A 55,486-nucleotide genomic window follows, 5' to 3' on the forward strand; every position below is an offset into this window, starting at 1 on the left:
AAAAAAACACATTCCATACATGTTTTCAGCCTTGTTCTCTAAGCTTTCAAATTATTGAACCTGGCACAGGGACAAATTACCATCCTATGGTCCCCATTTTTTATATCATACATTATCTAAAACACATTTATTAGAAACTAATACCAAGTTCCTGTGCATGTAAATAATAATGGCGGCGCCCAGTACCAAGTTGCCTTGTCGACTATATGTCATGATTTATGTAAAAAAAACAATGGAGGACAATACTTAAAAAAACATTTTCTGTATATGTTCAGTTGGTAGTGATAATTGACCATATTCTAACTGTAAATGATAACCAAGGGAAATACATAGGCGACCAGTGCTGAAATAATCTTGAAAGTTTAAAGTTTTGCTAGTAAAGTGTCTATGCAAGGTGTCAGGGGAGGGAAATTAAACACAAGGCTAAATCTGCCAAGGTTGAATAGTACAAATTTAAATTATGAGATGGTGAGATAACGAGGTAAGTTTGTGAAATAAGATGTGTCTTCAGCAGTATGCTCCAGTGAAATTACACTATAAAGTCAGCATCGGTCCTGCGCTATCACAAGGAGACAAACATGAACATACCATAGACTCCAAAAACACAAATTAAATATGCACAAACTCACCACACGCATGCATCTAGCAAATGGGGGAGGCCATCCTTAAATGACCATGTATAGCTGTTGATAGGACGTACATTAAACAATACTAAATCAAACCTGAAGTTTATTTTGACATAAAGATCTTATTTATTTGGATAATTTCATGGAAATGATGACTTGTTATTTTAAACAAATGATTTGCTAATTTCAGCTTGCATGCACTGTATGAATGTTATTTTAATAACATTGTACCCATATGAATCCATGATTGTCGTGAAGTGGTGCTTTATTTGAATTTAATACATTTGATGCTCTATTACCTGACCTGGAACGCATTCGTAGCCATACCGAGACAATACAATACTGTGGTATAACTGAATATATATTGTGTACATAGTTTAAGCGTCTGCGAGACCAGCTGTTCTAACTTACAAACGTCCAGGTGACGAGAAAGAACACGAGAGAAATGTTTTTGACTTTTGACAGGAGCTGTAGGCAATTCACACTTTTCAATTTGTACTATTCTTCTTTTTGGATAACAACGCTTTAACCTGTAAGCGATAAATACATCACTGGCGTCAATCCGAGCAGCATCAATACTTAAAACGTCTTTTAATATTAACGGCTACCAAACCCTTGCTCCTGGTTACAAATAAATGCTATGTCCCAATCACCTGCCCTCTGGACTGGCTTTTAAGTAAGTTGTTTTAGTGCCAAATTTTGTACAGTATGATTATTTAGCCTCTTTATCTTAATCCATCAAACGTAGGTATCTTGTGATAAAATTTGTTGTTTGCCTTACACTGTAACAATGTTTCAAGCTCCTGAGAGCTTATGTTAACTATGACATATATTTAACGTAAAATAATGATTCTTGTATATTTTATTTTGAAGTAACATGCCACTATGCTTTTATCCGATAATTTTAAGATAAAAAAAACCCACACACACAAGCTTTTAATCACGAACTTTTCCTCGAATGCGCCTATGTATAATCTTCGGCACGATGAAGGACATAAGTTAACTTAAGGTATACTGTTGATGCCGACATGTGCAAATGTATGTAAACTGTAAAACGAAAGTAGGTCTGCGCGATCGCAAACATTTAATGCTGATATTTCCGCATAAATGTCAGTTAGTACTTGATGTGATAGCAATGGATTAAACGAGTGTTACCTTGTGTTGGATTCTAGCACATCAGTGTCTCAATACATACGGTATTAATCTGTTAATGTTCGATAAACGTCTGTTTATTATTACTGTCCTGATTATGTTGTGAGCTATTTCCGGGTCACGTTCTCGTATCAAGTGCGCTTCCGGTTACGTCATAAAATGCAAAATCTTTTTGATATTTATTAATAAAAGATAGTTTAAAGAATAAACTAGTTAATAAAACAAATATCAATACATTGTAAATATTATTTTCTTGAATGTTTGCGAAGCAGACGACGTTTGATCATAATCTGGAAACTAGAACATTTTTTCCAAAAAAATGTGTTTTAACATTTGAAAGAAAAAAAATTGAAGGGGAAAAAATAAATTTGTTCTTTTATGAATTAATGAAAGTGATACAGAAAAGAAATATAGTAAATAACTGATAGTAAATTTATCAAAAACATCATCCTTAGAGAGTATGTTCTGGGCACGATCGTTTAGAAGCTTTGCAATACTTTAAACTCTTTCAAACGCGCATCAGCTCGAGATTAGGTCCTGTTTACAAAATGGCGACTGGAAGTAGCAAGGCGGATTAAATTGGAATTTAAATTGCGTTTATTTCGGCAAGTAAGCATTGTTCACAAAGCCCATGTGGTCTGTTCATCTAATTTAGTCAAGATGTACTCAGAACAGTCGTTGTTTAGTCGCTAGGGTCATTTACAAAATAATTAGGATTATTATATAAACTTATTGTAATTATTGTAATAATTATTATTATAGGAATTTCCATCATGGGTATATATATCAGAGGTTGGTTGATTCTGCTGGTGCACTCTACGGTTACATGATAGCTGCAATTTATCTGGCACGAATGATACTATCTTTATTATGATATTTGTAATTTTTTAGTTACCTTCTTATTGAACTAACACCAGCATATTTTTTCATATTGCATTTTGCTTTTGCTTAAACTATTAACTTTCAAATGGCAGTTATATGAACGTATCATAAGAAACTAAGCGTACGCTTGGCCAATAGTACATTCACAATGCCTGACTTGGCATCTTTGTCAGTAAATGCTTAAATAGCCGTTACTATTTTTTTGATGTATTGCTCTTTCAGGGGGTTTTCTTGTTACAATGAACATATCTTCAGACGATAGTGGCGATGAGCCGATGCTTGTAGAAAAGGGGGCCCTCCGCTTGGGGAGCTTTGTGTCCGATATGGCAAAAGAACGTGTAATCACGAAAGTATGTAGCTTATCTAATCATATGGATGCATTAACTGATGTTTAATATTATTGTCTTACATCATCTATATAGAGATAGTCAAAGTACTCACAAGTAGTAGTAAATGTCGGTACTAATAATGATGCTGCTTTGTGGTTTTTGTTCTAGCTTTCACAGTGTTTATAGTGTTATTTTGTCATGGAATTGCTCACGATTTGCGGAAAGATAGCTGCCAATAGTTGTTCATTGTTTCTGTTTAAAACAAGGTCTTTAATATAAGTAAGTTTATTACATGTTACACTGCACGTTGTGGGTTTAACACTGCAAATTTCATCAAGATACCAGTAACATTCTGCCTGAATGTTTTGAACACAAACTTTGCCTTCAATGTCTTTAACGGTTTAAAAGTTAAAAAAAAGACAAAAAAATATTGGAAAAACCTGGAGAATAACCAGCTTTAAAATATTCGATGGGAAGACATTATTATCTGATGTAGTCTAACGTTCTAAATCTGTAATCAATGAGTTTTATGGCATACTTGGTTTAGCTGTATTTGACCTCATACCGCTGACATTTCTTACTTTTCTTATTTCTGCTGATTATTTTATATGTTCACAATATACCAGCTAAATAACTCGTAGCTTCCCAAAATTATTTATTGAACTAATTATATGAATTGCTAACGATTTGCGGAAAAAAATATATATTTACAGGAGGAGTACCTTGCAACTAACTTCAATAGCAGCTATATGAGAACGCCTGCTGAATTCAAGGAACCGTTTACCAGTGCCCTACCGGAAGTAAGGGAACTTAGATTGGAACTGGTGTCTGTGAAATCAATAAAACACTATCTGCAACACCCAACGTTTGATATTGTCAACAAAGGTGAGGTATATTCAGGATGGGCAAGGTGTCTAAAATGCCAGGGTATTGACACACAAAATGGTAGGAAGGGTTAAGGAAATATTAAGAAATGCATGAGCAGATACTAAATATAGGCTAGGTTTGTTTTGAACACAAACAGGAATTGCAAGCTTTCGAAAACGTCTGTTTCTTTATCCAAGAAAAGAGTGTAAGAGGTTTTTTTCATGGATTTAGAGTCGAGACACCAGTCATTTATACTCTTTGCTTGAAAAAGGAAAATTTACAACTACGTTATCTACCTGATAGGATTTTTTTTATTTATCTGTGTTATCTGAATTTGATTCTATCATATGTAACACTTTAAGATATAGAAGCTGAATGCTTAATTTCAATCATCTCTTTAATGTCATCTCTGTAAATATGAAAGTGTAATATGTAAACACTAGTGAATCATTGTCAGTGGTCAGTACTTCTGAAAACAAACGATAGAAAGATATCCATGATTTTCCATGTTTGCAGACAATACAGAAAAAATGGAATATTCCCGCAGAATAGTCGCTTCGATCTACCCGTGGATGCATCACGTTCTTTACGGGGGATTGTCCGTTTCCCGAACCGAGGATAAGAAACAGGCCATCGTTGACGAATACTTTGACAGATTACAGACGTATGCGTTTGATCATGCAGACCATAAGCCGTACCTGATCTTCACAGAAGTTGTCATAAAGAAAAATCACATATAGTTAACAACGAATAGTACTCACAGCATTGGCAATTTAACAACGACATACATATCGTAAACCCAGCAACCACTCGTGGTGACAAAATGTCGTAATTTGAATATATCAAAACATTGATCATGAATTGTAACATTGAAAAGCAATGTTGGTAGATTATTACTCAGAAAAAAATCTTCTAACTTTAACTCACCAGCCATATAGTAATGCACTAAGTTGGTCCCGTATTCGCTTTACCTAATTTTCAAAATCTGTTTACGGGTAGTCTCCCTTTTCCTTAATTCATAATCTTCATAAGGTTGTAGAAATCGCCCAAAATGGAACAAAGTGACATAACTTTGTAAATAGCTGAGCACCAGAACCCAATTAGCATACGATACCCCGCATTCAAACAGCATGCTTTGTGAACGTCACAAAGTATGTCGGCATGATAAAACCCCCAGAAAATGTATCGGTATTTAACATGACAAACATTGATTATCAAACCTTCATGACTGTGAACTGTGCATTGCCCAGGTTTGGCATGCTTAACAAGTACTTGACCGGTATTGATATTGCATAAAAAATGTTCTGTAGAAAGAATTTACATATGGATTTTCAAGAAGTATAAAGTGGACAATGTTGGATATATTTTTGTGAACATATTGCATGTTTATGTATATCAATATGACATATTAAGTATCAAAACAACAGTATTGTTATACACTATACACTAACATAATACATTTTTTAAATTATATTCGACTGCGACAATAATGTGTCAATTTTGTTAGGATACTCCTTTCACTCAACCTGGTGTTATGCAAGGAGGTCCACTACGGTTATCAGTAGTTATAATAAATAATCACATATGCTGTTATTGTTTCAATTTAATGTATCTACATATGGCAAAACATAAAAGAAATTGAAGTGGGGGCCAAACGTTGACCCCACCTCTACATATTTTATTGATAAAATATTTGTAAATGATGCTATTTTTGCATAAATGTGTGGCATCGTTCTTAATGGCTATACAATTTCAACCAAAAAATAATTACACAACGTTTTTTCCTTTTTTAAAAGTTTATTATGAAGGTCCTCAGATACAAACGCATAAGAAGTCATTTTAGAAGATTTTATACAGATCTGAATTACTAAACACCATTGTTGTATGCAAGTTCGCAATATAACTTTAAATGGTCATTACTTTGAGGTGTTTGTCGTGCCCTCCTAAAATGCCTTAAAACATTTTTTTTTTTGTGTAAATAAATATACGTTGTTTTAAAATGATACAACATTAAACATGTCTATCAACACAAAATCAACGTAACTTTAATGGCCCACATCAGTTACTTAGACCGGAAATCGATAAAATAGATCAGTAGAGATACTTATTCATGCAAAACCAACATTGATACCATTCGCAAAAGCTATCAATAAAACCTTACTCAATGAACCATCTCTCTCCCTCTTAGTAATGTCTATGTGTTTGCACTGAATGTACATATAAGATGATAATTTTTATTGATACAATGGTGATGATGATGATAATGATGAATGTTGGGGTGGTGATATTGATTGCTGTCACGATCATGTTTAGACGATTGTAATAAATGGTTTGGTTTGGTTTGTTTGTGTTTTACGTCCTATTAACAACTATGGTCCTTTAAGGACGTGCCAGGTTTTAGTGGTGGAGGAAACCCGGAGTTCCCGGGGAAACACCACCGAACTAGGATCAGTACCTGGCGACTGCCCCACGTAGGCCTCGAACCCACGACCCAGTGGTAGCTGACGCTGATGATGGTAATGATATTATTGTAATGATTATGATGATTATGATGATGAAACCATAGACTTTCACCTTGAATGATTTAAATGAACAGTGTGTCATTTGGTAGATATTCCTTTTTCCAATAATAATACGTTATTTTATTCTTACCGATATAGTTGTAGTCTGCAGTGGGAGATGTCACATAATAGTAAGTTTGCTGATAAAATAAAACACATAGGCACTCAAATGTCTTTATTTTATACACTCTGCTTAACAAATAGAACTAAATAGACCTAATGTAACATATGTTTAATGTATGACTATGAATCCGTTCATTCCCTTAGTGCACATGTATGCCTGTTGTATGTGATTAAATAGTTATCTGATTTGTTTGAAAGCGCTGAAGCGCTTTAAAGGTTTTGTCAGAAATATGCTATTGAATTGAGTAAGGCAGATAATTTGCTAATCAATAGTGTATAGAAATACCGGGACAACACATACTACATTTAATGTTCTCTGTCGTACAACTATAGACAGAGTGCATACCCTTCTGATTGTGTTGATCTAATAACATTAGCCTGTGTGTACCGCATGTAGTATATACCAAACCCGTAGAGACCACCTGACTTCGGATTTGGCATCATGTCCGGGGTCAAAGTTTACTTTATCTTTGTGTTTGAATGTTTGTTTTGTGCCTTCCTATTGATGTTTTTATTATGTTTTCGAATGTGTATAGTGTTTTCTTGTATATTGTGCTACTTGATAATTATATCGTTATTGTCTCCATTGACCTTGAAATGAAAGGATGTTTATATTATTTTCTCTGAACTCATTTTAATAGTTTGTTCCTAGTCGGCTACTGAATTCAGTAAGGCAGATACTTTACAAAACAACAATGTGCAAAAATACCTGCACAATACATAATATATAAAATTTCTCAGTCGTACAAATATAAACAGGGTGGTACATACCATTCTTGTTGAGCTGATCTAATCGAGTAGATAACATTGAATAGCCTGTGAGCACAGCATGGAGTGTCATCAAAATTTCATTCCAATGTCAAGAAAGTCACTGAGCATATAAATACCAAATAGCATAATATACCAAAATAACCGTACAATGTATACATTCGATTAGATAATAAAAACACCAATAGGAAAGCAACAAAAAAATTGGATCAAAGACACCGTAAATCTATGATACCAAAGACGAAACACGATGCTCTCGACGGGTTTGATATACACTTCCGACTGAAAGCGACCAGCGCATCGGCTAAAAATCGCTGGAGTGCGACACTGCTGTACTATTGTCCCTATCGAGTATTTTGTGGATTAGTGGTTGTTAGGTTGCACCACAATATCTACTCATGATTCTGACTTGCATGAAGACAAGCGATATCATTGATGTTTCATTACAGTTTGGTGCAAGATTTCTCCGGTCTTCCACACCGATGACCGGGGTTCGATCCTCGAAGTCGTCGAGCATGGGATTTTCATAGAAAAGTTCTTTTCCCCCTTTTTCGCACAACATTCAACTGCGTTTTATGCGACAATGCATTTATCTGGAAAGCCGCTGTTCGGATTTTAAAAGGCTAAGCATGTTTTGTCTTATCATCTAGGAAATATTGCCAACTATCAAACACGTTTCACTTGATATTTTCATTGTCCTCTATCTATTCTAAATACACAAAACTTTGATATTCTGAACTAGCTAATTATCGAGTCTAATTAATATTGGCTAATTACTAAGAGGATACTTATTATTGAATATACGTCAAAGACACATGCTATAAACTTCCAGTATAGCTGTAGTATTGTCAGTATTCAAATGATAAAACTGGATCTTAATCGTGTCATTTCATAGATAAGATCATACTAACTCTCCACATTATTGTCCAATTATTTTATAATGTTATTTTCATTTCTTTGAATTGTTCACCCTTACAGGAGACGACTCAATTAAATGTCTTCAAACCCCTCACGCTATGCAACCAACGAACACATTAAAAATAAAGTCCCGGCCTATATAACATCATCAAACAACATGGAATCGTGGAATATGTTAAAACAAAGTCTTTATTCGGAATCAAACCATAGAATAGTGAAATTGTGTAATGTCAACTGATAACGGTGCTGATTATGATGTAAGTTAAGTAAACTATAGCTTCAAACATTATCAATTCTGAAAGAAATACAAAAGTAGAATATATTCATCTGCATTATATTTTCATAAGTATAATTACCGATTATCATTTTCCTGGCCAGATATAAGTAACATGATCGATGAAAATGAACAGTGATTATGAAGATTATAACTGATTTACATGTGATACAATATATCATTACATCAAAATATTTTGTCACATTTAAACTTAACTTTAAGTGATTTACGTTTGGAAAATATAAAACAACATAAAATATCTATATCATACATGGTATAAATATAAAACCATTTAACTTTAGTGCAACATAATGTTACATTAAATATAAAATTCATAAAACATGTGTTCACATTATTATGAAGTCATTTATGTGCGATAAAGCATACAATGACATAAAATATTTGATATCATTTATTTAAAATCTTTAGAATTAAAAAAACATGGACAAGGGAAACACCCGTTTACAGAGACCTATTGAAGGTGGATAGCTTATGTTTATGTACCCAACGTTTCTTTGACCTTACTAGCCCATACAATCAATGTTAGGTTTGGTTTGGTTTTATTTTGTTTAACGTTCTATTAACAGCTAAGGATGTGCCTCCATGTGTGTTATGAAAGCGTGCATGTGTGTTTGTGTGCTTGAGACTGTATTCTAGCTAGATAGGGCGCTATATCGTATGTTGTATATTATTATAACTATAATTCTTATTATTTAGATTTTTTGATAGAAACACGGATCAGTTTAATGATCCCTACCGTGAAATTTCTCCAAAATTAAACTTCCGGCTTTTTCTATTTGTATGATAACTTAGTGACTGCGAGGTAATTATGACAGCAAATACCATATATGATACTCATTCCAAGCGTATACCGAAATGTTGGTGTATTAGCCTCCTTGTGATAGTGCGGATCTGATGCCGACTTTATAGTGCTGTCTCACTAAAATACTATGCCAAAGGCACCAAGCACAGCATTCCGCCCGGTCACATTATACTGACAGCGGGTGAACAAGTTTTTAAGGACTTTGGCATGTTCCGGCCTGGGGATGGAACCCATTTCCTTCCTCACCTGTGCGAACGCTCATCGTTAAAGCCAAAAGTGAGGTATTGCCAAGCAGGCGCTAGAAAATAAAAGGCAAGCAGATATAGAAAGATATTTGAGTACGCGGCGGAAAAAAACATCTATCAAAACTATTCACAAGCAAACGAGTTTCCACCAGATGCACAATTGTATGACGTCACGTCAACGATGTATTGACGACACGCCAACCATAGCAAAACAAATATCCTTTATTCATGTGCCATATTGCAGAAATATATATTACTTTCGGTCCTACAATATTGAATGTCATGTAATTGTAAGGTATCAATTCATTTGGCGTTACAAACTTTATGATAATACTTTGAGAGGTAATGAATATGTAAGCCATGCAAATTATGATATTATGTCTTTTCATTATCATATAATTCACTCATCTCTAAAAACGCAGACAATCAACAAGCATTTGATGTCCTTTATTATCATTCTGCCTACGAAAACATAGATGAAAAGTAAAACAAAAAAGACAATAAAAAACAACTTAAGAGGACTTTTTCTACCACATAGTAACCTATTTACAGTGAACATTGCATAATGTATTACTGATGTCAATATATTATAAAAGTTAGACACATGAACTTGACACATTAACTTTAACTAACATTAACTAAAAAAAAATTATTGATACAAATAATAGAGCTCTCACCTGTATTCATAACCTTGATTACCTTAATAATAATATACAACATTTATATAGCGCCCTATATAATTTGTAAAATTACTCTAAAGCGCTTTACAACATATGGATAATAGTAATGGTTATAATTGTGAAAACAAAAAACAAAGGCTTACAATCACTTTTATACATTTAAGCAAGAAATGTGCACATAATTGAACAAATAAAAGGGTGGTATTTACATGACGTCTTTGCAAGGTTTCTAACTTCGAACTTAAGCGTATTTCATTATTCTGATGTAAAAAGCGTTGGCTGCTGCTACTTATCTACTAGGTACTCCTGATAGACAAAATAATACTGCCGGTTACGTGATATTTTTTCCGCCGTACGTTGGATTATGAAACTTGAGATTTTTTTTTGATATTGAAGACGTATATAGTTTTGGATTTGAAAGCCTATATTCATTGCTACTTGAAAACATTCCGTCACATTGCCCGCTTCATCAGATAGCCGAAAGTCAAAAACGTGTATCCCAAGAGCTCCATGCAAAACATTTATGTGTTTCATAATCAAATATTAGAGAACGAAACTAAAAATAAATATACAAAAAATATCAGAAATTTCTATGAGAGTACGCCGCAGAATTAACTGTTGGTCGCAAAATAATAGTAATTTAGGTACAGATTACGCCAGAAAAATTTACATGAAAAATTGAATATCGCAAAATGTATACAATACACAGGGCATCAGCAGTGTCGTCATCATAGGACAAAGGCGGCTATGTGTTTTTTTAACCGAAATTGTTCTACGGGGCATAGGTTTAGAGTTCATCCTGGGGTCCAAAATCGGAAGCTTTTTTTCTGATTATATTGCCACCAGAAGTGCAACATTTCCTTTTGAGTGTGGCAGCACTGGTAAACTAGCGCTAGATGAGCGTACCTCCCGTTATTATGAAAAAAAATATTATCTTGAGGGTTTATTCCGACATTCATAGCGACTATACCTAACCATCCGTCAGTTTTAACTAAAACTTGTATATACGGAAAAGCACAGGTAAATTTTTTGGCAACCTGCATACTTGCAAGATACGTCCCACCTGCTAAATATGGAGGCCAATATTTGTATGGAAACACCTCTAAAGGCAAAGCCCATTTGGAGCGCTTGTCTCTCACGACAGGTTGTATTATTCGATGTCCTATGAAAAGTGTTTCAGCATCAACCTCTGGAATAGAATAAATATACATCAGAATCTTTGGTAAGTCGATCACAAAGTCGTCGTCTACAAACAATACAAATTGAGCATTTTCACAGTATTGAGTTGCCCATTTAAATGACAAAATGGTCTTGAGCGTGTTATTGAAATCAGCGTCTATGAAGTCTTGTTGGACAATATCGTTATACTTTGCGGCCTCCAGGTCGATTGTTCTCTGCTGGTCATTAGAGGTGTTACGTCCTAACATGAACACTATTTTGACATTGTCTTCACTAATATTGCCCCAAGTCGTCCGTATAGCATGTCGAAGAAAAACATTACGCACTGCAGATTTTACGATAACTAACACTGGACGAACATCATGATTCTTGAACTTACAACGACCAGGATTAATTATATATCGGAAAGGATGTGGATTGATCACTCCTATGTCGTCTACTTCCGTTGTCATATTCAGCAACTTCCTGTTCACAATCCTGCGGATATCCAAATGCAGCCTTAAGAACGACATGCTTTCAGGCAAACCCGGCAGCCATGATACAATATTTGGGTTTTCATCTTTCCCAAAACGTATTTCAGATTTATCAACGAAAATAAGGTAGCAAAGTCCTACAAGCATTATGAAAAACACGCAGGCAAGACATGCACGATGTTGCTTTGACCATGTGTCTATCCTGTAAATCGCACTTAGACAGCAACGATACCCCCTGAGCATCATACTTGATGATTAAGAAATTCTTTTGAATTTAACTTTATATATGACAAAGAATCTAAATTATATTTTCCTGCCGAGTATCATCAATTTAGATACTCAGCAAATATTTTACTGTCAAGTCAATTTGCACATCAACTAACACAGAGCGTTTCAGTTTCAAACACGGAGGAGAGGACGGGGATCTACTTGAACGCACACTGTTTCATCATTGCTGGTCAGTCTGCCTTTATCATTGCTGGTCAGTCTGGTTTTATCATTGCTGATCAGTCTGTCTTTATCATTGCTGGTCAGTCTGTCTTCATCATTGCTGGTCAGTCTGCCTTCATCATTGCTGGTCAATCTGCCTTCATTTGCTGAATTGAAGTTTCAACAGGATACTTACATCTGGAATAAAATTTATTTTGAAAATAACACAAGTTTTATATGTAAATCTGCAGTTTAATGAGAAATTTAAATTATATAATAATTCTAAATTTATAAAGGAATCCCCTTTGACACAGACATTGGAAAATTGACATATATCCGGAATGGTTGTTTGATATTTGATATACATTAGAATGGCAAAAAAAATTACCTTCAGGTATAAAGGTGATTTGAAAATAAAACAAGTTTCCTTTTTTGCATTTTAAATAATCGTTTAATTTGCTGTAAACCTGTATAGATTGTCGATCATGTTTAACTTTCGCCCTTTCGTCCTCTGCAATGGGGGCAAATTGACCATGACAGCGAATATAAGTACACAGCATTCCATCTATAGCTAGAGTTAGATAGTTCTAAGCATGTTCTTCAGGTTGGTAAGTATGGATTATGGAAAGATTCATGAATAACAATCAATAAGTGTTTATATGTGACGTTGCGATAACTAGACATTTCTCATTTTAAGGCAGACCTACCACGGAGCCAGAGACGGACACTGAAAGTAGTAAAATCAGGGAACATCTCAAAATTATTTTTCATTTCATCTGTATTAAGGATTCATGTCCGCTGCTTGCGACAAAACACTAGATAACGATCTTTTAGTGCTCCTTACCTACAGTAACATCCCCTGATTTTCATTATATGTACAACTGATAAACTTCTCTTGGCTGTTCTCACATTACTAGGGGGAGGGGGTCAGAATTATTATTTTTTAAATTATGGTTAATACTGAAAAAAGACTCGGTGCATGCTAGTGTTGATCGCAGTAGTATAGAAATCCGAAAAGTCACTCCCTGAAATGATCTCTAGAACAGTCGAACAGCAGAAAACTGCTTTTCTTCTGTTGTTATTTTTCAGGAGAATATACAAGAACATATTGTTCATGGTTTTTTTTCAAGAATACAGAATAAAAAATATAAACTTTAATTATTTAACAACAGTTTTTTTCAACTTATATCTTGTTGGCCGGGATGTTAGCGCGTGGTAGGGGGGATTTTGTGAGGGAGGAAACCGGAGTACCCAGAGAAAACCCACGTGATCGGGCAGATGACCCCAACCTTTTTACGTCCGATCGGGGAATCGGACCCCGGCCGCCTTGGTGAAAGGCAACTGCGCTATCCACTGCACCACCAGACCACCCTTCACCGCCCGACCACCTATATTTATACACATGTATGTCAATACAGAAAACCACTCTGTCACGACGGAATGCTAAGAAACGTCCCTTTGTCCAACCACCTCTATACAAAAATGCAAAGAGATGAAGTGACAAAAATGTGTGGAACAAGTACCTTCAGCTTAACGCTATTATAAAAAAGACACCGTGTAAGCGTTGAACATTTCTTTCGTAATATGGAAATATTATGTCCTAAGAAGTTTGTGGATGGTAAATTTAATCTGCAAATGTGATCCCTGTCACTCTGGTAAAAAACAAACTTCTTCCAACTGATTATTTTGGCTCGGGGAATTTCTTTTAATTCAATCGGCGTCAGAAAAATACAACAGACGTTCCGGGTAAGATCATTAAATATCAATTACCACGGTCACATACAGTCGCATTGAGCCACGAAAAAATACCTTAACGACTGTGGTTACCGGTTACATAATTTATTACCTGTTCGCTTACCTGTAGTCACTCACATGTGCGTCTACACACTCTGACATACCCTAAACGCTACGTTCCATATACAATTATTTTTGAAATGACCCCTGTATTCGCTTGTCTCCACGCTCCGTGCTAGGTCTACCCCAAAATGAGAAAGGTCTACTAGTACGGTATGTACTCTGTCACCTTCATTCGACAAAACATTTTTTTTGTCTGATGAAGGTGACAGACAAACATACCGTACTAGTCATCGAAACGAGTTTCATTAAAAAGAAAGTATCTAGTGTTGGCTTACGTTCGAGACAATCATTCCAACAACAATTGTTTTACTGTAAATGGTTCGTGACATAATATGCGTTGAGGTAGTCTTTGCGCTTCAACGAATAAGAATGCGTTTTGTGTGAATCTACCATTATGAAACTAGCAAGGACAGCCACATCCTCGATATCCAGGGGCTACGCTCACTTTCGCTCTCTACATCCCTGGACTATGTCATAGCAAAATTGAAGGCTCGGTGAGCGTCACCTTGTTGATGAGACAAGAAAACTAGTTCGGTCCTTTGATGTACATTAAAAGAATTTGACAGGCTCTGAAGTCGGGGGTCTCTCCTTTGTAATCTTCAAAGGACAGGTATCAGCCTAGCGATTGGTCATTTTTTTTACCTGAGACCAATCAAACAGCTACTTCATACCTTCAATTTTGCGATGACATATTCCAGGTGTGTAGAGAACGAAAGTGAGGGTAACCGCTGGATATTGAGGATGGAACACGTCTTATTTAAAAGACAGAACACCCACACAATTTACAAATAACAGCTTTAAAAGGATGCAAATAAAGTAGTAATACGAAAGATAACTATCCCAAATAAATTAAAAGGACGGACTTGCATATCTTTCATATCCCACCATACCCAGCGAACAAACAAAAAGTATGGTATTGAGGGCAGAGCCGTGCTTTACAAAAACAGGTAATAGTTTGACAGTTTTTGGGGGTAAAACAAACAGACAAAGTCAAAGAGACAGTTAGGGTTAGGGTTAGGTTTAGGGTCAGGGTTCTGTCCTTACATAGGGGACTGACATTCTGATAGGATGCTCGATAAGATAGGTATCTTATCACTTCCATTGGTACAGCAGCATTAATTAGACCCTGTGGTCATATATACAAAAAAACAGTGATTGTTGATTTGTCGTTTTTTGTAATTGTTTTTTAATTGTTGTTGTGCCGTTTATAGTTAGATATATCAGGTAATAAAAGCATATTTCAAACGTGGAAGTATATTTAGATCCCTTCATTTGTGTTTTGTTTTGTGTGTGAAATCTAAAATATGTATTTTAAGTGTTTGCTTAAAATGTGTACTTGTGTACTCTTATGCATGATTGTAATGTCGGCGTTACATTTGTACCATTGTTACTAGACATAGTTAAATATCGGTCGTAAATTCCTTTTAAACGTTTAGGTTTCTTTTTGTGTAACCCTGTACCAACTTAATAATCTATACGTTTTCCTTGTAAAGAACATACCGTTTTAATTACTACAAAAACTAAATAACACCAGATAAGCACGCGTACCTCTTTACTAGTATGGTAACCCAACAGTTAGGGCGTAAGAATTGTACCTGCTGCACCCCATTGCATGAGAGGCGACTAAATCTAGGATCTTATCTTTTCTCTTCTTTCTAAACAACTTTCTTCTTCCTAATGTCTCCCTTGACAATGCCTCACATTTGGCCTTTAGTTGAGCGTTCGCCCCTGTGAGAAAGGCTTTGGGTTCTGTCCCCTGGCCGTGACATACTAGAGTCTGTAAACATGTTAGTTTCTACTCCTGCTTAACGCTCAGCAATTCAGTTTTGGGACGACTGGTTCGCCCGTTGTCAGTATAATGTGACCGGATGGGGTTGTCCTGCTGGGTGTCTTCGGAAGTATGTTTCAGTGAGATAGCACTACGAATTCGGCATCAGTTCCGTGCTATCACAAGGAGACAAACACGAACATATCGCAGCCTTCTAAAACACACACGCATACACTACACGCATGCATCTTGCACACAGGGAGGCCGTACTTAAATGACCATAGCTGTTGATAGGTCGTTTATAATACTAAACTAAACCAAAGTAGTATAGTAACTTATCCATCGGTAGATTAAACTATCAGCTCATGTGAAACATGAATCATGTTGGTGTAAGGCGTTTCATTATAATTTGGGGTATTACAACCAGATCATATACAGATCAATTCTCCTTTATATCTGCCGCGATCAAAACCTCAAATAAAATGTCGTTCAATATTATTTTAATTGAAATAAATCATAGTATAACAAGTTAAAAACAATCTGGGCTTCAACTTCAAGAGACTTTTCTGTAAATAAAACCTTGATATTTACACTATTAATTAAGCATTGAACTGTTTTTGTATGGTATTTATGAAATATTTGAATGACACAGCTTTGCAAGCTAGCGCATTATGATGTTTGCTTGCAAAACTGTGTCATTCAAATAGATCATAAATACCATACAAAAACAGTTCAATACTTATATTTACGTTTTCTCTACCTTTTGTGTATATTTTTAACTTACAAGTTATATTTAAAATTTGAAAATTTCCACCTTATCGACAGTCCACACAAATTTGTTCAATAGTTGAAACAGCGTGTTGTCGCATGCTTATTGGCAAACAAAGTAGTACTATGAAATTTGAACAAATACTTCAATTTTATTCCACAATTCATATCAATACAATTGCGTATGATACGTATATATGGTGATTTAAGTTTATCAATAGAAATCTGAGCTGAAAGCTAGATTTGAAATTGTTTTGATTTTCCCCCGGAAGAATGAACACCGTAATCCGACCTTGCTCTCGACGAGGGCGTTATTTATGGAAGTTGAATGAACAGAGGAAAAAGTTCGAATATGTAAAGAATGTATTTGTTGATTGTATGGGAACCTGACTACAGTCGGTAGATTCTACAACAGCCTCGTAATTAACATGTCGTCAGAAGCTAAGGAAACCATGACTGATAGACGCATGATACTGATAGCGTTTGAAGCGTGTGATCTTGCGACAGAGCACAGGCGTTCGTTTCAAATATTTGAAGTACACATACCAGTTATGCCTTGTATATGTTTATGTGTGCTGTGACTCATATCAGTAGGTCTATAGCATATGTGTATTTCAGACATTTGTAACGAAACCCATGTGGAATAGTGCAGTGTAACAGACGATATTTGTGATAATTTGGATGAGTGTTAAAATTGTTTCCATTGTTTATTTCAAACGGGCGATGTGCATTTTGTACGATATTACAGACCTTGGTCTTTCTTTTGGGTTATAAATGTGGGTGGGTTTTTTTGTTTTTTTTTTACACATTTACAATTACATTGTCAAGTCTCAAAATGCCCAATGATATTTCAGCAGCCGTCATGTTTGTTTACATTGGATATTGTAGTCATGGTCGGTGTTGTATTAATACGCTAAGAATTATGTCTCGTGGTGTATGGTATTGAAAGTCCCATCAACGACACAGCTTCCAAAACATTATATAGTGACAATGCCATGCAAATGTAAATATTAGCGATTTAGAGCAAACATTAATGTATGCACTTTGTTTTGTGTTTTACCAGGTAAGTCTTTGAGCATGTATTGTATTTAGGTCTTTCATTTAAAAAGCTGAAGATAAAAAAAATTAGCGCAAAATAAATGTATGCACTTTGTTTTGTGTTTTACCAGGTAAGTCTTTGAGCATGTATTGTATTTTGGTCTTTCATTTAAAAAGCTGAAGATAAAAAGAATAAATATTTGATAGTTGTAGAACTACGATACCTTACAGAAAACATACATACCTGTATAACGACGTATTTGGACCATAAAACCCGCATATATACGCCAACACATGTGCAGCTATAACAGTATCGTTCCGTATTGCACCTGTACACTGGCCGTTCCTTTGCATACTAACCGCCGGTACGGTCAATGTCTAACTATAATCGAGTGGTAATGTGTTCAAATTGATAGACGGTAATACAAAAGGTACGTGAGGCGTACCAATGAATATTTATACAGTCTTTGTGTGGTTACAGACAGAAGGCCCTTTAAATAAGAAAAGTATCACCAAAAGCATAGTTAGTATGACGGCATTTCGATTTAATTCATTAATTTAAGCTTTACGGCCAATGAGTCACACAAAACTTTAACAAAAATCTAAACAATCGTTTTAGTTAAAATTCCTTAATATATTTGCTTCGAAAAATATATAACAGAGAGGTGTTTTATTCTTATGTTCAATGTCTGAAGAATAAATTAAAGGAATTGACTTATTCTTGTAGTAATACTTCATATTTTTCCCATCAACATTCTTCATGTATTCGACAATGAGGCAGTCTTCGTCTTATATTTCTGGTCTAGTGCTAACTGTGGATCAAGGTTTTCCGTATCTGGAAACTTATTGATTATCACACTGTGTTTTTAGGAATTGTCGTGCGGTTGACTCTAGATTTTATCCACGTTCATCCAAATCCTGAAAACACAGTGTGATAAACTGTTTATCATCTATATATTTCTACCTTATATTTTTCTCTTTTTATTAACAGTTAACTAAGCACAGTATTTTCCAAATTAATTCTAGGCTTAATGGTCATCGATCTATAAACCTCGGTCTTTGACAAACGGAAACAAATAGAAAATGTGCACGGAGGATACCGCGAACCATAAACTATGTAGAAAAAAAATATTTCTAAAAAAATCTTATCGACATTTACGCAAAAGTTATGTTATCCTCACAATCTTTTCGGTTATTTTTTATTTATTTGTTTCTGACGGACTATTTACTTACGCGGATCACTTTTGTGTGGATACTACCCTGGCGCGAGTTGATTTTTTTTATGCTTTTTTGTTGTTGAGAAAATACGTAATCAAATGCCGGGAAATGGAAAATTCCGTTTTCAAGTTCTTCCCAAGTTATTCGCAAGTCGTCCTCAACTTCTTCTTAAAGTATGATCTTACCGACAAACCACAATAATAAATGTATCCTGCTACCTGTGACATGGGGTGGCAACATTGATACCAGGAAAAGCTGTGAACTCGACATACAAACTGATATTTGTGACATGCTGCCTGTTTTTGATATCAAATCAAAACTAACATTCAAGAACCTCTAATGTGCAGAATGCCATCGAGTTCAAGACTATGTACCATAATAATTGCAGATTAAATGTTTATCTGAAATAGTTTCTCCGTCCCGTTCTGTTATCGAGGTATTGATGAAAAAGATTCATAGTGACGAATGTAGATACCGCTTCATACCACCAAAGGAAAACGTTTTGACATTACATTATTGCTTCCAAGAGTTCGACTATGCAATAATTAATTTGTACAAAACTCAACATGTAGAAATCGTGTCCTAAAACCAATAGGATACAACAAGTTTATATTTTCCAGAAATTTCCAATGTCTTATTGCTAATTATGGCTTAACGAATCTGGCAGTTTCAAAAGAAACTTTTTGTGTTATAAAAAGTAAGGGAATAGTTTTGTTGGAATCTGATACACTGAGCAGCCTGATTGAATTCTCCTCCATGCTTCGTTTTCGACAAGAAGAGGTGAAATGCAAAGAAAAATAGATTCAATTATATGACGAGGTAAGTAGTAGACGTCAATGATTCAAAAGTCCACCAGAATAATCATTCATTACATCAACTTCCGTCGGAAACTGGACCAAGGTTCGAAACGGGGTCTCGATTATCAAATTGCCACAAAACGCCTCCTATATAAAAAAAATCACTTCGGTTGTCCTTATATCAATGAATGTTAATTGAAAGCAAATAAATCTTGAACATTAACAACAATGGCAGTTAGATGATATAAATATATTTTAAAAGGCAATATGTATAGAATTACACTTCCCGTACAGAAAATGAAACAAATACCCAAATGTCAACTGATATAATTTCAACAATTTGTACAAGAATTCTGGGAAAGAATATGAAAAGGGTCACTCAAAAACGTTTAAATGCCCCCCCCCCCTTTTTTATTATCTATATCATGTTTACATCGATGCAAGCAATTTGTTATCCAAATAAAATATAATTTGTTTATATTTAAATGATATGCATCTATGAAGTTTCTGCCTATTGAAACAATCGCTTTTCTTTGTAAATTTCCATATTTAATCACCGTGTCATTAACCTAGCTTTTCCTGATGTAAACGCTCTTAAAATGTGGTATATTTTACTGATATTTACCGACGTGATGATTTTAACGTCGATAATTTACGAAGTGGTAAAGGGCCTGTTTCCAGTAATGTTAATTCTCCATAGGAGCCTGCCCCCGTATAATTTCTTATCTAGCTCAACTACTGTTTTTTTCTTTTCCGAAGAATAATTTTACACCTTTCCGACACCCAGATTTCATAATTTCAGTGAAAATGTATTTTTATAAAGTTGTCAATTTCAGCATCAAAGACATAAGTTCGTAAATAAAAGAAGGTTATCTCGAAATTGTAATTCGCAACATAGTATAAATTTCTTTTGATAAATATTTCCAAAACATCGTGTTTATTCATAAAACATAAAAAAAAATATTCTCGGATGAAAATGCACTTGCAGAGACACAATTATGAAGAAAAATGCCATAAAATTGCAATTTTCTCCCGTTATATAGTTTTGGATGCAAATTTCCATCAGAAAATCGGATAGAGCTTTACTTGTTTCATATGTGTACCAAAAATCAGCTAATTCCATGTGGTGGAACGTTCTCATATCGCCGCCTGAATGTGGTTGTAAATTGAAAGAAAAGGGGAAATGAGTAACAACCTTGTCTGAAACCCTATTATATAGCTTATTATATACAAACTTTTATATTGAATATCAGAGCGGATATTTTCATGACAGTTTTATGATGTGTAACGACTAAATAAACAGTATCGATATAAAGATTTACACTGAGGACACCCTGATACATGAATACTGTTCTATCTCAAGTTGTCCTCTTCTGAATTTTCTGATCGTGTGGCCTTGTACATTTATCCGTATCTTCTTGTCTTTGTCTATACGTTTACGGAATCATTGACTCGACGCTAGCTATTCTTGTCTCACTTTCCTTGTTTTATTGTCCCATCTCCAAAGCGTTGTGGCTCTGTCAGGGTTGGGACCCTGACTTGTCTCACTTTCTTTGTGCCTGCCGACCACGCCACATCGAATAGATAGATTATCCATATGAAATACTTTATTTTGTTCTAAGTAATCAATCAATTCTGCGCTTCTTGGAGGTATTGAATGTGATTTATTATATTGTCTTGTTATTTTGTGTAATTAGTTGTTCGTTATTTATCACACATTTTCGCATAATTGTACCAAACTACTAAGTATTAGCTGTTTACAGCAATCATCGGTGGCTTGCTATTTTGTTACTTTATCGACGCTTCATAAACCAATCGTTATTGTTTCAAGATGGAGGGTAAATGTGTTGGAGAAGGGTGTCAAGTATACTTCAAGAAACGTAGTGGCAATAAGAACAGAAGTGCACGCAATGTAAATAGTCCACAATATAAATGGCTCCTAGATACGCTGGTGCAACAAGGATTGATGTCAGCAAAGGAACAAGCACTTATTTGCCAGAAGTGCTACATGAAGTATCTTCGGAACAAAAATCAGCCTGAACCTGAACCCGAGCAGAACCAGGAAATAGAGGAAGAAGACGACTCCCCGTCCCATATCCTGCCGTTGCTGACCCTTCATGATCTTTTGAATGGATCATCTTCACACAAAAAATGCTGTCTCTGTCTTGTTACCTTTGCAAGAAATGGAACAAAATCATCAGTCTTACCAAAACGTGCAAGACATCACCTGATCTATTCACACAAACTGTGGTGTCCCACCTCATCCCGCGTCTGCTCCATTCACCTTATTGGTAACGACTTAGATCCGTCTACAGAGGTTGTCCTTGATGGTAGAGGTTCCTTGGAATCTCAGTTACCATCAAAATCGTCCGAAATCATTAATGACCTCCTAGAGGTGTCGCACGTCCTTTCACAGAACCAGTCTGCGTTTACAATAAGCTTTTCTTCTCTTGATGACTCGGCATGCATGGCCTGGACAGGTTGGTCCAAAGATCAGTTCCTCGAAATCCACTCGCACTGTTCCCCATATCTTTCATCTGGTATATATACCAAGACTACACACGATGCTCTATTACTGTTCTGGGTAAAACTGAAAACCGACATTTCCTGGAGTCAGTGTTCTTCTCTTTTTGGAATTTCCAAGTCAAGTGTGTCCAAAACTTTCCACTCCATAGTACAGGCATTAGACACATCGATAGTCCCACAATTTCTAGGTCCGGATCACTTGACAAGAGAACAGTTGCTCGGGCACAATACTGTCTTTTCAGAAGCATTTTTTGGAGATAAAGCCACTGCCATATTAGATGGCACCTATATTTATATCCAGAAAAGCTCCGACCACAAGCTCCAGAGAATGTCCTACTGTGGCCAGAAGAAGAGAAACTATCTCAAATTCATGAGCATCGCCTTACCAGATGGCTACATTCTGGACACAGTAGGACCATTCACTGGCAGCGAAAATGATGCTACAATTACAAAAAAAGTCATGGACAAGCTAGTTACTTGGCTACAACCAGACGACAACGTTGTCGTTGACCGAGGTTTTAGAGATGTCCTACCAGTTCTCGAAGCCTCTGGCCTCAATGCTAGCATGCCGTCATACCTGAAACCCGGTCAAAGTCAACATTCTGACGTCCAAGCAAATCTTGACAGAACTATCACCAAATCGAGGTGGATTGTGGAATCCTATCATGGTCGTCTGAAACACTGGACGTTCTTCCGAACGCAATTGGTGTCTAACAGCTTTATCAATGTCATCGAGGCTTTGCTTCGAACCGTCACAGCCTGTCTGAATGGTATTAGAGGACCGATCTACCAGAGATCTCCAGAGAGAGATGCCAAAGATAGGCTAATGGCTGAACGTATGAAGGACCGTTTGACAACACCGAATGGTTTAGCTCAGAGAGTCAAGACAGATCCGGATCTATCTAGACGGGCAAGGTCCGAGTTTGTCAAGATGGATGCATCTTCCGTACTGTTTCCCCGTCTCGATCTTGATTACTTGAGAACCATTACGTGTGGAACGTATCAGATATCTCTGGCTCCTGGTTACATCGCCGAACATTTAAGTGATGACGGAGACTATGAGGTGTGGCTTTACCAGCACTCCCCAGACCTTCTCCGATGTCAAATACATTCTCGACACAAAAGCCAAACGAAATATAACGTTTGGATACGGTTCACCGTTTCACCCGATGTTGAGGCCCCAATAAAGGACTACTACTGCCAGTGCCCAGTTGGAGAGAGAACGATGGGAATGTGTGCGCACATCTCCAGTATCTTGTACTACCTTGGGTATTACAGGACGCTGGAAAACCCTCGACCATTACAACCACAGGTAAAGAAATTCCGACAAAACTTGAAATAGTTTTCCATGCGGCAACGGAGTGCATATGTCGAAAGTATGTTTGGGGCTCGATATGAAAGATCCCCGTTACCATGTGACTAACCAAACTTATAAATATAGGTATTATACAATCGCCCGTAGCTATGAACACTCCCGTAAATGCGAAAACCAACCAAAATCATAAGGAACACGTTTTGTTTGTTGTTCTGTCTATTTGTCAGCCAATGTCTTCAACCACGGGGACTTGTGAAGTAGCCATCTTGGATTTTTTTTATGAAAAAGTGTTTCTCTCACTTTTTTTCATATCTGTGTACATATTCTCAACATACCGAGCAAATACTCTCGTTTTTTTGTTAATTATCTAAAGAAAGTCGAAAATCGGCAATTCAACCATAGGCTAATTCAACCCAACATTTGAAAATGTTCCACCACTTACATTTTGATGATTTTTCCTCTCATCAATAGCATATTACGTACTGTTTAATAGGATAAAAATTGGTTTGCATCCAACGCCCATAAAAGGGTGTATTCTCTAAAAAACACAGTTTTTGTGTCTAAAATGTTATCATCGAAAATGGCATTTTTGAGATTGTTTCTTCCATAAAACAGCCAAATGGCGCGATGGAAACATGATTTTTTGTCACAATCATGCCATGAATGTATTCTTTACGGTGACCATCATTTGATTAGATTTTCATTAATATTTTACATAACATGCACATTTTATCAACACTTAGACAGCTTCTGAAAGGTACAACTTTGAGGAGCCATAAAAAACAAACCAAGTGACCTAAAGCTTTATACTTTATAGATGTGTGACCAGAACGGCATGGGCAATGCACCACCAACAGGAAATTTGAATCAGAGATGGGGCCGTTTTGGAAACCGGCCCTTTTGTATAGCCGTTCACAGCAGCTGTACAATTAATTTAGATATAAAAAAACAAAGAATATTTTAGTATTATTGCCAACTATCAAATACGTGTAACTTGGTATTCTCGTCGGCTTAAAGCTCAGCAAAATAAGAAGTGGGACGACTGGTTCACCCGTTGTCAGTATAATGTTACCGGGTGGGGCGTCCTGCTGGGTGTCTTCGGCAGTATGTTTCAGTGAGGAAACACTATCAAGTCGGCATCAGTTCCGCGCTATCACAATGAAGACAAACACGAACATATCGCAGCCTCCCAAAATACACACACATACACTACACGCATGCATCTTGCACACAGGAGAGGCCGTCCTTAAATGACCTTAGCTGTTAATAGGACGTTAAACAAAATCAAACAAACAAACAAACAAAAGTATTCCCGTCGGTCTCTCTCCATTCAAAATACACAAGGTACTGATAACCTTATTTTGTTTATTATAGAAAGGCTACTTATTATTGAGTATACGTCATATGTTGTAAACTGTTATTATAGCTGTAATATGGGGATATTTTAAGTATTTAAATGATAAATCGGATGTAAATCAGGTCATTTGATAGATAAGATAACACCCTGAATGCCCTCACACAATGTAACCAATAAATGTATTAAAAGCAAAGTCGCGGACTATGTAACATCATAAAAAACAGGAAATTCAGGTCTATGTAAAACAGATACTTTATTAAAAATCAAACCGTAAAAATAGTGTAAATCATATTAAGTCAGTTAGCAACGGTGTGAATTATGTACTGAGTTTATTTGTTACATTATGAATTGAGAACGGAATATCCGATGAACATCATTTAATCTGCCTTATAATTTAATAATATTACAATTACCACAAGTGAAAAATACAGTGCATATATATATATACTATAATATAATATTACTACGTGATATACTACGATTACTACGTAATTATACTACGGTATTATAATATATATTACGTATCCTTTTTTTTTATAAATATTTTTTAAATTGTGCAAATCATTCCCAGCATTTTGCATTAAAAATTGTTTCAATTATAATTAAAGAAATATATACGCATTCAATTGTTGTAAAATATACACAGATGTGCTTTCATCACGTGATTAGACTGTTTTTTTCTTCCTTTTATGTGTTTTAGATAAATAATTGTTATTTAGCCAAATTTTGTTTCAAAACCTTCCACATAATTATAATTCGTTTGAAAATTAAACAAGTGCATAGTGAAAGTAGATACTAGATAGTGAGACCAGTATAATATCTCTATCAGCCACTCCACATACTAACGGTATATTGTCATTAAAGGTTGTCATATAAGTCACACTGGAGTCAAATGCCACGATGTTCTCTACATTACCGTGCTTGTCTCTATGTGTTAGTTCCCTCTCACGCAAACATATTACCCATGACTTTCCGTAAAAGCCGTTACATATTGGACATTAGTGGATGCACGGTAGTCTAGTGGGAGGACGCCGAGCTCGTGACCGAAGGGTTGCGAGTTCGAGTGACGTCCCGGCAATGTGTTGTGTCTTTGAGCAAGATACTTTACTCTGCTTGTTCCGGTCTACTCAGCTGTAAATGAGAACGTGGTTAGGCAGTGCTAGAATTGTTGAATGCTAGCTATGAGTGCCGTGATAAAGCGGAATATAAGAAACTCAAATTATGATTTATTATTATTACATATTGCACTCACATAATTTGATTCAGAATGTTTGAAGCTTTGCTCACGCAAGCCATTCACTCTTTGGTTAATAAAGCAATGAAATTTTATGTGAGAAAAGGAAATAAAACCCTTTCGCTACATTTGCTTAAACCTTATTCGTCTGTGTCGCCTCAACATCGGCAAGACGGTTCACAATTCCAATGCGGCGATAGACGCGGTCATCAAAACATTTGAGGTGATTTAACAAAAAGAGCCTCTTGCGGTGCCTCTGATTTTAACCTTATCTAGTGGCCCTTTTTCAGATTCTGCACTAGCATGAGAACATTGAGGGTAGACTCCAAGACAAGTTGCCCTCCCTGACGTATCAAGGTACCAACGGAATCTGAACACTTATTCGTAGAAAGTGTCATATTATCACCTTGGGCTTCCTGTGCTGTTGCTAGTTCCTTCATCGTGACAGCTGTGCCCCCGAACATGAGTTGCAGCTGATGAGTATTCATTTCCCCGTGAGTAAACTCGATATCGACAGGTTGTTGATATGGTTTTCTGTGTACGACAACATCTTGAAGATTTCCTGAATCGTGCACCACTGCTAGATCATCTTTTACCTTAAGGATGCGTTGTACCTCCTTTCTTCTTCTTCTCACATTTTCTAATTTTGTTGAAATGAACTCGATCTCGTCTTGCAGTTTAATACAATTACTCTGATTCTCGAAGTCTGATATAAAGCTATCCGCCATTTCGTCTACGACCTTGATTAGATCTTCCCTTCGAGTGTTTATTGACTTGACTCTTTCTTTTTGTGCATTGTCCTGTTGTGTTTTTAGTGCCCTTATCTCATTCAAATTGGATTCTATGTTCGCCTCCAGCTTACAATCTTCTGTTTCCTTTAGCTTCATTTTTGTTTTGATGTCCTTTGCAATTTTGTTAAGTTTACAGAAACGTGACCTTGGTGTATTTCGTCGGTCATACAGTCCAAACAGACAAAGGTGGTATCACACGTTATACACACCGAAACTATCGGGGTACCCGGATGTTTTTCACATTCCATATTTGGTATATCCACGTCTCACCTTTTACTGATCCTTCGGCGCCAGCTTATGTGATCGACAAAATGTTAACCAGCACCAACAAAATGACACGAGGGATAGTGTTTCTAATAATGGTAAGTGAATCACGTTATTAATGATTGTCTGTGCTCATTTATACACAATATAACCGGGTTTGGTAAGTATCATACGTCTGTTTTAGGTCGTTCACCAGAACACAAGTAATAGTCAAGGCGAAAGTAGGAAGATATCATGGATCATGTACGTTTTCTCTGCCCTCTGTATAGTAGTAAAATGCAAGTATTTAAGTTTCAAACAGCAATATCCGACTTCAATTTTTCCATGTCAACATCAGCGTCTGCATCAAATTAAAAAACCGAGGGTTAAAAATAGAACAAACTTAATACTGCTACCTAGTACATAAGTATAAATAACATTGAACGTGAAATATCAAATTTACATTAAGAACTGAACATTTCGTAACTTTAAACAAATACATGTTTGTCTGGTAAGTTGATAGGGAATCTAACATGAGGTACCTTTGCACAAGATATCGATTAAAGTTGTCTTTTTAACTTTAACATGCTATTAGTAAAGTAAAATTAATAATCGTGATGCATTTATTAAATTTCATGTCTATTAGAAAATAAAATAAGACTCAACTTATCACATAAACAAGGTTTTAGTGAATTATTCCGGAATTTGTTATCATCCTGACCCTGAGATTGTCTGCTCTTTTGTGACCTGATCATGCAAAAGAATGTTCGTGACACAAGTAAATTCTATTGTTAAGTTGGAAAACATTGGAACAAACAGTCTAGTACAGTTACGCTATGTGTTTCTAAAGGTGCATTCTTGACACAATTAATGATGGTTATAACATCAATAACAGTTATGAATATGATAAGTATAATTAAAACAAAAACAAACAAAAAACTCATTTTTTTTTATAATTGCTTAGGAAGAAATGGTTAAGATAAGAATTACCGGTCAAACTTCCGGGAAAAGGGAGGAGGTTCAAGCTTTATCGTAATCAGCATCGACACACCGGATAAACACAATAAACAAATGTGTTTTAGTAACAGATACATGTACATCACACATCAACTGTCTTATAAACGACAAACACGAGCCTGTGTTTCATTTTGCAATATTTATCATCCAATGTGACCAAATCACACTCTTATCCAAACATGTGCATACTAATGGGCCGATAACTATTTCAACAAATTGTTTTACCCAAACTGTGGACAAAAAAGTAATGAGATCTATAACAGGAACTGATTTGGTAAGTTGAGTTAAAAAATGGAGGAACAGTTTCATACTTGTTAAGACAAGAATGGTTTTGACAATGTGGTGTAATAACCCGTTACACTTTCGAGAATAGGAAGATTACTAAGCTTTAACGTGGTTAGTTTCAGTAGATAAACACTATACACCGAGGGTCCAGTTGTGTTTCCATAACAGACGAATCACCTATCAACGATCAACACGAGTCTATGATTCGTTGTGCAATATTTGTCATCAAACGTGACTAAAGCACACTCTTGCCCCATCCTATGCGTAAAAAGGGGTCAATATATATTTTGACAAAATATATCACACATAACGTGGACACGGTGCTGGGTATCATAACTATTATAACATGTATAATGTATTAGTGCATTGCTCTACCCAAAAGCCTCCCTCGTGTTGCAGATTTAAACAAGTGACCGATGTGTTTGACAGATTAGCTTTGTCGAGTGAGGGAACAAGCAGCCATATGTATATCTAATCGTCCACGTACATTTATGGTAAACAATCTGAAGACATTCATATTGGCTGGGATTACTCGTGAAAAAATATTTAAGCATTCACTCAATTGGGAAGAAAAGCTGTTATTCCCATAGAAAAAAGAACAGTTATGTATAGATTTAGGATACATACGTCATGTTGGTAATTTAATTACTTAACTAAGGTGTTCTACAATGTACCTGAAAATATTTGCTGTATGCTGAGGTAGTAAGGCAGACGTCTTTCTATTAAATTACAGCAATGATAGGTCCGCGTCACTTTTATGTGTTCCTTTTGTTTATGATAGTTGTTAACCTACATAGTATGATTGGGACGACAACAAGCATGATAACGTGTGTCTGATGTAGTACAGAAAACCTGGACTCCGCCGGAGTACTTTGTTCCGTCATCAGGGCCGAGTCGTTCAATAGGTGATAAGCTTAATCACTGTTTAACGACATTTTTCAACCTTTAATAATTTCGTCAATATACAAGGTAAAATCTCACAATTTTGCATGTAAATTCAGCCTACTAAATATTTGCTATCTGGAAAGTTGTAACTAATTAAATGGGTTTGTGTGAAAGATACACAAATATTAAAATTTGTGCTAATCACTGATTAAGCTAATCACCTTTTGAACAACTGGGCCCTGATATTAGTGCTAAGGTAAATACAATCACGTGACCTTTTTTTCCTGTGTCAGTTATGTCCTATATAACAACCCTGATAAAGCATAGTACGACTAATACGTTAAAGGTCTAAACGTATAAAGGGAATCAAATAGTGTCCAACGCATAGTCAATAAATAACCTCATTACGGAATATCTGTTAGAATTTACATTACTAGGGCTTTTAATCATTATTACTTATTTTAAAATGGCGTATGTCATATTACCTTTTTATAATCTTCATGTATGTAGTTAAACCGCATAGATGTGCTTATCTTCTTAATCTATAGTAGTTATGTTGTATTAGTTAGGAAAAAGTTTATATCGTGGTATATCCTTTCAAACACTTTCATTACTAGCAGAGTAAACTGTATAACGCAAATACCATTATTTATTATAAAATAATATCTGACAAAATGAGCATTTCATGTATTAATATATACCAGCTATTTTATCATAAGGAAACCCGATATTCAGGTATGCCGTCCCTCTGTCGTATCAATAGATACTGTATCACATGATGTAGGTACTACACTATAAACAAAGGTGTTATCCGTTATTGGTTGAATTGACTAGGGTATTCACTCACCTATTGATGATTAATTTTGTGACCTATCTTATTTTGACTAAAAGAAGGACCCCCACGAAACCAATGAGAACGTTAGATTAGTTGTTACCATCAGGTACGTGACATCCGTTAGATAATGAAATCAATTCACCATAGTACATGTATAAATTGATGCACTATAATTGGAAAATAATGAATTTTTGACTTACCATCTTCCACGTTGAGCGAACTTTATACTTTTACATGTAGTTTAGTTATAACATGTTTTCAGCAATGTCGATAACATGTCTGTGATTGCTTCATTATAAAACTAAACTTCAGTAACATTCTTCCAAAAATGGTAACATACCTGACAAGAAGAATACAATTTCTATGGGAGTTTGTTGGATATATCATCAATGTTATTGGAGAGTCGTTTGTTCTCCCCGGTCCTTTGTTACACACTACATATAATATCCCCGATAACGACCCTACCACGTGTATACATAGACCTCAACAGACAGTAGTACGAACGCTAATTAGTAACACACCAACAACAAGTTATTCCGTTATTACTGGGTATGCTATCTCGTTATAAAGTTACGCTATGTCGTTATTACAAGTTACGCTATGTCGTTATTACGACTTAAAACAGTTATCTCGTTATTACGAGTTAAGCTATGTATATCATCCTTGATATCGTTCAAAACATTTTGAAGACTGTCATGATCTTCTTTAATTTTGATGATCGGGTTACATAGTGACTTTCATCTACATGACCGGGGTTCGAATAGCTGCATATTTACAACAAATCAGTCAACTGTTCCTCTTTAACTGTGGATTAATTAGCAATCAAAATAATGTAGGCCCTCTCCTCTATTACTTAGGACCAACACTTTAAACTAGTACTGACAGGAGACCAATACTTGTATTGCCTGTGAACCTACTCTTACAGTGACTGAGTACCTACTTGTACATTTGCATTAACTGGAGATCTTTACTTGTATTTACAGGGGACCCGCACTTGTATTAACTGAGTACCTACATGTACTTATATTATCTGGGTACCTACATGCACTTGTATTAACTGGGTACCTACATGTACTTGTACTAACTTGATACCTTCATTAACTTGTATTAACTGGGTACGTACCTACATGTACTTGTACTAACTTGGTACCTTCATTAACTTGTATTAACTGGGTACCTGCATGTACTTGTAATAACTGGGTACCTACATGCACTTGTATTAACTGGGTACCTACATGTACTTTTATTAACTGAGAACCTACACTTTTAATTGACAGGGGACCTACAGTTTTACTGATTGGGTACCTATACTTGTATTACCTGATGGCCTACAGTCGTATTGACTGGGGACCTTCATGTATTTGAAGGCATGTGCATCCATATCACCTCAAGATGTGAATGATTCTTTATCTCTTAACCTGTTGATTCTGTCATATTCGTTTATATAATGGAGTTATGCTAAGGAGTGTTGACGTTATGGGCTCAATGCATTGTTGAGGTGACGTCGATTGTTATGACTTGGGGAGACAATAATTCTACCTCCTTTCACAGAATTATCCTCCTTTTTACCTGTTCATGATTTTTCTGTGACCCCTTTGGCATTATTTGTCTGTCAGTCATAAGGTATACCATGTAGGATGTGGTTTGGTTTAGTTTGGTTTAGTATTGTTTAACGTCCTACCAACAGCTATGGTCATTTAAGGACGGCCTCCCCTGTGTGCAAGATGCATGCGTGTAGTGCATGCGTGTGTTTTGGGAGGCTGCGATATGTTCGTGTTTGTATCCTTGTGATAGCGCGGAACTGATACCGAGTTTTTAGTGCTACCTCACTGAAACATACTGCCGAAGACACCCAGCAGGACATCACCACCTGGTCATATTATACTGACAACGGGTGAACCAGTCGTCCCACTCTTAAATTTCTGAGCGTTAAGCAGGAGTAGAAACTACCATTTTTAAAGACTCTGTATATCTCGGTAATGGGACAGAACCCAAAGCCTTCCTCACAAGGGCGAACGCTCAACTAAAGACCGAATATGAGTAATTGTCAATGGAGACATTAGAAAGAAGAAAGTTGTTTAGAAAGAAGAGAAAATATAAGATCCCAAATTTAGTCGCCTCTTACGATCATGCAATGGGGCAGCAGGTAAAATTCTTACGCCCTACCTACAGGGACATGTAGGGTGTGAAAGAAGCAATAATATGACGCCACGAAAGCTATTTGTCACAATCAGCTCTCGACGGGAGAGGTCATATCAAGAGGTGTACAAAAGCTAAATGTTAATGTTATTAACATCGTATTGGAATGATGGAAGAAATATCATCATCACTTATCTCTATAGTGTATCAGAGAAATATCGTCATCACTTATCTCTATAGTGCATCGGAGATATATCATCCTCAATTATCTCTATAGTGTATCATAGAAATATCATCATCACTTATTTCTATAGTGTATCAGAGAAATATCACCATCACTTATCTCTATAGTATATCGGAGATATATCATCCTCAGTTATCTCTAGAGTGTAGCAGAGAAATATCATCATCACTTTTCTCTATAGTGTATCGGAGATATATCAACCTCACTTATCTCTATAGTGTATCGGAGAAATATCATAATCACTTATCTCTATAGTGCATCGGAGATATATCATCCTCAGTTATCTCTAGAGTGTAGCAGAGAAATATCATCATCACTCATCTCTATAGTGTATCAGAGAAATTTCATCATCACTTATCTCTATAGGGTATCAGAGAAATATCATCATCTCTTATCTCTATAGTGTATCGGAGATATATCATCCTCACTTATCTCTATAGTGTATCAGAGAAATATCCAACTCTTGGGCTGAATATTAAGTTGTCTTAACCTCAGCAAAGCCTAAAGGATAGACATCAAATAAATCACCCCTCGAGTTCAATATTTCTCCGTTTCACCTCAGATAGGGAAAGATTCTATTAATTCTATAATGACTCCTCCTAAGGAAACCATTCTCTGGTAGTATTGTCTGCGGAGTAATAGTGCCGGAGTGCCCATCAGACGTGGATTCTGTCATTGGCAACACTATCAAGAAATAAAAAAACACCATAGGACATGTTCTTGAAAAAACAAAAAAAACAACAAATACAAACCAATATCAACATCTATCAAAACTGGCTTATATAACAAAACAAGCCAAGGGGCGGAGTCGAGGATGAGGATAAACATAACTTTATTCTGCCATGATCATAGAAATTAATGTGGAATGTACTAAACTTGAGCTTAACTTGATTTTGTCGTAACTAGATGATATAACTCGTAATAGCGAAATATTTAATGTCGTAATAACTCGTAATAACGAGATAGCGTAACTCGTAATAACGAGATTGCATAATTCGTTATAACGAGATAGAGTAACTCGTAATCGGCTTTCGTATGGAATACACAAAGATAGATAAACAAAGTGATAAAGACAACGACGGAAACCTTTTCAGTAGCTCGTGGATCATATCTATAGATATAACATTATGTGGAACAGTTTTGTATTTGTGGTTGTACCGGATGTTTTATAGATGCAATTGCATGTGTGTAACGTTTTTCTTTCAAAACTTAAGAATGTACTCTTATGAGGTTTCCATCTCGTTCAAGTCTAGTTTTGATTTCGTGTAAGGGTGTTTGTAATATTTAACAAAGTATGATCAATTTTAATATCAAACACTTATCTGAAAAATGTGTCAAAAAACTAGATGCCTATTCTTTGTGTTGACACTAGATTGATCACTTTAAATCAAGATTGTGTCGCCATTATTAATTTATTTGACAAATTACTGCACAAAACAAGGAGCGCACGAACATATATCTAGGATCTTACATGAGTGTGTGGCATTTATTAGTGTAAAACGACAATTTTTATTGAAACGTACAGCCAATCACAGGTCATAAAGCATGGACTAAGATGCAAAAAATTTGACATGGATATATTCACTGGATTACACAGTACATTATGTTATGAAATTCTTTATTGCATTTTCTGCTATGCCTTTAACTCCTTTTGCTAAAAAAGAGTTTAAGAAAAACGTTTACTACAGGATTTGTTTGACTTATCAGAGTTGTACATCTTCTTAATTTAAGCTAATCCCCCAATACTATGACGTCGTATATAGCAATATATGGCGAATTCTAGCTTCTGATTGTTGAAGTTGTTCGGCGATGAAATTATTGCACAAGATTTTGATCTTTTTTATCAGGAACTTAAAAGTAGTATTTGCAGTATTTGATTTACAAGAGATAAAATTCCATCGCGGATTTATGCAAATGGCACAGATTTCCACCTGCGTATTGGACTTAAAATAATTAGACACTATATACATGTATTATCATTTGATTTAAACGCAGGCGACATGATATAGCGTAAACATATGTATGTAGTAGTAGATCCCAATAAAACACCTTTGTCCTTGTCTGAAGCATATATAAGTTTAACTTTCTCTTACATTTCACCTGATGAACAGGGTCTTGCTATACATTTTTAAGAAATATGTCAGGGTTTTAGCTACAGTCAACGACGATAATCTTTATGTGACTGTATAGTATACGGTTGTATAATAGGAAGGTTTAAATGTATATGACTATAATAAATATCTGTTGTTAATGTTACATATAGGGGGGAAACATCAAAAAATCATCTGACACTTACTATTATGAACAAAGAAAATATTTCAATACAACGAGTTAATATTTCTTCTAAAACTGTATTAAATATTGTTGTCAGTAAATCTGATCAAACATTAAAACCGCACTTTATCTGGGCTCTTCTTCCTGTCAAAAATGTAAATCCGGATATTTTACACAATCCAACATGGCGACCATCATTAACTGAATACACAAATGTTTCATTGTGTCAAATGCAATCATATGTTAGTAAATTAATACATAGTTGTATCAAGTGTTTGATTTTCAAGTCTTCCAGTTGTTTCCTCAAAATTCATCACCTATTGAGGAATGCTAAGAGGATTGGTAGCTGTTATCGATTTATGCTCCAGTGAGCACGCTTGCCAGACACCTGTGGACTTGTCTTCCGTTCCCCCTCCCCACTTATTACAGCCCCTGAGGCGCACGCCATCGTGCAAATGACAGTGGGGTCATTGCTCGATTTGGTGCAGCCTTGTTATTCAATCAGTGTCACATTCTTTTGTAAAAGAACCCCGCTCAGTACAACTAACAAGGTGATACGGTTTATCGTTTAAGGTGATACGGCCAGTTTAGCTGATACGGCAGGTTGGATTTCTACCTGAAGCTGATACGGCTCCGTATCGGCTAAATGACGTGTTGTATCAGCTCTGACGACTGATTCGGTTGATGCCCGAATTTGCAAACGCGGTATCACATCTGATGATTGCAAAATCCGCCGAGGTCATCTTGTTTCGTTTTTAGTAGTTTGTTGTTCAAAATTTAACTTAAAAAAATAATTATGGCGATTATATCATCTAAACCTTTGATTGAAAGACGCCAATGCAATGCAGACAATCAAACCAACATTTTGCAGCAAAATTAGTTGAACTGTGAAGTTTGATGTTTATTGGATTAATATCTAATTATAAAATAATTCAATCAGTTATTTTGATGAGTGGTCGTTGGAATTAACTTCAACTGTGTTCTAGAGTTTCTGATTTACGGATTCAACTTACCTAAACAATAAACACTATTATTGGTATTTTACAATGCAATGTTTAATCCAGTCTTCCATATAGACGGTTGGGGTCCGATCCCCCAGGTCGGCGTTACTGTCCTTAAACGTCAGGCTCATATCAGACTGATTAGCTATATATTTGCACAGTATGCTGTTTGTTACGATCCGAACATCAACTTTCCGGACAAGTGCACTCTCACATGGCAAAATACAGTTTAAAGCTGCAAGGAAAAAGATAAATATTTCCTCTTAAATCCCCCGTGATATGTGTGCTAATTTAACGAGATAAAAACAAAGTTACGGTAGTGTGTTGTGCCCCACGATTTTGGTTAAAAGCAGAATTACTATGCAGCAACTGGCTTTCGAAATTTAGCTCTTTTATAACCACTCTCATTTCTCAACGATCTTTAATGATAAGCATGTAGTTGTTTCTGCAGACAAAATATCTAATATTTTTTTTCTGCAACCACATTACCTGCTTTCAGACAGAACTAGGCTTGCTAGATAACCAATGAAATCCTACAGATTCCCTTTCCTTTTTTTCGAAAAACGCAATACTAGCAAATCACGCTTCTGTATTACAATCTTACCATACCGAATAATGATAAAAACCTCCCTCATTTGTATTAAATTCCAAAACTTATTGGAATCCTTATAAACAATATTTTATCGACGACTTCTAGCTCCTCAACAATCCATTATCAAAACTTCTACCTTCCACTCTGAGTACCGTTAGAGGGGGTACCTACCACTCTGAGGACCGTTAAAACTTCTACCTACTACTCTGAGTACCGTTAAAGCTTCTACATACCACTATGAATCCCGTTAAAACTTCTACGTACCACTCTGAGTACCATTAAAACTTCTACATCCCCCTCTGAGTCCCGTTAAACTTCTCCCTACCAATCTGAGTACCGTTAACCTTCTACCTCCCACTCTGAATACCGTTAAAACTTCGACCTACCACTCTGAGTACCGTTAAAACTTCTACATACCACTCTGAGTACCGTTAAAACTTCTACATACCACTATGAATACCGTTAAAACTTCTACCTACCACTCTGAGTACCGTTAAATCTTCTACCTACCACTCTGAGTACCGTTAAAACTTCTACATACCACTCTGAATACCGTTAAAACTTCTACCTACCACTCTGAGTACCGTTAAAACTTCTACATACCACTCTGAGTACCGTTAAACTTCTACCTACCACTCTGAATACCGTTAAAACTTCTACCTACCACTCTGAGTACCGTTAAAACTTCTACCTACCACTCTGAGTACCGTTAAAACTTCTACCTACCACTCTGAGTACCGTTAAAACTTCTACCTACCACTCTGAATACCGTTAAATCCGGGTTGCAGTCGTATTGTGATACTGTATACTCAAGAAGTGAATCAAACGGTAAGTGCATTTTGAAGAATTCAAACAGCTTTGTCAATCGTGAACGTCCTCTTCTGAAAAAAGTTCCTTCTTCCTAATGTTTGGACTCTATATAATACCATTCCTCGTACCAAGCTGAAGGTACACCTTCATTCTCTTGTTATAAGAGTGTTCTTTTCACACTAATTCATATGAGAATATAATTATAAAGTTGTAAATTATTTTGTAGCATATCTTGTGAAAAATACCAAATAACAAAAGTCAAAATGAATTATACTGAGGACGTTATTGTGATAATGATTGAGTTTCTGGTTGGCATTGTTTTTGTTGAGATCGGTGATATGATGAACCTGATCATGATTAACTGAACATGGATTTAATTTACACACAAATGAATGCGTTTAGTACAGTTCATTATTGCGTGGCCGCACGACTGTTGTTTGATCAGGCCAGGCAGGACACAACTATTTTGTTACTCGACCAACATGCCAATTGAACAAAATGGTATGTAAGAAATCACCATTTAAAAGCAGTTTGCATTCACAATTCTACACATGTATAATTTTCATACTTACTGAGTAACGGGTTTTAATTTATCGCAACAAATATTGAGTATTAATAACTTCAATTCGTTCCATCATTTAGTAAATTCGGAAAAAACACATTGCATTATTTGTCATAGTTATCGGGGCGTTTGAAAAAATTAGTTACAATTGAATAATGTACATCGTACGTGGTCATTTCAATAGTCGACTAGCTAATCACGTGACCATTCAACAGTCGGACGGTAACAAGATTGGCATGTTAAGTTAAGTAAGTGTAGGAGGATAAAAATCAAAACTGCTTAATTTGCTATTAGATAACAATCAAGACTACTCACTTTCCAATTATGAACGGAGTCTCATGTGGTTGTATCAAAGAAAATCAATTGTTGTTAAAACAAAAACATACTAAATAATTTCCGCTATCAGAAACTTGTTTCGTACAACTTATATGATTTGAGAATTGGTTCAAAATTATCAATAGTTCTATTGTTTGCCGAACGAGTTTTGATTTTATCCATGTTTTTCCTTTTTGATTTTATGACACACCACGTTAAATACTTAAGCATATCATACGAGAAACATATCAAACTCGTTTTCATTTATTTCATTTCAAAGTAACAGACAATGTGGCTTCAGAAGGGCTAAATGTAATATGGATCTGTTAGCGGTTTCTTTGTTACCAACAATTCCTCTTTTCAATATCACAATTGGAAGGTTTGTAAACACAATGACGAAGCTTACAAAACCAGTCCCCCTTGCTTCGTCTCAGTAGCCATTTTGAAAAATTCTTAATAATTAATGTACATGACCTGCTGTTACTGAAAAGTTCATTACAGCGGAGTTCTTTAAATCACATTATTCTAAATAGCAGTTATAACTAACTGATCAACAATGGCGTCTCCTTTAACAGCAGCAATTGCACTTCACACAAAACGACACATCCGGTCACGTGTTATAAGCGTATGTACGGCGTGCGGCAGTTGATCACTTGCACTGAAAAAAGAAATAGACGGTTATTTGTTAGTTGCATTGATGCAGTATGTCATATGAAGTAGATAGTTAGTTAACAATAAACTAAACCCTGACGGTTGATAAAAAAATGTATTCAAATTTTATGTTTAACAAGCATCTGTACGGTTGGTAAACATAACTTTAATTAGCAGAGAACGTAAATGAACATAACCCATAGAATTTCCAGGAGTAAATATATTATAGTGCCATGCAAAATGTAAACGACTTTTTATCCTTCATGAAGTGAAATATCTTTAATACACTTACACAGGAATACATCTGCCTCACAATTTTAAAAAATATAGAAGACGTATCTTCCTAGATGTGTTGTATCGTAAAAAGATTATGTTGTACAGATACCAATGAAGTGGGAATAACTTACCTTGTAAACTTTCACAATACCATCATTTACCCCAATCCACATCTCGTCACCATTCATCGTCAGGGCCAGCGGTGTATATCTTTGTGTCGGTAACAGGGTACGTATGAGGACACCGTTTTTAGACAGCAGCTGTACACACCTACTGTAGCCCTCAGCGATGATGATATTTTCGAAGGAGTAAAACGTGAAGTCGTTGATTGCATATTTCGTCTCCGGTTTGTAGGTAGTAGCATCAAACTTCTCCTCCCCTGATACGGCCTTGCCGTTACCTAGATACCGTAATCGTAACGTGAGGTCTGTATTCAGTAGAACCAGATGATTGTTATCTTTATCTGTATAATTTAACACTCCTAAAATGTCACCTGTCTTGCTGATCTTCATCCTTAACGGCCTGACAAACAAAGGATCTCCCCGTCTGTCGTAACGAGCCCGGCCCTTCTCCTGTCCCTGTGGGGAGTATTGAACCAGTACTCTCTCACTACTGGCAGTAACATTGTAGTCACGCTTATCCATCAGTGTCACATATAGGTCGCCACTGGGTGTTGTAGACATGTACTGAGGAATCAATCCCCCAGTAGAGAAGACTGACGTGACCTGTCCACTGGGCAGTATGACCCTTTTAATATCTCTATCCTCCAACCCACACGTTAACAATTCATTGTCAGTGACGTTTGTTATACCTCTCACATTGGAGACAAATATCACGGATTTCTGTACGTGTCCGTGTTTGTCCGTAAGGGATATTTCCTTTGCGTTACAACATCTTAGCCATGTCTTTCCCTGAGAGCCGTTGCACATATCAAGCACATAATGTGAATCAGAATGTTTGAAAGTAGACTCTAGGACAAGTTCCCTACCCTGACGTATGAGGGTACCAACGAAATCGGACCCTTGATTCATAGAAAGTGTCATATTTGCCACAACATCAGTTTCCTCTGCTGTCACCAGTTTATTCATCTCGGCAGCTGTACCTCCGAACATGAGACTTAGCTGTTTAGTATTTACTTTCCCGATAATAAACTCGATAATGTCTAAGTCTGGTAATAATTTTATTTGTCCGTCAAAATCTTTAAGTTTTTGTGAATCGAGTATCACTACTAGATCATCTTTTTCATCAAGGATGCGTTCCACCTCCTTTCTGTGTCGTCGCACTTCTTTCAATTTTACCGAAATATCATCGATCGCGTCTTGCAGTTTAAAACAATTACATTGAGTTTGAGTCTCGTACTGCGATATTAAGATATCCGCGATCTTGTTTATGGCCCCGATTAGAACGTCCCTTAGTGTGTTAATTGAATTGACCCTTTCTTTTTGTATATTTTCCTGTTGTGATTTTAGCGACCTTATCTCATTCAGATCTGATTTCAAGCTCGTCTCCAGTTTAAAATCTTCCTTTTCCTTCGACTTCAGATCCGTTTTAATATCAATTGCAATTTTCTGTAGTTTTCCGAACACGTGACCTTGGTGTAGTTCGTCAGTCATACAGTCCAAACAAACCAGAGTGGTATCACACGTAGTACACGCCGACACTATCGGGGTACCCGGATGTTTTACACATTCCATATTTGGTATATCCACGTCTCACGTTTGAATTATACTTCGACACCAGCTGATGTGATCATCAAAATGTGAACCAGTGCTAACAATAGCATAAACACTACGGTAGTGTTAACGGCATGTAAATCACATTTGTTATTACGTTATTAAGGAATGTCTGTGTTCATTTATATATAACATACCCGGGTTTGGTAACTACAAATGTATCACGTGTTCGTAAACCAGAATAAGAATAATCGTGAAGTCCTCCCTCATGTTTGTTGCTATGGAATTTACAATTGTTGGCATGACGTCAACTATTTTAGTTCCAAACAGCAATATCCGACTGCAAAATGTTCCACCAGTTTGACATCAGCATCTATATTTAAACGAAAGTATAACAAAATAAATAATGTTACAATGACATTTAAACGGACACTTTCCTTTTAACGTACTTTGCTATAATTTAGTATACAAGTATAAAAAAAACAATGTACGTGTGTACTAGGAAGTGCAAATTCCTAACACTTAACAAAAACAGATGATCTATTTGTCTTGTAGAGTAGATAGGATATTAAACATGAGTAACATATGAGATTTAAAGAACATGTCTAAGACCTTGGTTACTTATCGAGACACTACTGAGCCAAAATAATTAATCCTGGCGAGCTGCACTAATCTCATCTTGATTACAAAAAATATGACAATCTGCTTTTCACATTAACAGGATTAGTATGAATCATTCCTGATTTTTGTTCAAATATTGGCCTTTTGATTCCACGTCTACCATCTCCTTTGTAACGCCACTTTGCTAATGAGTATTCTTGACACAATTAAGTTGGGACGTTAGGTTTTGAATAATAAGAACATTATGTTCTTATGTACAGACCAGGTTCCAATTTTAATTTTGCTATGTGATAATAAACTGCGTTCGCAGCTAATAAAATTGGAGTTAAGAAATCGGTAACAGGTATTGATTTGATGGGTTTAGCTTAAAAAACGCAGGAACAATTTCTTAATGGCTACAGAATTACACTGGATTTGTTCCAGAAAGGACATCCATGCTTCAAATTAATTAGCATTAGAACACTGGACTAAAACAATTAACGAAGGGTCCAGTTGTGTTTACATAACAGACAAATCATCCATCAACTGTCTTCTTAAAGACCAACACAATCTTATTTATCATTTTGAAATAATAATCATGCACAACTATCAAACCACACACTTGTTGGAACATAAGCGGACAGAGACTGCATGACTTATATAGCATTGTTAAAGGAGGATTTCTTATGTCAGATGTTAGGGTGACGCAGGAAGTATATAAACTATTATTAATACAGGTGAAAGCAAGGCAGATGTCACAATTGCTTCAAGGGTACCTCGTACTTATTGTTATAGTGTAAAGCAAGGAGTTTGTAGTACTTGGTATAATAAACGTTGACTATTGACATGAATCCAACAATATTTCCGTATGTGGTATGACAAACGCTTTTTTTTGTCAAAGATGAAATATACAAAATCCCTATTATTTAATGCGAAATTCTGAAATGGAGCTGCAAGCGATATTATTCACATCTTTGAAAGTAGCGATAACTAACCAATGATTTCGGTACATAGTTCTCATCAATGTCAATATAATTAAGGTCTGCGGAAACCGAAATAGGAAACCAATTAAAGAGACAGAATAAGCGTTTGATATTATACATATAACACACGCCTACACACCTTCCATCATGGTGGGAATACAAATACAACAATGGGGAAATAGTGGATATTGATAACATTCGAAAAGCCATCTTCAGCGTTAAATGTAATCTACTTATATCATATCTACAAAGATATCGATAAAACTACCTTCGTTTGATTAATCATGAAAATTATAACCATCTTAAGGAAAATATAAACATACCTGATGACACGTAAATATTGTATTCTCTGTGTTTTCCGATGAGTATATCAGCTATGTTATTGGACAGCCGTCTGATCGTTTCAGCCTTTTATTAATCAATATGCATAGTTTGCCCGATAACGCCCTTGTCACATGCACAACTTGCTGATTAAATCAACCTGAACAAACAGTCGTTATCATGATATAAAGTGAAGTGATAAAGTCAACGACGGTAACCTTTCACTAGCTAACCATGTATTTTAATCGTATTACCGCATGCGCATAATGTATATCAGTTTCGTATTTTGATGTTTATACCTGATGAGTCGATGTATTATTATATCGTGTCTTAATATGAAACCATAAGATTTTCATGTCTATGTTTTTTTTCTGTTTTTTTTTTCTACAAAGTTTTGCAGGTGATTTTACAAAACAATGTATTGGTTAACTAATCAAGATTAACAGATAGAGTTACTGTTATGTTGAAAGTAACTAAAATAGCAAAACGACAACAAGAGAATACCAAAATGTTTCTCAAAATAAATCTCAATTCGAACTTAAATCGATAAAACTAGGGCAACAAATAAGCAAAGAATAGATTTACATGGAGACCCCTGACACCGTATAAGGCAAAGAGGACTAGGTATTTCGGCTGCATCGGTGACACCCACCTTGTAACTCTAAGTCGAGTCCAAGTAATGTTACGTCCTCACATCGAGTACTAGGGTGGAGATAACTAAACCCCAATGTACTCTTATTGGCATAATCAGGAACATCGTAAAGTCACGCAAAGAAAAAGCATATTTCTCTGCGATATCTTGATGGCAATTTCAAAGAAATCATGTCTTATTTTCAGGCAGCAGCAGAATTAAATGTGATACACTGTCCATGAGTCCTCCTCGGTTGTACAAGATTCAAAATAACTTTATTTTGTCCTGAAGAAATATAACAAAAAGTGTATGTTCGATTGAATTGAAGTTCTTTAAACACCACGCACATTGTAACCAAAACACCAAGAGCTAGGTTAAGCCCTTTGTAAAATCATAAATAAGAAAAACTTCAGGTTTGAACAAAATAAAAGCTTTATTAATTATCAAACTCTTGGGTAACATGCTGTTGTATAAGGCCAATTATTTTTACTATATCAGTAAACATGTAACTTTAATATGAAGTAAATAGCTCTCCTCAATTATATAACCCTAGTTTGTATAACTATACTACAACTACACGTTCAATTCATACACGAAATACATATATAATATGTAACAATATTTATTTCAAAATAGAAAATAAAATGTAAAATTATGCACGCCATCTTTTTTCACGATCAGATTTATAGATATTTTGAAATTGATTAAGTTCAAAATTTTGTATCTAAAATTATTTTATTGAAACCTATTCGACGAATCAAGAGAATCAAATTTCCACATGATACAGTTGTCATTATGCCTGTTCTATATTATGCAAAGTGTTTGTTATAAAACTAGAAAATACCACTATATCAGATATATGAAAAATATATATTTCTCTAACAACCACTTATAGGTTTCTTCACTCCCGACTCATTGGATAAACCTACTAGGAGTTGGTTATCTTTTGTGGTTACCCACTTGAGGGTAATATCCATTGTGGCGTCATAGTTCCTGCCATTTGTTTCCCCAATCGGAAAAAAAGCTCACAGTAAATTTTCAAATTGCTTACAAACGGGAATTAACACTCGTTAGGGAACCTCTTTATATCCGATTCACCTGCGTGATGTCTAACACTGTAAATCATATTTAGAGAGATGAAATGTATGTTGACGGACATAGATCTGGGATATCATTCCCCGGACATTCTTCTACAGTCCAAATGTATGCTACAGGATATGATTTAAAACAGTAACAGTTTCGGACTGTGTATTTCACTACTAGAAAGCAAGTAGTTTTTACAAAATCAGTAAATAAGATACTAAGCGAAATTCATTATTTGCACAATCAATATAGTGATAGTTGAAGATATTCTTAAAACAGATATGATTATCCATATGTCGGAAAAAAGCTCCCTTGATCAACTGGGACCAAGGACAAGCTTGATAGCGTAAGTATGTACATTAGAAAATGCAAACCCAAAGAATGGATGAGCATCCGCACAAAAAAAACCAAAATGTCAGAAACATAGATGAGACATGAAAACAATATGATATTTGTTGACGTAAGTATAAAAAGAGACAGAAGCTAAAGGGAAACTGAAAACAGCACCCTCGTATTCAGAAGGGTTACTAAACCAATAAGTCTTAAACATAAATCGAAACTGTTAAACGTTAGTAAAAACAGATATACGGTACGCTTTTGCATACATAAACCATGAAACACCAAAAAAATTGGAATATTTAGATAGAAACTATTCAATTAAACATTACATTGTACTCTATTATACACTTGGAACATTGACCCCCCCCCCCTTTCAACTACTCTAGAGGCACAGAAGATCTAACTAATATATTCATAACTTGTACATAGCACGCAATTTTTGGGTAAGAATCACACTGTTATTGAGAACATATATATTTTAACCACAACATGCATTTTACATTAAAACATTACTATGTTACAAGGTCACAGATACAGAATACCAGCTAATAAACATGCCCATTACCTTACTGTCTTATACAATGTACAAACACTGCAACACTAGTTAAAGGTATTCGAAATATTCCTTTTGATCGCACTTGGATAAACAGGTTTAATTTTCCTAACTTTTGATACATCCCCTATACCGGTCTATTAACTGTTAACACTAATACTCGTGCCAAATAGCAAGTGCGTGCGGAGTATTTCGGCTTTTTCTGTCCAGCAACACCATACTGTTAAATATCACAAAGAAAACATATAGACATACAAAAAGAACTATTTTGAAACCATATCTATCATACATTTTTAATATTATATTTACAGCGAGGACTCTCTGACACATTACTAATTTCATGTCTGAAAAACAAAATTATCTCCTACTTTTCGAAACGATTGAAAGCGATTTTGAAATTATTTCTTTCAACTCAGTGATGCTATAACAAACCAAGTAATCATTATCGGAATATTTCATGTTTTGCTTTTATTCTGTATTTACAAAACTACTAACAAACATTTGCACACAACTCGAAGAAAAATATGAAAGAAGGAAAGAAAAACAAATCAAAATAACAAGAGAACAGTTTTGATTGAAATAAAGAAAACTTAAGATGACGTACAATAACAAAATAGTGTTTGAGGAGACTTTAACTATGTTGGACACTGTTTTAAGTGTCATTTTCAAAATAAAAATAAACATAAAGTGGGGCTTTTTTTTACCACAGTTTGACTTCATACCTAATGAGAATTCAAAATATAAAAAAATGTATAGTAATAAACTTTAAAAAGGTAGTTAACTTGGTTTACAAAACAAATGGTGTGCATGGTCCACAAACAAATGTTTTGTTTTGTCATAAAAATGTATATAGATCAAAAACGTTAAGTTCGCAACAGGATACGTTGTCAATCAGATAAGTTGTTAAATACATTGTCCACAAATGGTTAATGTCATTAAGAAATGTGAAAAAAACAAAAAACAAAAAAAACCCCCCACAAATCCATGTTTTAGAGGCTTTCATTAAATAATTATTACAAAACAATTATTCAAACAATATACTCAAGTATCATATTGTCACATCTTAATAATATTAGATGAAACATATGTAAACAAAAAAATCTTGTCTGTGTTAAATACAAATTATTCAATCGGCATAGCTTAAAAATTGATTGGACAATTTCTCCCGGGATGAATCCTCGGTACAACACACACTTACATTACAATATACAAATAAATCACCTTATATATTTATCAGGTCTGGAATTAAATATCTAAGGATTCGTTTCCAAAAATTCTTTCTGGAATGTAAGCAATTAACTTATCCAGCCAATTACGTTATACATAAACAAACTATACTGGTTGGTATTTTGAAGGTTTATTAACAAATTAATTTGTACTTGTACAATTTGTCCTATTACCAATAAGTGATTTTGACAGGTATAGTAAATTGTACAGAATGGGACCAGCAGTATTTCAGTCTGTTAGTCTTTGTACAATTTGTACTATTACCAATAAGTATTTTGACAGGTACAGTAAGTTTTACTGTGTTTCAGCTTGTTTAAGATCAGAGCACAAACTCGTTGTGTTAGCGATGTCACAAAAGTCTTATTACTTTGACTACTTGTATTATTATGTTAACACAGTCATAGTACTAACATGTACAAACTATTTTAACTTAAAATACGATTTCATGGGGTGTTCGCTGCCTTGGAAGGTTTAAAATCATTTCTAATAACGCAGCTTAATTATGAACTTGAATACAAGTATGACCACCCAAATATTTACATAAATAACGTTTTTTGCTACCTTAGACTGAATAGCTTCCATATATCTTTTTCATTGAAGTTCAGGAATAGAAAATAATAAGTACAATATGAAGAAATCCTAATTCGGTATTTTTTATTATGGTTTATACAGTATCCTAGCTGTGAAAGTTCCACAGAACAACTCAATAAGGATATTTGTGACGCTTATCATCGTAAGATATTCATTGGGTATACGAAACTCTTTTTTACTTTTACCTTATGTTGGATTGAGTCTTTTCAACAATAAATACATCTTGAAATATTTGATTGAGACTTCATACAGCTATGTTTGACATTTTTTTCAAAGTGAGGCTGTTGTTTGATCTTTTTAATATAATAATAATTGATATATATTTATGATTTTTGAGTCATGATATGTTCTGGGCTGGAAATCAATTTGAACCTCAAAAAACATATGTATATAATATAAAAACGTAAAAGCAGACAGAGAAAACATTGAAAACCTTCGTCTGAAATTTGAGAAATATCTGTATCTTAATTTCTAAGAAGAAGCTATTTAGTATGTTATCCCCTGCTCTTTGAAGAAAATCGGGGGATAATAAGGTGGGCCTGTCCGTCCGACTGTTTGTCCTTCTGTCACGTCCACTTTGCGTGTCAATGGTATTCATGCACATTTAAGCATAATAAATTACACTTATACATTCTGATTGGCTAATTAGTTTCCGTGCAATAAGTGCGTTAATGGTCCTATTTCAACAAAATGTGGTGTGCATATACATACTACCTTGTTCGAGACTTCGTTCACTCCTCAACATGACCCGTGCATATTTATTGATAATTAAAGACACGTATATATTCTAATTGGGTAATTGGTGTCTGCAATAACTACATGTCTGCTTAATGATGGTCGTATTTTAACAAATTTGGATGGGCACATATATATTAAATGTCTCGCGCTCCATTCGCTGGTCAATGCGATCTGTTGGAATTTGCGCATAATTAATAACAATTCATTCATTAGTTAGTTAATGATAAGTAAAGATATTCAAAATCTCTAACATTTAATGGTAACTTTGTCATATTGACATTACATTTGTATTTCATTTCCTAAACAATAAACTAAATGATAGTAAAATCCTGAGGGGAAATCGCTTTTGAAGACAGTTGGTGAACCGTGGCACTGCTGCAGTTACCACTAATTAAGCCTGTATGGTTAGATTGACTATTTAAGTATGAACACATGGCTACATATATATATTATTGTATTTAAAAAAAATGTCACATCTTTTGTGAGTTTTTTTCTTATACATACCACGTCATGTCTTTAATTTGTCAACCATTTTTTTCAAACGACACCAAAAGACACAAAACCAAAACATGTCCTGTCCTATTTCTAAGAATCATTTTCTGTTCTGTCTGCTCTTAATTCTCCGTACTAGCATTTCATGTTTCAAATAATTCTTACCAATAACACTGCATCTATAACTAATCCTTAAAGCGATATGAATTACACAAATTTGCTTGTTTATTTCTTAAATTTACAATATGTTCATGGTGGCCAAATAAATTGCCGATAAAAACAGATAATTATAAATGCCAAACTATCAGCAATATTAAAAGGAGATGAGATGGTAACTTCAAGTGATCTCTCCAGTATTTTCTGAGAAATATTGATACAGTAACAAACGTCCGCTTAATAGAAATCTTTGTTTTGTCAAACATACGCACACATATTTAAAATTCGAGATAGATTAGTTAAATACTTCTTGAGAATAAGCGACATTACAAAATTTAAAATGTTTAAAACTAAAACGGCAATCTAGTGTCAATCTTGTTGTTTAATGATCAATCTCAAAAGTGACAGCTATGTACAGCTATGAACCAGGAGAAACCTCAAAATGAAATTTGAGAAAGATCTCTCCTTTGCTTCTTAAGAAAAAGCAATAACAGCATTGCACTGACAAAATACAAAAAGCGGTTTTCTAGCATTCTTCAATTTCCTCAGTTTTAAAATAAAACAGAACATTATATTTTAGCATTTCTCTAGAAATATTGATAATAGGAAGTGTTAAAGGACGGTCCACTCCCCACAGAGGTGATGGTGTTGCGCTAAGAAATGCAATTAAGCATAAGTCCATATACATGATGTACGTTTTACCAAAAGTAACCTTACAATTCTAAAAACAAGCTTTCTTAAGGAATATTAACAACATCAGCCAGGGTTATAATATAGGTGTAGACGACATGTCATGCATTTTTAGACCATGCATCATTTAAAGCATAAATATGAAAAAAACTTTTCAAGTATGGAAAATCCAGTCCTCATTTATAATAATCATTTTTTTTGAAATGATAAACGTTAACATATTTTCAAAGCCAAACTATATAGAGTTGTTCTTGTTTTATGTCTTTCCTGCCTGAATATGACAAAATTGTTCGCAAAGTAAGGCATATCAAAAGAGAAACACTTTACCATACACGTTATCGTATTATTATAATCCAATGGCACACATATATTTTCACATCACTATATCAAAATGCAATGAGAGTCCGTTTTAGATATTCTTCATAGCTTGATAGCTTTTTATCATTTCAATATTATACCAAGCGTACAATACTAGTCACTTTTTCCGTTTTCCTAACACTCTGGACTATACTCCATGTACCTCACCTGATGTAATTGGAGGAATTCATTCAGGGTTCTTAAATGATGATAATTGAAGTGGGCGATCCATTAATTGATAAAAGTATTGCCTTCCTACAAATGTACCAACAACAGCAGGTCACCGAGGCGTCACATCAAATGATCACATGATACAACCATCCATCTGAAGTTCAGCAGTAGATCACTTGTACTGAAAAAACAAACAAGAAGGGAGGTGTTAAAGGCATCGTATGACAATACAAAAAACTCTGTACTGTTATCGGTATATTTGATTATCGCCCAAATATGCCCTTTGTATGTTATACACACGTTTGTACTGCTGGCAAATGAACAATGTACCACATAATTCATTCTTTTAATATTGTGTGATTAAGTGATGATGATGTATAGATGCAATTGAGATGACTATAACTAACTGCAGTCATAGGATTTACTTATTTTTACAACACTGGACCACTTTACGGCAAACATCCGGGTCTTTGTTCTTGTATTAAAGCTATAGATGTCACGATCGCATGTAAGTATTATATATTATATCATGTGTTGTGGTGATATTGTTTATGTTTACTTTTGTACATGTATGTGTAACACGTGGGTGCTAAGCTCAGGTAAGTACACTAGAGAACGGAAGTGCACATGCCGGAGGTAACATACGCGAGACGTATACCTGTAGTAATGGCGATGTGCTAAACATTACCTGTGTCATACATATTCCATGGATTCAGGCACAATACAGACTGTGGTGAGTAACTTATATAATACTCTTGCTCTTACTTCACTAATGTGTATCTTGGATTGTCTCTGACACCCGTAAATGCATTTCAAGTGTATACCTTGACGTGTGGTCCACTCATGCGTAGCGATAGGTCAGGTGTAGTTTGATTGTTTACATCATGCTAATATGTTTGTATTTCGATGCTTATATTGATATAGTTATATCAGAATGTAATGTATAATGCATATTGTTTATAATAGTCTCATACAATATGTTTAATGAGTTAAATTGTCCATATAAATGTTATACTGACCAGTCAGTATTGTCCATGTAAAAAAAGTACGACAGCCTTGAGTCGCCATATTTAACTTGACAATTTATTCAAGTTTGATGATATAAATGAACCGACATGTTGTAGAACTGTTAATATATATGGATATTGTGTAGAATATATATATGTAATATGTGTCAAGGCTATTTATTGCCTTAGGTTAATTTTCAGGTAGGATGTCATTGTATGAACGTTGTATGAAGAGAAGGTGGGAAAATATGTTGTATCTATTTTATTTGTTAAAGCTTTACTTGAACAGACTGTGGTCCTGATGAACTGTAATATTCTGATTAGAGGGTGCATGGGTTGAGAGTGTGTGTGATAGTGAGTATTAGTGATTTTGTATTTAATAAATTGTATATATTTTCATGATCTGTCTTTGTGTTGCTCTTTGCATTCAAATACATTAAACCGACGCTTGTCCGACGTTACAAAAGAAGTCTGACGTTGGTTTGAAGTTTTATTACGAAACTGAAGTCACACAATATAATTATGTTTACAACACTGGACTACTTTATGGCAGTATTTTTTGCCGTTAAGTGTCATCTTACTTACCTTGTAAACTTTCACAGTTCCGTCAATAAATCCCAGCCACACCTCGTCCCCGTTCATGGTCATGGACATCGGTATGTGTTCCTGTGTCTGCAGAAGGGTACACATGGGGACGCAATCTTTGGATAGAAGACGTACACACCTACTGAAGTACTCACAAATAATGATATTTTCAAAAGAGTGGAAGATAAAATCTCTGATGGCATATTTGGTTTCCGGTTTGTAGGTAGTAGTATCAAACTTCTCCTCACCTAATACGACCTTGCCGTTACCTAGATACCGTAATCGTAACGTGAGGTCTGCATTTAGTAGTACCAGGTGATTGTTGTCTTCGTCTGTGTTATTGATCACACCTATAACGTCCTCTGTGTTACTGAACCTCACTCTGAACGGCCCAACAAACAGGGGATCCCCCCTTCTGTCGTAACGAGCCCGACCCTTCTCCCGTCCCAGTGGAGAGTACCGAACCAGTGCTCTCTCACTGTCAATGGTGACTTTGTAGTCAATACTATCTAAAACTGTTACGTAGAGGTCGCCACTGGGTGGTTTACATACATGATAAGGATACAGCTTCCCAATGGAGAAAACTGAAGTGACCTTTCCACTTGGCAGTATGATTTGTTTAATATCTCTATCCTCCACACCACATATTAACAGTGTGTTGTCATAAACGGTGCTCATACCATTTACGTGAGAGTCAAAGGTCAAGGTTAACTGCTCCTGTCCCTGCTTGTCTATCAGAGCCAGTTCCCGTCCGCCATGACACCTCATCCATGTCATCCCGTAAGGTCCGTTTCACATTTCATGCACGTGCAGCTCAGAATGTTTGAAGGTAGACTCTAGGACAAGTTCCCTATCCTGACGTTTGACTGTGTATGTACCCACGAAATCGTAAGTAGATACTGCCATATTTGACGGCACTTGGGCTGTCTGTAGTGATGCTTGTTTATCCATCTCGGCTGCTGTGCCCCCAAACATGAATTTCAGCTGATTGGTATTCACTTTCCCGTGAGTAAACTCAATATCGGTTAGGTCAGGGAACGGCTTTCTTCTTCTGTCAAAATCCACAATTTTCTGTGAAGCGTGCAACGCTGAAAGATCATCTGTGTCGGAACTGATACGCTTAACAACTTTCTTGTGATCTTTTAATTTTTCTAATTTTGTTGAAATGTCGTCGATGGCATCCTGTAATTTATCACAATTACTTTTAGTTTGTGTCTGAAAATTTGATATAAAACTGTCAGCTACGTCGTTAACAGACTTGAGGACAAATTCCATTCGTGCATTGATTGACTTGACTCTTTCCTCTTGTTGCTGGTGTTGCTTTGTTTTCAGCGTCGTTACCTCAGTCAAATCCGATTGTAAGGCCGCCTCAAGTTTCAGATCTTCCTCTTCCTTTAGCTTGAGTTCTGTTTTGATGTCCTTTGTCAGATTATCTGAATGTTTCACAAATTCCATTTTTGGTATATCCACTTCAAACGTTGTTAAGGATACTTCGATACTTGCTAAAGTTATCTGTCAATAATTAGAATGGTATCATTCCTATATCACGACAGGCAGTACATTTGCTTATAGTTCACCAGGAGACGAACGATGTCATAACGACGATGGGAAGTAATCTGACATCTGTGATATTTTATGCGTGGAATGTTTAACCCAATATTCTAGCCTTTCGCAGCAATGTTCGACTCTAAATCATCCAATCCAGCATTAGCAGTTGCATCTGAAAAAACCAAAAAAAACCAAGGGTAGGTATAAATATAGATAAAACTGGAAATTGAAGGCTAACAATTTGACGGGCTGTTCACCGGCCGTTAGGACTGATTTGAGTTTGATCATGGTTTTTCGCTTCTGACAATTAATAAATATTTCTAAAAATTTCGCAGGAGCACAGCTGTGACTTTGAATAAGAAAAATGTGCAGTGTTGTAGTCAATGAAAATTCAGTTATACCAAATATACCAAATCAGGCATGAACTTCCACAAGTCTACAGTAGCTGACTGAGCAGTGGGGGGATTCCCAGAATGCTAACTGAGGTCAGACAAAGAATGGATTAATATAGGCAGCCAATGGGTGATGTTGTATACGAAGGTAGTCTGTAAAAGTCATATAGTCCGTCAACTATCTACATCACGGTGATGAATTCAAACTGGCATTTTGTTTAAATCGGTTTGGTTTGCCATGCTAAAGTATGGCTGAAGATTCCCGTCACAGTAAAAAATGTAGACCGTCCATACTTTTAAGATTGAGAGTGCGTAATATTTGATGTAGTATTACCAGCGTGTATTAGACTTGCTCAAGTAAGTATTCAAAATAGGGTAGGTCGTTAACGGTAAACGTTACCGAAAACCTCAAGACTGATTCACTTGGATGGAATTTCAAATCGACTGCAAAAAAGTTTTTTATTTTTTTCAAAATGAAAAAAGTTAAGATTGATGACCTTTGACCCGATAGGGAGGATTTTAATTTGACATGTTTTCTAATAACATGTTATGAGAAAAAGTTAGCCCCAAGTAATATCTGCAAATGGTATAATGCATGAATGCTGTATAATCAACATTTCTTTAGTTACGGTGGTTTTAAAATTTTGACCTATGACGTCAAGGCGGCCATATTGGATTTTCGACACACTTAAAAAAAGCTGCATGCACACTTTTAGACCTTGGCCTACAATACACTTGAAAAACTATTAACACATCTTGTACTAAACAAAAGATTAGATGGCCACAAAGTCATGGCAGAAGAATAAGAACAGGAGTACTAATGAGGAAACAGATTGTTTAATAACTTGTTTCTTGATCCTATTTGATGTATGTAATAATTAAATGTTCTGTATATTGTAATTGCAAATTTACGAAATAAAATATGGTTTATAATAATAATAATAAGAAACATTATAAAAACAATAGGTCTTTTCACCATAAGTAAAAAGCCCTAAAATCAAATATATGAAATGCTACATAGAACACATAAATAGATTTATTTAAGAATATGAATATGATTCCATTTTATGTGAGATTCATGATGATTTTTATTTTATTGACCTTCTTAAAAATGTGTCATTCTTTTTCTTTTGTGACGTCATTATATTATTGGAAGTCCGTGACGTTATGAAATTGTGACTTCATAGTTGACAAAATGATACGTAAAACTAATCACAGTTCTGTTAGGTTTTATTAAACGTGGGTTTCTAACACAATTTACATGTTTTGTGTTTTGACATTGGCAACAGGGTAGTTAATTGATTAGATATTAACTTTGCTATTTTTTAATAATTATTAAACAACTTTTTCGAATTTTAATTAATCATTCTTGTTTGCCTGGACGGAAGCACATAGAAAGGCTTAATGTCAGAGGAAACTGGAGTACCCAGAAACTATCCAATCGTACGGGCAGGTAATCCAATATCTACACGCCCAATCGGTAAAACGAACACCGTCTGTCATTTTGAAAGACAAGTGCGCTATTCTCTGCGAAACCCGACCACCAGTTAACTTTACCGTATTATCACCAAAATAATCATTGTTGATCTCTATAACTGCATTTTTCAAAGGACAGACATAAAATAGAACATTACTTTGTTCTTTCTTCGCCGAGAAATATCAACCAATCAGACATTGTAATATACAAGTACCGCGGCACATATACCAGACTATAACCTCATCCAAAATATCCTCAAGTATGTCATCATGTTATGTCGCGGAAAAATGTGTAATTATAATGTCCGATAGGTTAATATTTGTATACGACATTGTTCATTTTTGTTTCTTTTTTAGGTGATACGATATTACACGGAAAAGATTCATTCAGTATGGAATGATCAAATTTTTTTTATTTAAAAATAATATTTTGGTATGAGTAGACGGCATACTTTTAACAACTATTAAAAAACATTTTTATCTAGTGTATCAATCTGTCGTATGGGTGTCAATCAAATTGATACAATATACAAGTCTTTTACTGTTTCGATGTTGCTTGAGGGCCTGCATAGCGATGAATATAGTATAGTAATAGAATGTGTGCACGTATAGCATTAGAAAGTATGAACACAAGTAATTTTATTTAAATTCATATTTTAACTTTCAATAAAGTTAACAGAATTAACCAGGGGCGGTATATAAACAGAAATAGATCCACCACACTAATAGCCTGAGGCTAGGACTGT

At 35.4% G+C, this 55,486-nt stretch overlaps 5 protein-coding genes across 8 annotated transcripts in view; 1 reads left to right on the forward strand and 4 right to left on the reverse strand.

Annotated features, from left to right (window-relative positions):
• Positions 1-6,198, forward strand: part of LOC110442283 (probable S-adenosylmethionine-dependent methyltransferase At5g38780) — a 20,231-nt gene extending 14,033 nt beyond the window's left edge. For all 3 annotated transcript variants that reach the window (XM_021485802.1, XM_021485803.1, XM_021485801.1), the window contains 3 exons: positions 2,883-3,010; positions 3,703-3,874; positions 4,373-6,198. In XM_021485802.1, coding sequence (XP_021341477.1) covers positions 2,883-3,010; positions 3,703-3,874; positions 4,373-4,596 — 524 coding nt within the window. In that variant the 3' untranslated portion in view covers positions 4,597-6,198. The remainder of the gene's footprint in view (positions 1-2,882; positions 3,011-3,702; positions 3,875-4,372) is intronic.
• Positions 6,199-10,432: 4,234 nt separating this feature from the next.
• LOC110442288 (beta-1,3-galactosyltransferase brn-like) lies at positions 10,433-18,111 on the reverse strand. Its single transcript, XM_021485814.1, has 2 exons — positions 18,005-18,111; positions 10,433-12,527 (listed from the first exon to the last, which is right to left on the reverse strand). The coding sequence occupies exon 2, from the start codon at positions 12,144-12,146 to the stop codon at positions 11,043-11,045; it is 1,104 nt and encodes a 367-aa protein (XP_021341489.1). The 5' UTR covers positions 12,147-12,527; positions 18,005-18,111; the 3' UTR covers positions 10,433-11,042.
• A 7,836-nt stretch (positions 18,112-25,947) lies between these two features.
• On the reverse strand, positions 25,948-29,274 carry LOC110442289. 2 transcript variants are annotated; one of them, XM_021485816.1, is made up of 2 exons: positions 29,218-29,274; positions 25,948-27,602 (listed from the first exon to the last, which is right to left on the reverse strand). In XM_021485816.1, exon 2 carries the CDS (start codon positions 27,092-27,094, stop codon positions 26,480-26,482), a length of 615 nt encoding a protein of 204 aa, XP_021341491.1. In that variant the 5' UTR covers positions 27,095-27,602; positions 29,218-29,274; the 3' UTR covers positions 25,948-26,479. The 2 variants fall into 2 exon arrangements, with proteins under 2 accessions (XP_021341491.1, XP_021341490.1); XM_021485815.1 differs by lacking the exon at positions 29,218-29,274 and adding an exon at positions 28,232-28,293.
• Positions 29,275-38,459: 9,185 nt separating this feature from the next.
• On the reverse strand, positions 38,460-42,795 carry LOC110442287. The gene is made up of 3 exons (XM_021485813.1): positions 42,707-42,795; positions 39,259-41,173; positions 38,460-38,858 (listed from the first exon to the last, which is right to left on the reverse strand). Exons 2-3 carry the CDS (start codon positions 40,819-40,821, stop codon positions 38,850-38,852), a joined length of 1,572 nt encoding a protein of 523 aa, XP_021341488.1. The 5' UTR covers positions 40,822-41,173; positions 42,707-42,795; the 3' UTR covers positions 38,460-38,849.
• A 7,109-nt stretch (positions 42,796-49,904) lies between these two features.
• On the reverse strand, positions 49,905-52,101 carry LOC110442281. Its single transcript, XM_021485800.1, has 2 exons — positions 51,325-52,101; positions 49,905-49,913 (listed from the first exon to the last, which is right to left on the reverse strand). The coding sequence occupies exons 1-2, from the start codon at positions 52,099-52,101 to the stop codon at positions 49,905-49,907; spliced, it is 786 nt and encodes a 261-aa protein (XP_021341475.1).
• Positions 52,102-55,486: the final 3,385 nt, after the last annotated feature.

This window comes from Mizuhopecten yessoensis, unplaced genomic scaffold (assembly GCF_002113885.1).
Source record: "Mizuhopecten yessoensis strain PY_sf001 unplaced genomic scaffold, ASM211388v2 scaffold716243, whole genome shotgun sequence".
NCBI lineage: Eukaryota > Metazoa > Mollusca > Bivalvia > Pectinida > Pectinidae > Mizuhopecten > Mizuhopecten yessoensis.

What these genes read in the sequence shown, in the direction of transcription:
- LOC110442289 (XM_021485816.1), bottom strand. Translation starts at nt 27,094, where the DNA reads ATGAAGCTAAAGGAAACAGAAGATTGTAAGCTGGAGGCGAACATAGAA.
- LOC110442281 (XM_021485800.1), bottom strand. Translation starts at nt 52,101, where the DNA reads ATGACATGGATGAGGTGTCATGGCGGACGGGAACTGGCTCTGATAGAC.
- LOC110442287 (XM_021485813.1), bottom strand. Translation starts at nt 40,821, where the DNA reads ATGGAATGTGTAAAACATCCGGGTACCCCGATAGTGTCGGCGTGTACT.
- LOC110442288 (XM_021485814.1), bottom strand. Translation starts at nt 12,146, where the DNA reads ATGATGCTCAGGGGGTATCGTTGCTGTCTAAGTGCGATTTACAGGATA.